General features: G+C 33.7%; 2 protein-coding genes and 1 non-coding gene across 4 annotated transcripts; 2 read left to right on the top strand and 1 right to left on the bottom strand.

The window, feature by feature from the left end:
• The first annotated feature begins 6573 nt into the window (after positions 1 to 6573).
• Positions 6574 to 16485, top strand: LOC129303517 (COP9 signalosome complex subunit 6a-like). Its single transcript, XM_054942892.1, has 10 exons — positions 6574 to 6913; positions 7016 to 7325; positions 7501 to 7589; positions 9679 to 9772; positions 11119 to 11180; positions 11296 to 11374; positions 11505 to 11597; positions 14228 to 14328; positions 15498 to 15553; positions 16196 to 16485. Exons 2-10 carry the CDS (start codon positions 7019 to 7021, stop codon positions 16275 to 16277), a joined length of 963 nt encoding a protein of 320 aa, XP_054798867.1. The 5' UTR covers positions 6574 to 6913; positions 7016 to 7018; the 3' UTR covers positions 16278 to 16485.
• Positions 16486 to 49524: 33039 nt separating this feature from the next.
• On the bottom strand, positions 49525 to 55210 carry LOC129299564 (uncharacterized). 2 transcript variants are annotated; one of them, XM_054938042.1, is made up of 2 exons: positions 54716 to 55210; positions 49525 to 50159 (listed from the first exon to the last, which is right to left on the bottom strand). In XM_054938042.1, exons 1-2 carry the CDS (start codon positions 55112 to 55114, stop codon positions 50109 to 50111), a joined length of 450 nt encoding a protein of 149 aa, XP_054794017.1. In that variant the 5' UTR covers positions 55115 to 55210; the 3' UTR covers positions 49525 to 50108. The 2 variants fall into 2 exon arrangements, with proteins under 2 accessions (XP_054794017.1, XP_054794023.1); XM_054938048.1 differs by lacking the exon at positions 49525 to 50159 and adding an exon at positions 52803 to 52941.
• Positions 55211 to 57237: 2027 nt separating this feature from the next.
• LOC129304300 (small nucleolar RNA R71) lies at positions 57238 to 57344 on the top strand. Its single transcript, XR_008591666.1, has one exon. It is a non-coding gene; the product is annotated as a small nucleolar RNA R71 (small nucleolar RNA).
• The last annotated feature ends 14745 nt before the right edge of the window (positions 57345 to 72089 follow it).

Here is a 72089-nt window from a genome sequence, read left to right as displayed (position 1 = left end):
ATGTTTCTAATTTAGTCCTCTTTACTCCCCTAATGTTTTAACTTTGATTAAATTTGTATTTTTAGTTTAATCAATGTTTTTAAAAGGATTTTTGGTGAGATCTTGATTTTCAAGAATTTCCAGCACCTACATTTTAATAATCCTTTACTTGTTGTGTAAAGTCATAAGGTTTAAGTTTCCTATAAATTCTTGTAATGGTTTGTGTGGTATGTTCTAGTAATGTGTTAAGGTGGACATGATAGGTGCCATTAAAGTTGACCTTGAAAAGCCTTTGATGGTCTTAATTGGACTTTCATTGAGAGCACTCTCCCTCATGCTGGTCTTCACCAATGGCTTACCACCCTTATCATGGCTTGCACTACTAATGTCTTCAAGCTAGAATATTGATGTATAGGGATTATAATGTTAATTTGAATTTCATGTACAAGGAGGCTAATTATTATGCTCATTTACTTGCTACTCAAGCCCTTAATGGATTTGAGTATTTTGCTACCTTTCAATAACCACTTTGTTGCATGAAAATGATGGATGATGATAGGAGAGTATAACCTCCTGAATTCCTAATTCTTGAACTAATTACTGATTAGGGATAAATTAGTAATTCAGTGTGTGATTAGGATTTTGAATGGTAAATTAGTGTTTTGACTTATTAGAATGTTGAATGAATATGATTGCGAAGAAGAACGGCATTGCAAAGTGAAGCATGTGAGCGCAGTGAGAGTTTCCCTTACTGTGCCACATGTTGTGGCATACACAACATGCGCCGCAACGCATGGCATAGGAAAGTGATAAGTATGTATGTGAACAGCTCATGAAATCAAATGAAAAGGGAATGAGGAGAGCACGAGGAGAAGGGGAGAATAATTCTCTCTGGTAGGGCAAAAAATTTTGAGAGCTTAGGAGATATTTCTAACCAGTTGCTTTTGGAGTAAGTTTCATGCCGCCTTTAACTCTGATTCTACCCTAATTTCTTAGTTTAAATTATAAAAAAAAATTAAATCAGGAAGTTTTCAAGGATTTATTTCTTACCTTTTAGTAATCAAAAGTATATTAAGAATCGAACTAAAGTTTTCCAACTAGTTTGGAAGTTAATGGTTAGCTTTAAGGCTATAGGTTGGATTAACCCTCAATTTGTAAGAAAAAAGGGGGGTGAGAACTGGTGTAATGTTTTTTAAGGACTTTGTAAAAAAGGGTTAGATGGTGTAATTAAGACTTGTGTTGGTCAAGTGGAAAGGAAGAAATGACTAATTATAATCAATAATAGTAATTAGTATGTATCGTCAATGTGATAAATTGACAAATAGTGTTAAATTGTGTATATTGATACTATGTGTGTGCTTTAGTAACTTGGAAGTAAGTGTGGTGATAATAAGCAAAAAAAAAAAAATCCATAGGTAACCTTTCTTGTGACAAAAGGGTTGAGGTAATCAAATAATTCGCTGTATTTGGTTAATTAGCTTAACTGTTTGTGAGTATTGATATTATTGCATGTGTTTGAGTTAAAGTTGTGAATGGTTGTGAAAAGAGTGTTTTATGCATCAAAATGATTTTGAAAGAAACAAATTTATAACTGTATGTATATATATGTATATGAATTAGGATACAAACATGTCGTTTGTATGTAAGCATGATCATGATAGGGGGTGGAAGTTTACTCGTAAGAAGAAGTAGTGGAAGGACGTATGACATTTATTTTCCTTAGTGCCTGATGGGTTATGGTGTTAGAGAACTCCTTCTCCTTAGTTCTTGTATTGGTGCAGTGTTGGAGAATTCTCTCCTTAATGCCTAGGTGGGGTACGATGTTAGAGATTTATGCTTCTTAGCATCGGTGCAATGCGGTGTTGGAGTAATAACACCCCAATCATGTATGATAAAAGAAAACCATAATCCTGAAGTGGGATAGAACATATTTGGCTGGGTGATTCTACCACTAAGGGTGTACTCAGATCAGTGAGTGTATGATTAACATATTAGAGCATATGGTTTTAGTTAGGATGATATGGAGGTTCGGATGGTAGATGATCATGATAGTAAAAGATAGTATGAAAATGGTTTGCTATGAAAAAGAATATATTTTTATATGGAAATACCTATGTTTATATAATCTTTACTTATTTACAGTTATACATATTAATTGATGGTAGTGAGTTAATATGTTACTAAAATTATTATCTCACCATTTGGTTGTACTTTTATAAGCCTTGATTGTGAGCAAGGCAAAGGGAAAGACTTGAGACTAGTATAGTAGTTCTACTTCCATATTATTAAAGGGTTTGCATAATGAACTTGCCATGATGTAAATTTGTAAATGATTTAAGTTGCCATGGGATACATAAGCATGTTTTTATGTGATATGTGGTGATTTTATGAATCTTAGCCTAGCGCGTGTGATAATGTATGATAAGTGGTGAAATGTGATTTGTAGGCTAAAAATTGGGTTAGATGTGAACATATGTGTATAAAAGTGGTGAATATGTGGAGTTTTGCCAAGAATTATATATATTTGTGAAATTCAAAAATATAGGCCCTATTGTGTGAAAAGGGCGGTTTGATGGCCAAATGTGAATGTATGTGTAATTGTGATAATATTACTATTCAATCGGGTGTAATTGGTCCTTTTGGACTTAGTTCAAGGCCTAAAGTAATCTAATGAGCTAATATGTGAAGTTTGAATACATTGGGTGCTTACATTTTTTGAAAAAACAACTTTTTATATCTAGGTGTCTAAATTGAGATTGAACCATTGGATTATGTTTAAACTTATCTCATTATATAGCTTATCAAACAAGCTTCATGTAGGCAATTGAATCACTTTGATTGGGCTTTTGATGTGGAAATGGTGCACATCGGAAACTTGCTTCTGGGATCTATTATGATAGCAAAAATTGTCATGTACATAGCGGCACATGGTAACATGCTGTGGTACATGACATAGAGAGGGAGCCCGTGGCTTTGTACCATATGCCACGGTGCATGTGGCGTATGCCACAGCACACAGTGCTGCTTCTGAACTAGTTTGTTTTGTGTCACTTCTTGTACTGAAAGGCAATTATGCACCATATAAGCTTCCGTTGGACATTAAAATGATATTTTTGAATAGTTTCTAAAGGATTTTGAAAGGTATTAGGATCCCTAATTTTTAAAGGTATTTATTTTCATTATTTTAAGTATGTATATCAACCTTGATTATATTAGAGTATTGATGGACCTTTAATTATGATTGTTTGTAATTAGTGTGATAAATTGGTAATGTCATATGGACATTACATAAAGTTTCTAGGAGACTTCATTAATTTGTAATATTTATGATGGGAAAATGAATCCACCCATCCTTACAATTTCACATAGTTTTTAATCAAGTCCTTATAATTTTTTTTCTTTTAATTGACACCTTAGAATTATCTTTGTTAGAAACATCAGTCCTTCTTCTTCAAAAAAATTAACTCCTTGTTAAAAGCAATGAAGTGGCCAACATGTGTTTCTTAATCATCAAAGTCAGATTCCCTCTCCCTCTCTCTCTCTCTCTCTCTCTCTCACAAGTCATCTCTTGCACTAACCAGTGTTGTCAACATCTTATGCTCCACAAGTCATTAACAACCCTTTGTCGCAAGCAACAACCTCTATAAATGTTAAATATAACGATGTTAAGCAACCTAACCTTAACATGTGGGATTAAAATTTCAAGAAAGATCTCATTTTCATTTATAAATCCATTTTTGTTCCATCAATATTGCCTGCCAACATAAGCAAGGACAAGAATGCTAGTGAGGCTAAACATCATTGTTCTCAATGTTTGCTTCGACACTTAACAATGTTTTGACCCTTAATCACCTTCGCCTTCACCTTCACTTGTATCTCCTAAGTTCCTCCTTCCTATTTCTACTATATGATCATATAACTTGTCCTCATTCTTTACTAATCTTCAATTCTGAATTTTTAACAATGTAATGTTGAAGAAATAGAGGAGCCAAACTTTGGTACCTCATGTCACTAAAAATCCATATGAACCAAACTTAGATCTAACTTAAGTAGTAGTGCCACAAGATAATGGAGAGACATTTGGAGAACCCTTGCACCAAGTAGCAATGATGGAGGGAGGAAGGTGAAGAAGAGTGGCTGTTGTGACTATGGGTGACCCAATCACAAAGTTGGCAAAGCATGAGGTTGTTGATTGAGATGATATAACAAAGCTTGAAGTGAACATGCTTGAGTAAGAGCATTGGTAGATGGAACATGTAAGTCACATAACAATTAGAGCATTGTAGAATCAAATCTACAAATAAAATTTGCATGGAAATTATATGTCTCCTCTCACTTTACAATTTATTTAAATTGAAAGAAAAAGCATGGGAAACACGAGAAAAAACTTGTAAACTTGAAGATAGATAAAACACAAATGGATTTGACAAGCAGGGGGTGATAATAAGGAGGGAAAGCGGTGGTCTCTTTTGCAATGTAGAATTGGATGGAAAGTGTGAAGATGGCCTCTTTTCCTGTAGAGATGATGAGGGATAGGAGGAGAGCGGGATAGACTTCGACTGTACATGTACACTTGCTAGACACCTCAATGTACTTAACGATGGTTTAATGTTTTGGGAGGAGGAGGAGCAACATGTTTAATAGAAATAACTTCAATGATTTAATTAAAAGGGAAAAAGTTTCTAAGGACTTGATTAAAATTATGTAAAACTATAAGGATCAATGGATTTATTTTCCCCTTTATGATTTAGTACTATTTTCACTCAAAAAAATTACATGTTTAAACATATTTCTTTTTTTTAGAAAGATAACTTTTTAAAAAATCAAATAAGTTTTAAATTTCAAAATTTAAAATTTTTTATTAAAGGTATTTGAGTTTTTTCCTCTTAATAAATGACATCAAGAGACTTACATTATAGGGTTAAGGTTCAATTTTATCTTTATACTTTTTTTAAGAGCGCTAGGTACCTTATACTTTTAATTGAAGCAATTTTATCCCTAAATTATTTTTCAAAGGAGCAAAAACCCCATTCCATTAATCAACCATTAATTTTTTTATTTTTTACTAATATGGTATTTGTGTGGAGCTCACGTACAGTGACATGTAAGACATAGTACATCTTTTAGTATTAATTTGCCTCTGAACTTTCTTTTTTTTTAAATGCTAAGCACCCTAAAGTTTTTTTATTGGAGTGCTTAGCACCCTAAAGTCTTGTTAAAATAAAATTAAATAATTATTATTAAAATATTAAGTATTTTAATATTTAATAATTTAAACATTATTATTTAAAAACATTATATCACCCCAATTTAATATTTTTTATATTTAAATATTATTTTTGTTAGCATTTTATAAATTTATAGATAGTTTTTTATTTTTTATATATCGATCTTTAATTTTCGATCTTTTTTCTAATATAGTACTCAAGTCATTATGCTTTTTGTGCTTGTCGGAATTTACTTATATTTTTAATATTGATTAAGTTCTTTAATTTTTTTTTTGTTAACTAATGATCTTCTTTCAAAATATTGCATTACCCAAATTTAATATTCTCTATACGTTACAATGTTAATTGTAAAATCATAAATATGTTAAATCAAGACTGACAATATGACAATAAAAATATTTATTTAAAATATATCACTTATTTCATTAATATGTTATAAAAAAAATTACTCAACAAGAGAAAAATGGAGAGATGGGAAAAAAAAAATCTCTTCAATGACTTGAAGGTTCATTAGCTTCAATCTTCAATCTTTTCTCTGATATAGTACCCAAGTTGTTACGCTTTTTGTGCTCGTCGAAACTTAGTTATATTTTTAATATTGATTAAGTTCCTTAATTTTTTTGTCAACTAATGATTTTCTTTCAAAATATTGTATTACCCAAATTTAATACTCTTTGTATGTTACAATGTTAATAATAAAATTATAAATATAAAAAATCAAGACTAACAATATGACAATAATTTTTTTTTAAAATATATCACTTATTTTATTAAAATGCTACAAAAAAAGTTACTCAACAAGAGAAAAATGGAGAGATGGGAAAACAAAAATCTCTTCAATGACTTGAAAGTTCATTAGCTTCATTTTTAATACAAAATATTAAAATATCAAAAATATTAAAACATTAAATTGAGTGGTGTAATGTTTTAAATAGTAATATTTAAATTATTAAATATTAAAATGCTTAATATTTTAACAATATTTATTAAATTTTATTTTAATAAGACTTCAAGGTGTCCACTGCTCCAAGAAAAAGACATTAGGGTATTTAGTGCTCGTAAAAAAAAATTTATGAGATAAATTAGCATCAAAGGACATGCCATGTCTTACATGTCACACTGTGTGAGTCTCACATACATGACACGTCAGCAGAAAATAAAAAAATTAATGGTTGATTAACAGAAGTGGGCTTTTGCTCTTTTAAAAAATAATTTAAGAGTAAAACTATTTCACTTATAAATATCAAATATTTAATACTTTTAAAAAATAAATAGGGACAAATTTAAACCTCAGCCCTACGTTACATCTTAAAGTTTGTTAGGATTTTAGTTGAATAACATCATCGTCGTGGACCTAATACGACATTTTCCGTTTTACTCTTACTGCTCCCATCTCTGAGAGCCAAGTTGGTCCCGTTTTGAAGAGCAAGCACCTAATAAGAGTCCAGGCACCTTTCTAGTTTCTATTATGTTGGACCTCCTCCTTGTATTGCCCTTCGATGGCTCCCAGTTCCGTTTTATGTAAACAACGATGATTTCTAACTGAACCAAGCCTTTCTGCTCGATTACTTTCCCCAGGTTTGGTTCCTGCCCAGAGACAGTGATCCGACGGTGTTACAGGGGGAAAAAAAACCGGTCAGGAGAAGTATATATTCATACGACTAGTTCGCCTGGGCAGAGGAAAGAAAATTCAGAAGCCGAAAACCGTACTACTCATGACCTGTTCACTAAAACCCTAATTTGTTATATATATATATATATATTGATTTTTCTTCGTTTATCTTCAACAATTTTGAGGTGTTCTTCAGATTATGGCGTCATCGTCGAGCAGTGGATTGACGTTCAAGCTGCATCCCTTGGTGATAGTCAACATATCGGATCATTATACTCGGGTTAAGTCGCAGATGAAGCCGCCCATTGCATCCCATCAGAGAAGCACTACCTCCGCTAACACCAATGCTACTGACGGAATGGTTTCGCTGCCACCTAGGGTATACGGATGCGTGATAGGAGTACAGAGAGGACGCACTGTGGAGATCTTCAATAGCTTCGAACTTCTTTACGACCCTTCTACCCATTCCCTCGACCGTTCTTTTCTTGAAAAGAAGCAAGAGCTCTGTTAAGTATTAATCTTTCCCCTAATGATCACCAATTCGAATTCTCTCCGTTAAAGTTTGGTTAAAGGATTTAATTTGGGTGGCTCCTACGAATTCTCTACTCTGCTGGGTGGTTTTTGTTTTCCCTTTTACTCTTGTAGTCTGCTTATTGAACTTCTTTTTCTTCGGTTAAACAGACAAGAAGGTTTTCCCTCACTTCTACATACTAGGATGGTATTCAACTGGGAGCGATGCCCAGGAATCAGATATGCATATTCACAAAGCTGTAAGTTCACATTATTGCTTTGCTCTTATGAATTGATAAGTGTATTTGTTTTTCATTCATGCTCTTACATTCGTGTCTTTCTTAGAGTCTTAAGTTCACAGGTCTTACCGCTGTTCACATTTATGTATATTTAGTTGCCTCAGGAAATAATTATCTAATTTTGTTTTCAGTTATATATTATAGGATTCATATTTTGTAAATGGATATAATTTTGTAATTTGGTTTTTGACATATTCTAATTTAGCCCATTATTTAAAATTTGTTAAGCTCCTAACTCTCTTGATAGCAGCCCCTATAATGTGAATATTGTGCCAAAGTACCAAAGAAAATTCACTGATGGATTTGCTTTGTGTAACAAATATTCAAATTGAATACGTTGCATTAAAAGAGAGTTCCGGTTGCATAGAATACTAGAACATTCGCAAGAAAGGATAACATTCCCTGTAGTACAGATGTCAATTAGAATTTAGCGAGTAGAAGAATTGAAAAAAAAAAAAAAAAAGCCTTTATCATCTGTAGATCCGTGAATGATGCTTTAAGTATTAATTGGCAAAGAATCCCTTTAGGTGCAAAGATTAATTAAAAGATTTATTGTGCCACTGCCTTGTACTTAGTTTGTTATGACAACTCACCAGAAGAAAGCAGAAGTAAGATTCAAAGACAAATTAAATTATGCATTTCTACTTTTCAATTGGATTCCTTGCTTTTAAACTTTCGAGCATATCCTTGTTTTATTGAGTATACAAGTAATTAATTTGAAGTTGTTGGATGCCCTATGCATTTTAGGGTTTGAAGTGGGTACTTGTATATACTTGCATGTGGTGGAACCAATATACGTTATCATGCAAACTGTAGAGTTAATGTTTATTGTTGTCTTTTTATTTGCATTCAAAATATGGGCACCAAAACTATAATGAGGAAGGCATGTGAGATTGACTAGTGAGGTTGAAAACATTTTTGTATCCAATTGCAAGTGCCTCAATGGTATAAGATCTGTACTATCCCAATGTTTCTCTTGGAATTACTGTTCTGTCTATATGGAGAATTGTCATTATTGTAACAATTTATTTACTGAAGAATTCAAATTATAATCTAGTGGGGAACTCAAGAGTTTAAAATTTGTTTGTTTGACTGGAGTCTTATGTAACTTGGGGTTTAAAGGCTGGAAGTGTTTTATTTCTTGCCAACTATTTGAGGCCATGTTGGTAATCTGGGACATTGGGTGTTTGCCAAAGGATGATTCTGCTTCTGTTAGTGTAACCTTTTATCTTACCCTTCTCAATATTAGTGGTGATTGATAATTAAATATCAATTGTGAGTATGCTCCAATTCTGTAGAACTTCAATCAAAAGAGGCTCCATATTTGATTCAAAGATCAATTCACAATATTCAAGCACCATAAAAGTTAAAAATTGTATTCACGTGATTTGGTTCTTTAGTTATATGTAACATTCGATTCTTTATCTATGAGATCTACAATTTTCATTTCATTTAGCTGCACGTTATATGAAGGAAAGGGAGTAGTCTTACATTGCATTTAGTACATACAATGTTAATGATGGAAATTGAAGGAGAAACAGAAGAGCAAAAGGGTAAGGGAGCTGAAAAAAATTCTAAAATAATTAAATGGTTAATCTCCCAGCCCTGAGTATGCTGTCTGTGTGAGACATTGTTAAGTTTCCTATCCAATTGTCTGCTCATTTATCTTCTGGTTGCCACAGCCCTTAGGTACTTAACTCCTAGTATTCTTCAGTTATTGAGGTCTTTGTCTAAAGACGATAGCAGGCAGCTATTCTTTATTAAGTGGTGCTTTGGGTTGCTTCTTTATAGTTCCATTGCTGTGTTCTATGGATGGATTTATGTAACACCTATGGCTTTTGTGATTTTTGGCTAGTAATATATTACCATGAAATGTATTATATACACTGTTGAATCTTTCTTCCACAGCATTTTCTTTGTCATTATCTATTGTTGATGGAGTTTTTCTACTTCAGACTTAAATTCACATGGTTTCTTTAGTTTATTTTAAATTTTATGTATTCAATTTCCTGTAGTGTCTTATGGTATAGTGTATATATTGTTGTAACAGTTGATGGATATCAATGAAAGTCCAGTCTATGTGCTTCTGAATCCTTCAATCAATCATGCTCAGAAGGATCTTCCTGTCAGTATTTTTGAAAGTGGTATGTTATCTGCACCATTGTCCCGTTTATTGTGTGATTATCTTTTCAATTGCTAGTACGTGTTTTTGGTTGCATCCTAATGGGAATCTGGATTTCCTCTTGTAAGTCACTGTAGAGCCAATCACTTTAGCGGGCAAAAAGACAAGAGAAAATATAATTATTTGCCCTTTGAGGGGCCAGGCTCACAAGAATTCCTCAAATCCTGCCTACGTTATTGTCTATTATCACTCAATTCTCGTTCACCTCCTCCTAATAAGGTTTTTGATTTTGATTTTCCCAGTAGCAGTTTCCACTTATTCCCCACCCTCTCTGGTTCTTCCTTCTCTAAACCCTTTTCTGCTAACTTGTGCTTTCCCCTAATACCTGTACTCCTATTCATTGCACCGTTCTTTTTAATTGTGGAGATCTTTCACATTATCTTTTGACAATAAGTCACATTTCTAAAATCTAGACAGTTAATGGATATAAAATTTTTGCATTACTACTGGTGACTTTTTCCCTTATGATCGGTCTAGGGATGTTAAGTATTCCTTCTGACTAGATTAATTTCTGAATTTTTGCTGCCCCCCCCCCCCAAAAAAAAAGATTGATTTCTGAATTTCCATTTAGCCAATGACTTTTTGTAGATGAAAATAATAGAATATGCCTATTTAGTCAAATGATTAACCCACTGTGCCGGAGCCAGCTAACAAATTTTACAAAAGGAGAGAAAAAGGGAAATGTAAAGGTCCTATAAAATAGAATTTAGTTGATATGAGTAAGAAGTAGTAGGGAAGTAAAAGAAAGAAATGATGATCATAAAGTAGGAGGGAGCAGTTAGATAGTGGTTGACTGAAATTTAAAACTGAAAAGCTGTGAAAGTAGCAGGCAAGCCTATTGTGGATCTGGTTTTGGAAGAGAACCAGCTTCTCAAAAGTTTGCAAATTTGTTCTACTCTTGGGTTTTCTGTGTATGTTTAAGTAAGGGAAGGTGCTTGAGTGAATCTTTCTGTGTAATGTTATTTGCACTCTCTTAATTTTTTACTATTGAATGGAGAAGGGCACCTTGTATTTACAATGATCTGGTCTATAGGATATTGTTTTTGGCCCTAGAGATAGACAGTAAAATAAACAAATCTGGTCCTAATATTCAGTGATAATAGGAAAGTAACTCGAGAATATTCTAACTACATTCTATGTCAAGAAATAAATGATACATGAAATCATAGAAGCTTTATTTGTGTAAAGCTCGTATTCTCATGCTTTATGTATCTTAGTTGGTCACATTTTACCTGTCTTCTAACATGCTTATTATGATGAGCCTGAATCCTCTTCTGTTGTCGTGGGTGCTTTCTATTTCAACTGAAGAACTGCATGTAATAGATGGAATTCCGCAGCTGATCTTTGTTCGCTCAAGCTACACTATTGAGGTTGGATTTTCCTGACTTTGCTGTTTTCTTTCACCTTTCTAGTTACTTTTCACCCTATAAATAAACAAACTTGGCTTATCTCCCATCCCCCATAAAAACCCAAACTCTTTTGAAGACTGTTGAAGCAGAACGAATTTCAGTTGATCATGTTGCACATCTTAAGCCATCAGATGGCGGTTCAGCTGCTACTCAATGTGAGTGTTTTTAATTGACTCGTTCTGTTTTGCTTAGACTTGATGCCTATCATTAAGCTCATTTTCATTGAATGGAAACAATCCTTGATTTCTGATTTTCATTATGCTATATAATATGGCATCTTTGCAGTGGCTGCTCACCTTACTGGTGTACACAGTGCTATTAAAATGCTGCATAGCAGAATTAAGGTGCTGCATCATTATCTTCTTGCAATGCAGAAAGGTAAAACCGTCTCATCACTGTAACTATAGCATATCACCATGAGATATGTTTTCCTTATTGGAGGTTTTTTTCCTTAAAATATTAAATGAAAGCTGTTGAATGTGTGTTAAAGCCGTTGAATCACGTTGCATATAGTAGAGGCACACAGTGAATGCCCAATTCCTTTGCATATTTGGTCTAAACAATGTGGGTTAGGTCTAGCATAAGAGGTTAGTCTCTCATAATGAGGTGAATTGAGGTTTAAATCCTTGTTGGAAGAGGTTCTCATATTTAGTGCTCAATTTTGTTTCGAATAGGATTGCTTCTTATAGGTGGATAGTTGTGTGCAACCAAAGAAAAAGAATTAATAAAACTATAGTTTTGGGTTCATAATTGATTTTAGCATGTGATAAAGGTGTTTGGATATATTTTCAGAAAATCATGGATTCTTATTTTTAGGTATACTCAATCAATTTTATAAATCAATTATACTACAAAACATAATCAATTATATTTAAAACCAATCATATAAATCAATTTTATCCACAATCAATTTTATCTAATCTTAATCCGAACACACTGGTGATGGTTTTTGAAGTAAAAATTAAACTTGTTTAGAATTCCGTACTTGTTGAATTAGCTAGTTGCTTGTATCCACCAGTTCACTAGCACAAATTTAGCATATAATATTAATGTTAGTTAAGTGGGATGGGAAATCTATCCCAAAAGCTACTAGCTATTGAGGTGAGGAAACCAACCTACTTAAATACCCAATTAGGCATTACATCCTATTTAACATGGGACTTGATATCCCATGCTACCAAAGTCTTCATCAATTGGCTCCCCATAGAGATCTAATGTCTCGGCTACTGTACTTCATGGCACCTAACTTGGCCTTTAGTTGGTCAAAACCCTTCTTGGGTGGCTTTCTTTGGAGCCACCAACAACTTGGTTTTGATACTTATTGATGGATACCTAAGTGGGATAGGGAGTTGTATCACAAAAACTAGCTATTAAGATGAGAGAACTGATCCACTTGAATACCCCATTAAGCATCCTATACCGTTGAACGTGGGACTTGGTATCTCATACTAACAAGTCTCCTATCAAATATTAATATGATGATACATGATATCAAATGTTATTATAGTACTAAATTTTGTTTAGTATTCACCTAAAAATTAAAATATATCAATGAAATAAATTGAAAATATATCTATGATTTCTTAAACTAGTTGGTAAGAGATATAATAGTCCATGCTACTATTACCACCTAATAATGCTTAGTGCTTACTCTCTAAGAGCCCAATGTTTTGAAAACCGGATCGGATATTGAATCAGAAAGGTCAGCGGTTCATGATTCACATGGTCCAATTAGATTGGACCAATGGTCGAACCGGTGACATATTAATTAAATAAAAATATGCAACTCCTAACACATTGGGTCTTACCGAGAGCTTCGACTGCAATTTTCTTTGCAGCAAAACAGTCACAAATCACTTACCCATTATACTGTATCATTGTCATTGCCAACATTAACAAATCCTTAAAAGAAGTGACTTCACAATTTAATGTCCAATAACGGAATGAAAAATATCTTCAGATATGATTAAGAAAATTGAACTCAAGTCTCTGTTTTCCCTCTTTTATATATTTTATTTTCCTTCTTTGTTTATTTTTATTCTTGTGGGTTGAATTGAAGCTAACATTAGGATTAAGGTGTGTTGTACCCTTCTTCAATACATTTTCATAAAATAGGAAAAGCAAAAGTTATGGAGAAATTGAAGGGACTAAGAGATATCTGTATTTACAAATGACTCAACTAGACTATGCTGACTCTCACTCTCATCCTCTACATATTCTAAATTTTATAATCTCTTAATGACACTTGTACTTCTTACCTTGGGTTCTATAAGTGACTCATTTCTTAACCGACAAGACTATTAAATTATATCTACATCTTAGCATTTTGCTCAAAAAAAGAAATATCTACATCTTGACAAATGGAAACAAATTTTCATTGTGTCTAGATGTTAATATGTATTTGACGTATTTTTAGTGTTTCATATCATTGGTGATTAAAAGAAAAATATAATTGTACTAGTAACACTATGCGTAAAAGTAGAATAACATCATGGATAAATTGGAAACTTTTTTTTGTTGGTGATTTTTTTTAGTTATGGGTAGATAAATTCTCAGTTAAAATAAAAATCAAGCAATGTTACTCTTTGATTACTTAAAAACATATTGAACGTAAAATAAAAATGTTCAAAACATGCTAATAAGAAAAGCACATAACAAATTAAAACTATAGATTTCAATTCAAACTAAATATCAATATCCATTTCCATTTTGTAACTATGATTGTCTATAAGCTGTTGTGCTGTATTAGAGCGTTTAAAAATACACCTGTGTTTTTAAAATGTTTTAAATCATATCAGATAGAAAACGACCAATGATACAAATGTTGCAGTACATTGCATACCGTGAAGCATAATTTTCTATTGTGCACTATAGTTTTTTATGCATCTGTTTTGCTATCAGTCTACATGAAGCAACAGCCCGATGTTTTCATTCCCGTTGTGTTTGTAATCTTTAGATTGGAACATTCTGAAACAATTATAATGGATACGTTATTTTTTACAAAGCAGGTGATGTACCTTGTGACAATTCTCTGTTAAGACAAGTATCAAGTCTCCTGAGAAGATTGCCAGCTATTGAATCTGGGAAATTCCAAGATGATTTCTTGATGGTGAGTGTATTCCTCTCCTGGGAACTGGATGACATGCCTGTTCTCTTTTCTTTTCCTTTTTTTCCCTTATAATTTTTGTGTATGTAATATGGAAATGGAAGGGAAAAAGGAGAAAATATTGGCTGCCTTTGCAAGAAATGGAGAATTACTGCTAGTTTGGATACATAAAATAATCAATTTTGGATGTTAAAACCTTGGTTTCGCAAAATATATCTAAACACTTATATTATATGCTAAAATTAATTATGAACCGAAAACCGTAAAAATATTCAAACACTCTTGTAACATGTCAAAATCAATTATGAATTCAAAACTATGGTTTCTGGATAAATTTTTAGGAGAGTATAATTAAAACGCTAAATTGAAAAGCAGGTAATGGTAGTTTGAGATAATTTTTGAGTTCATAATTGATCTTGGCATGTATTGGGGTGTCATGTTTTTAGGTTCATAATTGATTAAGCAACAATTGTGTCTGGATATTTTAAAGAAAAACATAGTTTTGAATTCCTAATTGATTTTGACATGTAATAGGGTGTTTGGATATATTTTTACAAAATCATGATTTTACCTAATTTTCAATTATACTTAAAATTAATCTTATTATAAATCAATTATATCACATAACGTAATCAGTTATATTCAAAATCAATCTTATTAATCAACTTTTTGTATGATCAATTTTATCCAATGGATATCCAAATGGACTTAGTTGATTTATTACTTGAGGGTCCATTTGGAAGTAGATCGATGGATTCCTCTCTGGTTAGAGCTAGAGAGCAGTGAAGCTTGGTGGTTTGAAAATTGGTTTCTTCACTGACACTGGAAGAAATTGAAGTAGGGAACTTTATGGAATCTAGAATTTGCGCAGAAAATTTTTGCAAACCGAATTGACATACTGGAAACACAATTTATTTAGGGGGAACGCCTAATTGAATAGAGCTTCATTAAATTTTAGATGAGTATTACTATTAGTTGTTTCTATCAAGGTTTCATGCCCTCATAGCATATGATGAATGCAGTGCAGCTATATTTATCACTTTTAGAAGCTGGGTTGTAGGCTTTATTAAATTTTGTTTTGTTTTTTTTGGGATCAGAGGCTTACAATTTTTTAGTGCTTGTGTTGCAGTTTCTTACATTACAATATCTGATTTGTTTTCTGCCTTTTGTAGGAATACAATGATACTTTACTGATTACTTACCTTGCCATGATGACCAACTGCTCAAGGTATGACAATGACATGTTAGCAATTGTTGCTTTGGCTTATTAGTATTTTTTTTTATAGGTCTTTTAATATAATTGTAAACCATCCTCAAAAATTAGTGCAGTTGAACCAGATTAATAAGTTGATAACCGTGTGGAAGTGAATTGGTTGCTTGATTCCTTCAAATTGCTGGAAATTTTTCTCCTCTTCTCCCTGATTCCTTAGCTTGTGGCTTTTGTTAGTTGATAACCAGATTAATTCTTGTTAAATTTGCATTAGGTCTTCTTATAAAATTAATGGTGCATCATTGTTAACTTAAAGATACCGAAAGCTGTAGAGAAAAAGTTTCTACACATTTTTGCAACTTAATTCTTTTTAAAATGTCCTTGTCTCTTTCACTCCCTTTGCACAATGAGCTATACCAATCAAAGGGCAATTTTGGGTAATTGTAAAAATTTGACATTTAACTAATTCTAACTTAATTTTTTTAATCTTATAAAAGTAGTTCATAGGGTCTCATAAAAAGGATAGGACAGAATACCACGCAAGGGATGCACCATTATATGATGTTTATTTATCCTGCAGCGTGGCCTTGTATCCCCAGGCCGATGTTATTAATGAATCATTCACTTTGTTATTTGTTTTGTCCCTTTCTCTTGCTGTAGTGCAATGAACGAACTGGTCGACAAATTCAATATTGCATACGACAGGCATAGCAGAAGGGGTGGGCGAAGTGCTTTTATGTGAAAGCTGCGTGACTACTCATTTGTTTGTCTTAATGACATCCTTGAAGCTTGAAGAGCTTTTTTCTTTTTTTAAAAAAATTAATTTATTATTTTTTTGATACTGAATCATGTTTGATATCTGTAGATGTAGAATTACCTATTTTTCCTGTGTTCTTTTGACAGTATTCTGTTGTAGGATTGCTGGAATTTATTTAAGGAGAAAATCACCATGTTACTTCTTGCCTATCAAAATAGAAGAGTTATTTTTGCAATTTTTTTTAATTACGAGTTCTTTAGCAAAGTTTAGGGTAAAGTATTTAAATAATGTTTAATATGATTTGCTACAATGGTTCCATGAGTGACTATCCATTTTCATTTTTATTTAGGATTCCCATGGCCCGTATGTCAAATGTTGATGTTACATTTTAAGGTGTTGTTATAATCTTTATTTCTTATTTGTTTTAAATTGGTTTTTGACCCATAAAGACATTTATTATATGCAGTATATTTTTGCAATTATATATATTTTTTTCAACCATCATTTCGCATTTGAAGCAAATCCACAAATAGAGCTCTTTCGTCAGGATGTTCCTTGCTTTAATGGCCTATTATACGTTTTTCAAAATAGACTTGGGATGTTAGAGGTGAAATTGTTCCTTGTGGGAGCGAAAAAATAACATGCCTTTTTGAGCTAGCAGTGACCAAAAAAAATGTTAGATTCGTATTTCTTTTTTCTTTTTTTCTTTTCCTTTTTTAGAGTGAGTAAATGCACAGCCACGTACATATACGCATAAAATAACGAACACATGGCGAATAGCGACACTCCTTTTAGTAGAGTTGGAAATGCAGGTTGGCCTGCCTTTTATGGAATGGAGTTGGACAGGGCGTAATTTTTCAGGCCTACTGACTCTCACCTATAAAACAGGCTGGTTTTTTCCAGCCTGGCCTGTACCGTTGGTAGGCTGGGGTGCCAGATTACTCTTATTTTCTCTTCTCCTTCCCTTTTGAACTTGATAGTTTTTACATCTGACCATGGTATGTGGTTTCGAATTTTAGTTTAGGTTTAAATTGTAAAATGCAAAACAAAAAGGGCCCGCACTTAATCTACATGCCATTCTATGCAGTTGAGCGAGGCGGGCTGACATAACTTATTTGTGAAAATTAACAAATTTACTTAGCCCAACTTGCGAAATGGGTTAAAGCATATTTTCCTAACTCTACCTTTGATGAAAGAGACTTGTACAAGTTAAATACTAGACCAAATGGTGAATTGAAAAGGTTAACGAGTCACAATTCTCATGATTTAACCAGTTTGATTGATAGTTGAATCAATAATATAATAATTAAATAAAAAAATGCACACACAAACATAGGTACATAAAAACAGGTTATAATAGTCCAATCATTTTAGATATCAAATTTCATAAATTCATTTTATGCTAAACTTATTTTCAATACCAAATCATGCATAAAAAGCAGCTAAACCATAGTTATACAATTACTTTTATACAGTTATAATAGTTAATAAACATAATAAACTATATGATTATTTCAATCCTTCTATTTACCAGAAAAAGGTTACCTGTGTTCCAACAACCCTATTCAAGCTTCTTTTTGAAATTCACACATTACACACTAGAATCTACACAATAGAGGCACCCAGAGTCAAGAACTCTATTGACAAAAAGTGCCAATTATAGTAATTTAACACCTAATCGCTATCACTTTCACAATTCACATTCGCTCATGCATATCATGCTTAATTGTCACTCACAACAATCATTATCTTCCTCACAAACACATTTTCTCTCACTACTCTCTAGATTAGGGTAAATTATGCCTATGGCTTCAAAGCTTTATCATTCTGACTCAAACCAGTCACAAAGTAACAGGTCAAAAACGTCGTCCTTGCTCTTAATTTTACTCACCCTAGTAGATGTTGGCACCTCCTCCATGTCTGACCCCTCTAACTCTATTTCTCCTTATGTTTCACGAGCTATTCCATGAAGCCACTTATCAAAATTCTGCACCATGCACCACGGCACATCCACCCTCCGCCGCAGCGCGTGGCATAGTAAGGATAATCCTCACTATGCTCCCATGCTTTGCTTTAAAACTTCTTTCTTATGCTCATATTTGTTTATATAACACTCCAAAGAGCTAATACAACACTTCACAATTTAAAACCCTAATCCCATATTAAATCACTAATTCAATCCTTAATTAGCATTAATACAAGAATAGAAATTTGGGATGTTACTGGGGATCAATTTAGAGGAGTGAGGGTGTGAGAGTTGGACCTCCACAGCCTTCAAGGCAAGCGTCGAATGTTCCATCACTGACTTTAAGTACTGGAAGGACACTCCAGTGCAACATTTGCAGCCGATCTCATCTGGGAAGATAATAGGCTTGCTTTAAATATGGCAAGTTAGGATACATAGTGAGACAGTACCTAGAGGGCAGAGTTAAGGGGACTAAGCAAAGATCTATAGTTCCTTACTGAGTGTTTGCAGTCACGCACGAAGAGGCTAGAGCGTCTCCGAATTTGATCAAAGGTATGATTTTTGTTTGTGATCAACAAGTAAAAGCATTATTTGATTCAAGTGCCACACATTCTTTTGTGTCTGAGGAGCATGTGGGTAGATTGAATTTGTCATTACAAGAATTACATGTGCTTACTAGAGTAATGATGCCTTCTGGATCGTCTAGTATTACAAGTAAAGCACGTCAAGGTGTGAAGATTCAATTTGAGGATAGAGTTTCCAAGATCAATCTGACTTGTATTCCTATAAAAGGAATAGATGTGATTATTGGCATGGATTAAATAGCAGTGAATAATACTATGCTTGATTGTGCCAAAAAAGTGGTTTTATTGCCGGTGTTATGTGTAACAGTGGATTCCTTTGAGCAGCCTAAGTTCTTATCAGTAGTAAGTGTAAAGAAGTTAATTTGATAAGGTTGTGATGCGTATATGATGTTCTTTGTAGCTAGCACGGTGTATGATGGTGGAATCAAGAAGATTGGGGTAGTAAGTGAGTTCCTAAAGGTATTTTCTAATGAAGTAACTAGATTACCTTCGGGAAGGTAAGTAGAGTTCTCTTTAGTTCCTGAAACTAAACCAATATCAAAGGCCCCATATAGAATGTCACCATCATAATTAGCTGATTAAAGAAGTAAATTGAAGAATTATTAGACAAACCATTTATTAGACTGAGTGTATTACCTTAGGCGTCACTAGTGTTATTTGTGAGAAAGAAGGATGGTAATCTATGTCTTTGCATCGATTACTGGCAGTTGAACAAAGTACCTATGAAGAATAGTATCCTTTACTAAGGAGAGATGATCTTTTAGATCAACGGGCTAGTGCCTCAGTCTTTTTCAATGTTGACTTGAGGTCAAGGTATCATCAATTGAGACTCAATGCAACGGATGTGCTAAAGACAGCTTTTAGAACTCGGTATGGCCATTACGAGTTGTTAGTTATGCCATTTGGTTTGACATTGCACCTACAGTATCCATAGACTACATGAACTGAATATTCAGGCCATATTTAGATCAGTTTGTAGTGGTCTTCATAGATGACATCCTGACCTATTTTAAAAATAAAGAGCAACATGCAAAGCGTTTGAGAATGGTGCTCCAGATTTTAAAGGATAAGAAATTATATACCAAGTTCAATAAGTATGAGTTTTGGTTGAAGGAAGTCTAATATTTAGGACATAGTGTTTGCAGATGGAATTTCAGTAGATTCACATAAGGTTGATGTAATATTAAAGTGAGAACATCATAGTTTAGTCACAGAGATACGTAGTTTTCTTAGATTAACTTGGTATTATCGATGATTTATTCAAGAATTTTCCTAAATAGCTTCTTCTTTGACTAAGTTGATAAGGAAAGATCAGCCTTATATAAGATGACTAGTGTGAAGTAGCATTTTAGTAGCTGAAAGAGAAGTTAACTATAGCACTGGTGTTGATTATCCTTAATCTGAGATTACCTTATGAGGTATACACAGATGCATCGTTGAGAGGTCTTGGATGTGTCTTAATGTAAGACAATTGAGTTGTAGCATATGCTTCACGACAATTGAGACTACATGAAAAGAACTATCCTACGTATGATTTAGAGCTCACAGCAGTAGTGTTTGCTCTAAAGATTTGGCGCCATTACTTGTATGGTGCGGTGTTTATTGTGTTTAACAATCATAAGAGTCTAAAATACCTAGTGGATCAAAAGGAGTTGAATATGAGGTAGAGGAGATAGATGAAACTCCTTAAGGATTACAACTTTAAATTGAAATACCATCTAGGAAAGAGAAGTCTACAATTTTCTGGGGCCTTTCAGATATGAATCCCATTTAAGGAATGTATTTAAGAGATGCCCCACCACCATAATTACGTAATGTTAATAATTTTGCGCCCTTGCATCTATCGAATCTTAAAACTTTTAACCATAGTTTTGTATGTAATGTTCAATTAGTGGCACATAGAATAGGAATAGGATGGGGGCCGTTTTCATCGGTCAAGCAGATGGGCTCCAAGCGTTGGGGCAAGTCTGATGATGCGAGAGCATAGATTAATAAAATCATTTATTGAGTCATAGCAGGATGCACCATTAAAGGTGTTAGTTGGTGCTTATGCCACATAAGTCAATAATGATTTTTGGAGACAATTGAGAATGGCACAACTAGAAGATGAGAGTCTTCTGAGGATTAGAGAAGAAATTAAAGCAAATCAAGTTATAGATTTTAGTTTCAATGATGATGGTTTTGTTATTTACTAAGATAGGGTTTGTATGCCTAACGATGTTGATTTGAGGAAAGTCATCTTAAGTGAAGCTCATTGTAGTAAGTACACAATCCATCTGGGAGCTACAAAAATATACCAGGACATGAGGCGATACTAGTGGTGACCTAGTATGAAGAAAGATGTGATTGAATCTATGACTCGATGTTTGACTTGTCAGAAGGTTAAGATAGATCACTAGAGACTAGCAGGAATGTTGCAACATTAGATATTCCTAAGTAGAAATGGGATAGTATTTCCATGAATTTCATAACTATGTTTTCAGGACACGATGCCATTTGGGTTGTTATTGATAGACTCACTAAATCAGCTCAATTCCTAGCAATTTGGATTAGTAATTCTTTGAAAAATTTGGTAGAGGTCTATATCCGAGAAGAATAAGGCTATATAATGTGCCGAAGAGTATAATTTTTAATAGAGATCTGAGATTTACTTTTAAGTTTTGGGGAGCTTTACAATGTTTCAAGGGTATTGAGTTGAGATTTAGTACAACATATCACCCACAGATAGATAGGCAAACGAAGCAAACCATACAGACCTTAGAGGATATGTTGAAAGCATGTGTATTAGAGTTGAAAGGTAGCTGGGATAGCCATCTTCCTTTAACTAAGTTTACTTATAACAACAGTTACTGCTCTAGTATTCAAATGGCACCATATGAGGCATTATATGGAAGAAAGTGCATGATTGAGTGAGAGGAGTATATTGAGACCAAACATTATGGATCAAATGACTCAAAAGATTAAGTTAATTATTCAAAAGCTATTGACAGCTCAAAGTAGGCACAAAAGTTACACAGATAGGCATAAAAGGCTGTTAGAATTCTTAGTGAGAGACCATGTGTTTTTAAGGGTTACACCAGTAACAGGAATTGAAAGATCGATAAGAGCTAAGAAGTTGACTCCTTGATTCATTGGTCCTTTCAAGATTTTGAAAGAAATGGATTAGTGGCTTATAGAATCACTTTGCCACCACAGTTGTTTGGTTTGCATGACGTGTTTCATGTTTCATAGCTCAAGAAATATCAATCTAATCCCTCACATATGATAGAGCCAAAGGAGATTGAACTCCAAGAGAATTTGACCTTTAAGGTTGAACTAGAGCGAATCATAGATGTGAAAGAAAAGTAATTGAGAAACAACACCATGCAATTGATTAAGGATTTATGGCAAGGCATGGCTCCTCTATTAGAAATTGTCCCTAGGGCCAATCATTGTACTATGTACATTGTTATTTAATGAATTTCTCTTTTGTTATCATATTAATTGCACGTTTACTATGATAACTGTATCCTTGGAAAAACTATAGTGATTGTCCTAAATGTCTCCGGTCAGTCATCTATAAGGAATCATAGATGAAACAAGACTAGTGTGACTTTAATTCATTATAGAGATACAAATCAAAGTCATAAGCACTTGAAAGAGCATAAGGTGCTGTACCGACCCGTTATGAGAAAGTTGCATGGTACAAGTCATAAGCTTATCTCATATGTAACCATATCACTAAGCCCTTTGATCTAAGATCATCATGGATTCCTACATGATGACCATTAAACTTTGACCTAGTTAAAAGTTACCTTTGATCGGGTGATCATAAAGGCTGTGATTGAGTTTAGTGATATTCATGTAGAGAAATATGAGTAGTCAAGATAAAATTTATCCATCACATTAAGGGAGAGATATTACCAGGCCCCTCGATGAGTAAGATTGAGAAAATGTATGGCCATACTACAATGAAAAAGTTTTTTCCATTGCTACAGTTAATCTACTCAAAAATCGAGAAAGTAATAGTCAGGTCAAAGAGGATGACAATTCCATGTCTCACACTTGACCAAAATATCATGTAACAAAAGGGATGTGATACGGTTGCATGATAAGTTATATTGGATCATCAATCCTCATATGAATTGGGTAGTTGCAATGTCTTGTTAGAGGCCACTTGTGACTTGTGGACTTATATCATAATTGGCCTACTGCCAACTTCATATGGGCCTTCAGGGTTGCACACAAGAATAGCCCAACTCAAGATATAATGTCTAAGTTCATTGAACCTGAAATATGTCTAGATTTAATCAATGTAATATAGGGTGAATCAATTTTATATATATATATATATATATATTTATATGAAATATAAAATTTAAAATATATATGTATATATATATTCATATATATATATATAATATAATATGTATATGTGATATATATTATATTATATTATATTATATTAGTTTTAATTTTAATTTTATATGATAGATTAAATTTAATAACTAACATAATATGAAAGAATATCATATCAGCTTTATAGTTTGAATTTATAAGATAAATTCTAATTAGATATGATATTATATATTTTATTTATGAGATAAATTTAATTTAAATTTTAGTTGGCTCTTCAAGAGGAAGGCAAAAATTCTAATCTATATATAATAGATATAAGGAGACGTGCAAAGGGAGAGAGTTAGAAAAGTTCTGACGGCCAAACACTTTGAGAGATACAAAACACTTTAGAGAAAGAAAAACCAACGTCCAAAGAAGAACAGACACTAGGAGTGCTAGCATGCTATTCGAGTTAGAGAGTTGTTCGTGTGGATACTGGTAAAGGGAGTAGATCTACATTATTAGCTCCTAAGATTTAAACTTTTGAAGAGAACACGTGTTAAGTTCAAAGAATTAAAATATAACTTTTCTATCCACCTTAACTTAAATGAGTTCGTTCAGTCCATATTAGGATAGGGATTTTAAAATTTTAATTTTTCACTATGCCTCCCTATCCAACATCCTGGTGATGCTACCTAGGAGATAGAGGATAGAATGAGGCATCAGTATCCCCATCTATTTCCTCAGGTATGTGTTTGTGTGTTTTATGAATTTTGGGAGTAAAATTCTTAAAAGGAGGGGAGAACTGTAACATCCTGAATTTTTTAATCTCGTGATTATCTGTTAATCAGGGGTAAAGTGGTACTTAGTGTGGGATTAGAGATTTGAATGATTAGTTGATGATTTGTGTCTTTGGGATGTTAAATGAATAGATACAGGAGGAAGGATCATGTTTCAGGTCAAAGCAAATATACGTGATGAGAATTTTTCTCACTATACCAGGCACCGCGGCACATGGACCATAAGTCATGAATTTAAGGTGAATTTAAGAGAGGAAAATCTAAAAACACATAAAAAGAGAGGAGAGGAAACTAAGATCTGCTAGGGCAATAGATTTCAGAGTAGTGGAAGGTGCTTATGATCAATAACTTAGTGGGTAAGCTATGTGTAACTCTTACCTTCCATTCTACCTAAATTTCTCTAAATATGAGTTATAGGGAAATTGAATTGATGAAGTTTTAGAGGTTTGATTCTTGTTCAATAGTAATAAAAAGGTTCTCAGGAGTTAAATTAGAGCTTTGCGACTGGTTTACAGTTGAACGATAGAGCTTTGAACTTGTAGGCTCAATTTGGCCTTAATTCCATGAGATTTTAGATTGAAAATCATGTTTGAGTGAAATGAGACTAGTTGACATGATGTAAAGTAATAATATAGTAGTAATGGATCTAGAATGAATAAATAAAAAGAATACATGGCTAAATATAGCCATAAGTTATAATTATGTACTTTTGGTCAAATTAGACCAAATGACTAAATTGAGTCAAATGTGTTTAGATTGCCATATCATGCATTTGAGTTGAGAAAGGAAGCTTGTGATAAACTATAGTGGTAGTTGAAATCCACGAGTAACCTTTTTAGTGACAGAAAGGTTAAGGTAACTGAATAACTTCCTTTATTTGACTATTTGTTGTAATTGTATGTGAATTTGCTATGTAATGCATGAAACAGTTTTGAACTAAGCATATTTTATAGCATTGAATTTTTATTGCATAAAAAGAGATTTTGGTTAAATAAGTAATGAAATTTGGGTAATTGGGCGTGAAAATGTGTCCATGTATATATATGAGTAAAGTAGTGATTAGGAACCTATGAATAGTTTAGAAAGCATGATCATAAGGATGGGAGTTCACTCGAGTAGAGAGGTGGTAATAAGACCATATGGCATATTCTTCTTAGTGCCCAAACGGGGTGTGGTATTGGAGAATTATACCTCCTTAGTACCTTTTGAGGTGCGATATTGGAGAAGATATCCTTAGTGCCTAGTGAGTGACGGTCTTAGAAATTTAGAGTCCTTAGTGTCAGTGTGATATGGTGTTGGAGTCAACGACACCCTATTGTATGTATTGGGAGAAACCATAGTTTAAAAGTGAGATAGAACACCTTTAATCGGGTGATTATACCACTAAAGGTGAGCTCAAGGCCAATGAGAGTATACATTGGTCTAAGGCAAGCCTATGGTTTAGTTTTGGAGTAATTTAGAAGTTCGGTTAATAGTGATCATGCTATATGTTGCTACATACTATATTAGTGGAGAAGTGGAGAAAAGTGATGAAACAAGTGTAAAAGTGATGAAATGATTGATATTAATGATATTTGAAATGAAACATTTGATTATGTTGTGATTAAGGGTATATTAATAGGAGTAAGTTATTCTATTACTGAGATTTTTATCTTACCCTGTGGTTACATTTTATAGGACAAAGCAGTGATCAGGGCAAGGGAAAAGAATCAGGACTATCTTAGATTTTTTGAAGCCGTGTTAGCTCAAAATATTGTGTAATGAATTGAGAACTCATGTATATATGTGTAAATAAATTGCCATAGGGTTACATGCATGTTTTGAAGGTTTAGAATTGAAAGATGTTATGGATTTTTAGTGGATCTTAGCCTACATGTGAAACTATGATGAAATGAGTAATTTGGGGCTAAGATTGAGTTATGATTATGTTATGGATATATGTGATTTTGGTGTTCAAATAGGCCAAGTGGGCAGAGTTATGTTAATTTGTGTCAAATTGTGAAAAGTTGAGAAATGTGGAAATTGACTGTTGAGGGATCAAATTTTGATATATGTGTATATATGTGTTTTGTTGTAGTCAATTAGGTGTATTAAGTTCTTTTGAACTTAGTTTAAGGACTTGTGTGGCTTAATGAGAGAAAGGGATCGATTTAAGCATTTAGGTGGACAAAATTTTCAAAAAATGTGACTTTTTGCACCTGGTTGTCTAAATTACGATCAAACTATTAGATCATGTCCAAACCTGTCTCATTAACTAGCTCATGACATAAGCTTCATATGGGCGCTTGAATCACTCCGATCAAATGTTGTAAGGGGCATCCTAAATTGGGACTTAGATCATCACACAAACTATGGTTAATCAAGGACTAACATAAAAAGATTGTCCAATAAGAGATTAACCTAAATAAATTCTTAACATGTATTTTCACAAATGATTCAAAACAAAGGATCCCAAGTATTTAAAATATTTCAAGAACTCATATCATTCAATTAGACATATGCAGAAGCATGATAAAGGAAACGTATCAACATGGGAGAAAAGCTTCCCCCTTTATTTTCTCTCTATGCCTTACTCCACAATATATATATATATATATACATATTTACAACATGACACTTGGCCACTCAAACCTTTCCATAGCTGGCAGCGAAGGGCCAAGATCTCAATCACATTTGTCATAATAACTATTACCTAATCATCATACTCTATATATCATCTATTCATCAATAACCTATCATATGCATAAATTTTCCTTTTCATTCACATATAATTAATATCAATTACTTACCCTTAGACATCAAAAACACAAGGGGAGACCATAACAATATTCAAGCTCTCAAATTAAGCAGATAATAACTATTTTTACTTGTATAAATATTTTGGCCCATTAATATAAACACAAGCACTAAACCACATTCCCAAGGGCCTAAAATACATTTCCACCCAACATAAAACCCATAATGCAAGTGGATCAAGAATATATTATCCTAGTTGGCAATATCATAAACTAAATACACATATTAAAATAAAAAGAGAAAGGCTTGCAGAAGTGATTATTATCACTTGGCCTAATGCTCCTTTCCTCTGTTCTTTCGAAATGAGCTAGCTCCTGTAATATGTTAAAAGAGAGGGGTAAGTATAACCACTCAGTAACCAAAGTTCATCTAAGTTATAAAAATGCATGATAATTAATTATGAATGCAAGTAGCTAATAAATTTATCAAGGTGACCATGTAAACAATCAATTAATAACATGTTAATCACATTAATATCTAACTCATGTGAATAATCTCAAGAATAAAGTCAAGGACAAAGTTTGCACAAATGGCCACATATACATTATTCACATAATTACTACATGTTCTCATTTCCACAATTATAATCATATTCTCAACATAACCATCAATCACTCAAATGGCATGATAATAATAATAATATGCATGATCAATCTCTTCCTTATATCCCCCCTTATTTCCTCTGACATGAAATTTGGGAGCCAACAACCGAAAGGGATCATTCATGTGGTGAGACTACTTAAGGCCTTAATCATATCGTGAGGGGCTACCAGGCTAAGGTTACCTTGCTCACTTATGAACATGGTTTCTCCCAAATCATACACTATGGAGTGTTATACCCAAAACTAGTTCTACCCAAAACTCTAGGTAGGCCAGTAGGGTTAAGTCCCTTAATAGGAATAATGCTATAGTACCTTGCAAGGTAAGTAATAGTTATAACCCCTAGGATTATCGGTTAATAACCAAGTACCATATGGATTTTGCATAATTGCTAACTCCTTTACTAAGGCAAACTCCAGCTATATGATCATACTCATGAGAAAATACATTTCAAAAACTCACACACACACACACACACACACACACACACACATATATATATATAATTCACAATTATCCCACAATATGCTCATCAACTTTCTTGCTTAACAAGTATCAAGAATCATCATTTTTCAATCATGCCTCTTGCATCAACTTTTATGTTACCACATAAACTACATTAGCATCATAAAAAACTCAACATGCTCATATACAATTTATCATTATGCATAATACACAATTTATAATCAAGAGTGTGCACATCATCATCAACCATCAACCTCATTACTCACACTAAGTTACAATTAACTTGGTCAGAAATCATAAGGTCTCAACAAAGCCACATATGTGTTACAAACAACATTGTAAAATTTAGAGATATATATACATATATATATTCTTTTGTTTCACTAACATAAATAACTAACACACAAATACATAAAATAGATTTTTCCCAGTTACCTTAACCTTTGAGAGGTCAAAGGTTACCTCTTAAGTCATAACACTTATAAAGCTTTTCAAAGCTTAAATGATATCAAAAGGAAATTAATCTATAATTGATCATATCTCAATATATCAATAATATTATTAGCATAATATTCACTCATACTCTAACACCTAAGTATTTATTTTATTTTATTTCATTTTTTATGACTTTAGTCTTAGCCTCTTTAGTTTAAAATTTAATTTCATATATTTGAACCTGTCTACTTGGTTCAATAGCCTCCTTCATAATAATTTCATTGAATTTTGGCTAAAAACATCATTCAAATAATTTTCTAATATCAAAATTTTCCTTTTTATTCCAAAAATTCACACATAAAAATACCTAAAAATTGCAAACTTGATCTTAAGCCTAGAATCATTATTCTATAGTCATAATAATTTATTTCCCATCTCAAATAGTCATCTAAATATCAACAAATTAATTTATATTTTTAGATTTAATCAAAAATCTACCCATAGTGGTCTAGGGATAAACTTAAAGGCCTTAAATTCCAATTCTATTAATAAAATAATACTTTAGAATATTTATTACACTACCAACAACTTTAATAACTAGATTTAATCATCAAAAATTCATTCCTCTTTCAAACCCTAAGTTTCTCATAATTTGCAAATCAGAAACTTAAGGGAAAATCTAACTAAGAAAAATATTTAAGATACTTACATAGTCTTAGAATACTTGAAATCTCAACTGAAATATCCTATTATAGAGCTTAACCTTCTAAATCAGCTCCAATCACGACGTTGCTCGCTCTCTCGCTCGCTCTTTATGCGTGGATATAGAAACGAAAAGGAAGAAGAGAAATGAAAAGCCAAAAGGCTTTGTTGACTTTTTTAAAAATAGTGTGGGTCCCACTATCCCGCTACCTCTTTCTTCCTCTTTTTTTTATATATATAATATCAAACTCACACACATTGCCGTTCCTATCTCCTTTTCTTTTCCTTATTCTTTTTTTTTGTTTTATATATGTACACATTAAACACACATGCGCACCAATGAAATCATCCACCCCATTTCTTCATTTTTGTTTTATTTAATGTTCCTTCCTTCTTCTTCTTCTTCTTTTTATAATAATGTTATTATCATCTCTATTTTCTAAAAATTATAACTTAGGATTTATATCTAAATTAAATCCAATAATAATCTTCTAACTAAAATTATTTATATCTAAATTTTCCTTCAAAATTACTTATTTTCTCTAAATTAACTTAATTAACCTTAGATTAATTTTTAGGATGTTACAGATGTCATATGTGGAAATGGTGTATGCCAGAAGTTCATCATTTTGCTATCAAAATGATAGCAAAAATTTTAGATTGGCATACCGTGATGCATGGCGTCTCACACCACAGCACATATCATAAAAAGTTTAGGCGTTTAGCTTTGTGCCATATGCTGTGACACACGTGCTACATGTTGCGACGCATGGCCCGTATTCCAATTTGATTTTATAATTTCTAATGCATGAAATTGGTGCTATGAATGCATGAGATTTGCTTTCACTGTGTATTGCTCAAATGCATTATGATTTTGATGATTTCACAAATGAGTCTTGGGCCCAAGCTTTTCAAACAAATTCTTTGATTATTGGTTGTTATGATTAGTGTGGTGATAGGGTTAACTCTCTCCTGTATCAAGTGGATATAGGAGGAGGTTACACCCTACAATTCACTCTAAGGGCCTCATGGTAAGAGATAGAAGCTAAAGTTAAAGCATCTAAGCTAATTGATCAAATCCTAGCTCCTTCTTACTAGTTCATCCTTTTGAACTTGTTGAACCCTAGTTTTGATGATTATAAAATAACGAGAAGGTTTGAGTGTTTTAAGTTTCTTAACTCAAACTAAGTTAATTGGCTTAACATTAATCAAATCTAACTAAGTAAGAGGTTATATGTAACAGAAGTATACTATCTTGATTAGTTAAGTATTTGACATAACTATAATCTTTGTGCTTAAAGCTGTCTTATTTTAATGTGTTTCTAAGTGTTGCTAGCACCAGTACTATAAGCCTTAACACCAGTGCTATCTTTATTATCTTCACTGTTCTATTGTTTTGTGTTTCATATAGCACTAGTCCTACTCATTCTAACACAAGTATTATCCCTTTAAACCTATGCAATTGATTCTCTGTTATTCAAACCTTTTTCATTGCACTAGTATTATCTATTTAACATTGGTCTTATTCTTTACTTATCTTTGGTTGAATTAAGACAATACCTATGTTACTTGATTAGCACCTGTACTAAGTTTTGTTCAAGGTTGTGTAACACCTATGCTAACACTTCAACACCAGTATTGTCTTTCTTCTGTCCTATAAAGAGATTTGATTGATTATGTTACTTTAGTGTTATTTGCTTCTAACACAAGTGTTGAGTAATCTTTTCAAATATATTCTTTTTCACTCAAAATTATCAAAAATCTTCGTCTTTTATGTATTGGGTTATACCGGTACTATCAGAACAACACATGTGTTATTACCTTCTTTCAGAGTGTATTCTTCACTTTAACACCAGTACTAGGACTCAGTAACACCGATACTACTATAAATCTTTTTGCTTTATTTTTCATATCTCTTTCAAAGATCATCTGAACTCTTCTTTTAATCCTTCTTTTCATCTAAAAATCAAATGTTTTCACTCTATATCTTTACCAGATGATATTTAAACACAATTATTTCCTTGAAGTTATTCGGTTTGCTTATCTTTGATTATGTCACCAAGCTTGCTTTTTGTAATACCAAAACGTATAAGCTTCAACCACTTTTGTTAGAAGCATTTAATATTTTTAGCATTTACTGTACAAAAGAGGAAGTCTCTACTGTAAAGCACTGTTCCATTGCCTCATTCACCAGAGAACCTCAAAGAAGCTTTGATATCCAAGGAAACATGAAGCTAGAAGGAAACAGATCACAAGCAACCTCCAATGGAAAAGTTTATGAGTCTAATAAATCATTTATGATCCTCAACTATAAATAGATTCATTTATGAAACCTAAAGAAGGAGTGAACAATGAGAACCAACAAGAACATTCTGTATTTATTTGAGCATTAAAGTTTTCCTACCTTTTGTGTAACATTTATTAAAAGAGAGCTTCATTGATTATATATTTACTCTCAAAGAGAGTTTAAAAAAAGTAGTAGTTCATTCTTAAACTTACTCTATTTATCCCTATTTTACATCTTCAAAACAGAGAAACTTAAGCTTAGGAAGCTTAAAGGGATTTATTATTACCTTTGTAAGGGTGAGAGTTTTAGACTTATTGAGAACTCTGTTGATGTATTGAGCCAACCAAGAGCCCAAAAAGATGCAGAGTAAAAGAAACCTGAGCCTAGGTCTATTATGCCTAACCTAGAGAAATTAGTTGAGATAGTTGAAGATTTGGGGTAAGAAGGAGGTTGTTGGTGAGCTAGTAATCAAGAAAGGGTAAACTACAAAAGGAAAAGCAAAAGAAAAAAAGGTGGCCACCAAGAAGCTCAAGGTTGAGGAGTCTAAGTCAACTCCAAACACCTTTATCCTTGCCTTTTCTACACCTTAGCCACTTACACCTACCTCTCAATCCTCTCTTGTATTCCCCACAGCCAAGACTTTCAATAAATTAATGGGTCTTCCTAGATCCCTCAAATGATCCTTAACCTTGCCTTTTATCTTTATATGAGTGAACAGGGGCTCAGCTTTTGTTTTTGCTATTTCTTTGTCATATATCTACTCTAACATTATTCTTATATCATATTTATTCAAAAGCATCTTTCATATATCTCTATTTATCTTGTTCTTTAGCTTTGATTATTATCTACTTAAGGGGTAGACAATCTCTCTCAAGACTAACGAGTTGTATCTAGTTTTGTCATCATAAAAAAGAAGGATAAATGTTGAACCCTAGTTTAGATGATAAAAAATTAAAGAAAATTTTAGTTATTAGGCAAAATGAATGTCATTTTAGGTAATTAAAAAATAAATGGTCTCATATCCATCAAACTCTGACTCTTATTCCTTTTAAGTATTACTACCAACATTATATTATTTACACTGGTATTAATATGAACTTCCTTTATTTTTAAACTCTAATTTTGTGTTTCCTTCTAAGTTAAGTATTTGATTTTTCTTAGAATCATTCTTTGAGTTTTTTCAATTCATACCCTAGTTCTTTGAGAAGTAATTCATTTGGTTCTAATCTTGTGTTCAAACTTATTGAGGTACTAAATCTTCTTACTACTACAAAAAAGGGAATATAAAATGGTTATTTTTGCTAATATTTAGCAAAAACATTGAGTAATATGGTAGTAAATATTTTAAGACCCTTTATAATATTCCCTGAATAGTTTACACTGTAGATTTGGTCATAATATTCAACAGTTTTTTCTCATAACCTTTGAATATTATGACCAATTTTTTTAAAATAAGGGGCATGGCATTTCCAGCAAACTCCCTATATTGTAAATTACAAAAATATATTCTAGCACCTAGAAACAAATTCCAACAAATAATAATCATATATATATATATATATACATGAATATGCAATGAATTCCTACATAAGCTATATACAACTTGAAATTGCTTAAGTTAAACTAATTAGTGTTACAATATAGAGTTCAAAATCCTAAAAATTTGCTAAGTATATTGTAATACCCTTACTGATATTACCATACGCTCCACTACAAAATCACTAATTACTTTGAATGTTTGAGTTGAAAACATTGGGATCCTAATAAAAGATTTTTATAAAATATTTTATAATCACTTGGGTTATTCCACCCCATACACAATTACATACACAACGGAAGCATCTAAACTTGGTGCATCAAAGGTCAAGAAAACATGTGTATTACTTTAAAAACAAAGTGAAAATTTACACTGTGCACCGCGGTTCGTGCCACATGTGCCATGACATGTGGCACAGAGGCTACAATCACACGCTCTGTGCTATGTGCCATGGCATGCAAGTACATGCATCGCGACGCACACACTTGAATTTGCTGTCAAATGACAGTTTCTGATATAAAATTCAGATATGTGTCATTTCCACATATGAAGTCCAATTGGGATGGTTCAAGCGCCCACACAAAGCTTGTTTCAAAATCTAACTAATGATATTGATTTCATCTCAATCTGATATTCTTATAAAAAATTGGACACTAAAGTTCACTTTGACCTATTTTTGTCAAATTTTTGTCACTTAAATGTCTCAATTTGAAACCACTTGTCATTAGCTACTTTTTGGGCTTGACCACATCTAAATGGACAAAATACACCTAATTGACCATACCTATGCAGAATATAACACACATACACAAATTTGGCCGGTAAATCACCCATTTCTCCCTTTAGGCTAAATTCATATTTCTTTTCTTTAATCTTATATATGGCCAAAACACTGCAAATGATCTCCACCCATCTCAAATACACACATAACTACATCCATCCACTAGTCATTTCATCATTCACACATATACAAGGGCTAGGGAGTTCAAAATCACAAAAATATACCATAATTATACCTGATGCACATGTACAAATCCTATAGCAACTTATACGTATACAAAACTAATATTAACTAAATTTATTACATCATTTCTTATAAAGATTTAGGCAAAAGATGTCAGCTCAACCTATATCCTTTCCCTTTGACCCATTAGTTCTAGAACTTGAAAAATATAAATAACCACGGGTGAGATAAAAATCTCAGTAACCATATATAGCTCATTAAATGTCTATTACCATAAATAACCTTGTCAAAGTAACTGAAAACATCATATAGCACATATATATAACATATCAATACTAAATTATCTTTTTCGCATATAAATCACATTTCAAACACTTTTACATTACAGCATGATCAACTATCCACCAATCCTCCAAAGCTTCTCGACACGATACCATAGGCTATTCTAGATCAATCACTTTTTGACCTGAGCTCACTTTCAGTGATAAAAACACCTAACCAAAGGTAATCTAACCCACCTGCAGACAATGATTTCCCTCTTCACATACTTGTGATAGAAGTGTCGGTGACTCCTAACCGCACCCTTATGGGTACTAGGGAGTTGCCAGATTGCCTAAATGTCTCATGGTAACAGTCCCATAATATGCTGTACCGAATTATCTATAGTAACAGCTCATAAAATGCTACATCGGATGTCCCATAGTGCCAGCCCGACTATATGAATTTTTCACTCGCATGTCTCCACACACACAACCTTACTTATCCTAGGTGAACTCCCACCCCCTATGATCATGCTCTTTCACAACTTTCACTACTTATACACACACACACACACACACACACACACACACATATATATATACTTTCACATTATATATATAGATATATCCATTAAAATCGATAACTTTTCAAATTCATTTCATAATGCATAGTTCATGCTAAAACTCATAAATTCACAGTTTAATATTTGACATTCACTTCTACACAGTTATAATAGTTAATAAACATAATAAACTATATAGTTACCTCAACACTTCTGTTCGTTAGAAAGGGTTACCCATGTAACTTCAATCTTATTCAAGCTCCTCTCTCATAATTCGTGCATCACACACTAGAATCTATACATAATTAGCATTTAGAGTCAATTCCTCTATTGACCAAAAGTGCCAATTATCGCAACTAAACACTTAATTGCTATCAAATCTACATTTCATACTCGATTATGCACATTACTACTGATCACCCCTCATTTCAGGCTTCAACATTTTCTAGTAATTTTCTCTAACTACTCTCTCTAGATTAGGGCAATTCTTGCCTAAAGCTTTAAAACTTTATCATTTCAACTTAAACCAATTATAAAGCACTAGTTTACCTCAAAAGAACCTTTTTATTACTATTGGGTAAGAAATTAACTCCTTAAAACTCCTGAATTCACTTTCTCATTAGTTAAAACTAAGAGAAAATAGGATATATATGGAGGTTAAGGCAATATATGACTTACCTGATAAATAACGAGTTTAAAACACCGTCCTTGCTCCTGATTTTGGTTGCACTAACACACCCTTGGTTCTTCTCCACGCCTGATCTCCTCTCTCTGGTTCTCCCTTTTGTTTTCCATGAGCTAGACACATCTTATTAATCTAATTTCTGCTCTATACACCACGACGCATTTATCACCCACCACAGCACATAGCACAGTAAGGAAAATCCTTACTATGCTCACATGCTCTGCTTTGAGACCCTGCTCTTCTGCTCATATCTGTTCATATAACATCCCAATGAGTCAATATATCACTTCACTACTGAAAACTCTAATCCCTACTATTAAATCACTAACTCATCCCTAAGAGTCATTAACATAAGGTTAGAAATTTGGGATGTTACATATATACCTATATATATCATTTATGTGAACTTTAAATATATACTATTATTTCTTCACTGTTACTATTGTTGGTTATTAAAACTAAACCATGCTTGAAAAATACTATGTGCTAACTCTATGAACTTCTTCCATTTGAGCATCATCATATACGTCACAATATGCCTCCTCATAGTAGTGTATGCAACAACAAATTAAACTCATGTTTATTAATAAAAACTAATATAATGATTATTAGTAAGACAACATATATTACACCGTTTAGAAGAGTCCTAGTCAGAGCATGTTGGATTATGTCGTTCATAAATTTCATGATAAGTACCCATAATCCCTGACTTTGTTTGCTTGCTCTAGGCATTACAATCACACAATGGATAAAAAAATAAATAGTTAATGACATGATATGACTTATAGTGATGTTGCTAATATAATTAATGATAAATACATATATATTGACAACTGTCTATGATGCCACTATATCAAAGTGATTGCTACCCTCAACTAGTTCTCGGAATTGTTGATCAATATTAATATTATACATAACAATGGTCCTAACATGAAATAGAAAATTTGATATGAGAAATATTCATACAAAAAGAACACATTACATGCATATATGCATAAAATTTAGTCAACTTGTTGATTAATAATTTCCATTATATGCGGTTTGTTAAAGGGATGGCCACTATAAAAAGGTACCATACCCTCCCTAAAGTTAGATTGATCACAAGTAACATCCAATATCCCCTATGAAAAAGATTACAATTATTAAGTGTCATATAAATAATTAAATTTGGAATAAATTAAAGTCAAGTATCGTAAAGTGACTTACCCTTCATAATAAGGTGCTAGAAATATTGTATTCTTATCGACACCATATTACTGGAAGCACTTTGAAAGCTTTTAAGATATTTCTAGTCCCTGCTTAAGACTTATTATATTGTGGCCATAAGAGACTATGTGGGGACTGACAAGTATAATCCTCTGTGCTATATCTCTTCTAATAAGCATGGTAGTATAAAAGTTTCTTAAATGTTAAAATAATAAGTGGACTAATAAAATATTAAAGTACATATATATAGTTAAACATTTAATGAAAAGTATTAGAAATATACCTCATATATAAGTTACATAAGATAGTGGTTGCCTCTGTATGGTTGAATAAATCATTCAACACCTTATTACTGACTTGATCGACAAACTTTGGATCTATATACATCTCCATACAAAAAGGGAGCATCACTCCTTCTTGCATCTTGGCATAAGTCCTAAGTAGTTGCCAGTTTTTGTAGGGTATGACTAAACACTAAGAGGCTTGATGATGAGGGGCTTTAGATGGATAGGCATGAGGGAGAGGCAGTGTCTTCTTGGGAAATGCGATGGACTCCTTGTAACCCTCCTCTATATCCACTCAATACAGGAGAAGATCATCAGAGCTACCACATCAACACATCAATTACAATAATCAAATCTCATTTGAAAAGCTCTAGCCAAAGACTTGTTTTGTAAAACCATTCAAATCACAAAGCAATCAGAGCAATACACAATGGAAAAGACTCATATACACTCATCTCAATCATTGCATGCATCTAAACTCACAATATCAAGTCAGAAAATGGTTCGTGTGCCATGGCGTGTAATACATGTGCCGTGGCGTGTTATATGTGGCACAAAGCCATATGCTGAACTTTTCTGTGTCATGCGCCATGACATGTGTCACCATGTGCCACGATACACCTGTCTAAATTTCTACTGCCATTTTGACAGCAAAAATGATGAACTTCCAACGTGCGCCATTTTCATATATGACATTTGATTGGAGTGATTCAAGTGCCCACACGAAGCTTAACTCATAAGCTAGCTAATGAGATAGGTTTGGACATGATCTAACAATCCGATTTAAATTTAGACACCTAGGTGTAAAAAATACTTTTCCTAAAAAATTTACGCACTCAAGCGCTCAAATTGATCCCTTTCTCTTACTAGACTACACAAGGCCTTGATTCAAGTCTAAAAGGACTAATTACACTTGATTGACCACAATATATCATAATCATGCTCATATTTCAAAACTTAACCCTTTCACGGCTAATTTCCTTACTCTCTAACTTTACACAAATTGCCATTTACTTGGCACCACATAGGCTACTTGGCCTTTTCTTAACATAATCAAATACATTCACATATATATTACAATCTTAGTCTTAGATTACTTATTTCATCATAATCTCTCACTTAGGCTTAAGATTCACTATCAATCACAACAATTTCAACATAAACACTCAAATCATAGTCCCTTGATTCATTTTATCACATAAACATACAATTGGGCTAAGATTCCACAAAATAACTAGTTAAGGCATACATGCAACCCTATGGCAACTCATTTACACATATATACACAAGTTTTATTGGTTCATTACACAAACTTTAGAGTCAACAAACTCTGGAGTCATACGACTTCAACAACTTAAGTCAATCAGACTCTCTTCCCTTGCCCTGATCACTGCCTAGTCCTGTAAATATGTAACCATGAGGGTGAGATAAAAAATCTCAATAATAGAATAACTTACTCTTATTAACTATCACATGCAATAATATGAAAGTAAAGCATAATATACCATCTAAATTTCATTAAAATAGCATTTGTATCACATATCTCATTTCCATTCATATTCATGTATCACATATCCATTCCTCACTTTTCACTACTTTCACATATCATTCCATAGCATCTTATAGCATGATCATTATCAACTGAACCTCTAAATTACCCTGACATGAGGCTCGCCTTAGACCAATGTACACTCTTATATGCCAATCTAAACACATTTGGTACATTTTAGTCATTTAGTCTATTTTCACTAAAAACTCATAATTACTACTTAGGGTTATATTCATCTGTGAACTCTTTTTCATTTATCCATTCTAGGTCCATTACTACTCGATTACTATCTTACATCACCTCAATGGATCTTGTCTTACTCAAACATGATTTCTACCCTAACTTTTCTCTCTCTACGGGCTAAATTTGAGCCTATAGGTTTAAAGATCTATTGTTCAGATTTAAACCAATCACAAAGCTCTAATTTAACTCCCGAGAAGCTTTTTATTACTATTAGGCAAGAATCAAACTCTTTAAATTCCACTAATTTAATTTTTCTATAACTCATTTTTTGAGAAATTTGTGTAGAATGGAAGGTAAGAGTTATACATATCTTACCTGATAAGTTATCGATTAGAAGCACCTTCCAATGACTTGGAATAACTTGCTCTAGCTTCTCAACCCTTCTTCTCTCATCCTCTCATGTGTTTCCAAAATTCACCCCTCTAAAATTTTTAAAATTTCATAACTTAAGAAGTAATTTTCTAGTCCATGTGCCACAGTGCATGTAGCATAAGTCGCAGCGCGTGGTACAGTGAGATTTGTTCTTACCACGTGCACTTACTTCAACCCGAAATACACTCTTTCCACCTGTACCTAGTCATACAACTTACCAATTAGTCAAACCATTAAGTAATCATCCAAATCTCTAATCTCATACTAATTACTACTTTACCCTTAGTTAATAACTAATTACAGGATTAAGAAATTTAGGATGTTACACTCCTTGGATTTGTTGGAGTTCTTCTTATCAATTCCCCTCTTCCACTTACTTGCCACAAGTATTTTCATAGCCTCTAGTGCTTTCTTTCCCCTTAGTTTATCAACAAGCTAGTTTTTTCAACATGTAGGTAGTTAGATATCAACTATAAATACATGTAGAAGGTGTTAAATTTCAATTTTAAGTTTAACTACTATACCTTTAGAGATGGCACGGAAATGTGAAAGAGATGAACTGGCCATGCAATAAAGCTAGGCAATGCATCTACTTCTATCCTTGCATTCATAGTGGGGTAGGGCATATCATAATTAGTGAAATGAAAGCAAGAGCTGGGTGGAAACAAAAGCATGAGTTCTGTATTGTTAGGATAGGCTAGCACCCAAGAGGGGGTGAATTAGGTGACAATTAAAACTTTTTGAAACTTGAAAAGAGTAAAGAGCTAAAGAGTGAAGGAAGAAGATGATACACTCAAGATTTATACTGGTTTAGCCACAAACTTGGCCTATGCCCAATCCTCAAGATTACACTTGAGATTTTAACTAAAAACACAAGCTTCAATGGGTACTTACCACCACAGTACAACTCTCAAGACTAACCTTGTCTTGATTCACTTAGACTATAATTCAGCAAGTTGTTATAACACTTAAAAAAATCCTTTTCAAGATTTCTGAGATGATAATAAAAGCCTTACAGAAAACTCTCTTAAAGAGTAGATGAAAGTACAAATGAAAGCTTATAAACTTTTGAGAGCTTTTCACAATTCCTTTCAAGAATAATGAATGAATACAATATGTAAAATCACAATTTGAAAGCTTTTTCAATGCACAAATGATAATATATTTGCTCAAAGATCATTGGTTCTTGTTCTAATTTAAAATAAATCACTTATATAGTTTTTGAAAGTTGATAGACCATTGAAACAGTAATTCTATTTATTAGTGTGTTTTCTTGTAAGTGACTATTATAATCACGTGTGATTTTGCATTAAGGAAGTTTCACAAAGATGAATGTGACAAATCATGCATGAACATCTTGTCCTCTCACACATGGTTTTGTACTTTTGAAAGATATTCAGTTTTGTGTGCTTAATCACATGTGGTACCTCATTGCTCTCTCACATGGTTTAGCACTCATGAATAATTATTCAGTTTTGTGTGCTTAATCACACATGGCACCTTATTGCTCTCTCATGTGGTTTTGCAATTATGAATATACTAACATAACAAAGTGCTAAAACTTGCAAGTGCACCACTTACTCTTACGTATGGTTTTGCACATCAAGAACTATCATCAGTTCTGTGTGACAAATCACATATGGAACCTTTACTTTCTCTTGCATGAAATGGCTAGTAGAATGCCAAGGCCATTCAAGATCAAAACTTGTATGGAACTAGAAACATATCACCTATAAAATTGCAAGTATTGATGTATAAACTTGTCTAATGCATATTCATGCATGGAACTCAGCACAGCTTAAGCAAGATTTTGCATAATCAAGATATATGAATTTATAAATCAATGATTATACATATGAATAATTTTAGCTTGGCTTGAGAGGTTTTAAGACTCAAAACAAAATAATGTGTGATTGTTTAGCAAGTGACAAATCACACATGGTACCATCAATTTCACGCATGGTTTTACACTTAGTTACATTTCAATAAACTCAAGTGCTTAAACTTGCATGAGTACTAAAGCCTTTCATGCATGGTTTTAAATATAGAGACAAAGCATAAAGCAACATACCACATAAGTACTTAATCACATGTGAAGCACTTCTTCACACTCACGTGATCTAGCAGTTAGTGTACTTAATATGCAAAAACTCATGAATGACCTGTAAAATCATGCATGATTCGGCCTCTCATTATGCAAACTTTTTCTATGAAAAACTATATGCAAGAGGGCTAAAGTTTGCAAGCTTTAACATACTTAGATGAGTCTTAATGCATCTAAAAGAAACATATGATGCATCTATTTAATGTTTAATAAAAGTGATTAAGCTATCTAAGTTTTCACATTGAATCTAAGAGAATTTAAAATTACTTATCCTAAACTTCTTCATCTTCTCTTGATTCTTCATGCTCTTGAGGTTTTGTCATCATCCATGATTCTTTATATTTGCACACATAACAAATACCTCTTTTCTTGATTTTGTAATTATCAAAACAAATGATCCAACATGCATCACATTCGTGTCATCTGTTGAAGCTTAGAAACATCCTAAGTTAAAAACATTTAAAATCCAATTGTAACGTGTGTAACCTTTGCTTTAATTATTCTACTTTCATTTACCTATAACAGTATAAAAAGGCCTTATTTTCAATGTAATGGAGTAATTTGATCAAAGAATAAATGAGAGTTCCTTTTTTCCATTCAGTTTCTAAACCAATTAGGATCCTCAACTATCTTCAAACAGACCTTCACTATCCTTTCAAGGATATGTTCATTGTGAAGCATAATTTTCCTAGCCACGTTGTACATGCATCCTGTTGTAACCACACGGCCATCATCTAACAAATAATCAACAAATTAAAAAGAGAGAAGTATTATGTAATATGAAAATAAAAGAGTATTGTGTGTAATTCTAATAAAATGAATAATAATACCTCAAGCAAGAGTTGATGTTAAAAATTATGCCCTAGGGCCAATCATTGTACTATAAACATTGTTATTTAATGAAATTTATTTTGTTATTATATTAATTGCATGTTCACTATGATAACTGTATCCTTTGATAAACTATAATGATTGTCCTTAATATCCTTGGTCGGTCATTTATGAAGGATCATAGATGAAACATGACTAGTATGATTTTGATTAATTATAGAGATATAAATTAAAGTCTAGACACTTGAAAGGGTGTAAGGTGATCTGTTATGAGAAAGCTGCATGGTACAAGTCATAAGCTTATCTCATATGTAACGACATTACTATAACCTAGTCAAAATTCAGGGATTCTTATATGATAACCATTGAACTTTAACCTAGTCAAAATTCACCTTTGATCGAGTGATCATAAAGGCTATGATTGAGTTTAATGATATTTATGTAGAGAAATATGAGTGGTCAAGATGGAATTTATCCCTTATATCAATTGAGAGACATTATTTGGCCCCTTAATGAGTAAGACTGAGAAAATATATAGCCACATTATAATAGAAAGGGTTTCTTTATTATTATGTCAGTCCACTCAGAGATCAAGAAAGTAATAGTCAGGTAAAGGAGAATGACAATTCTATATCTCATGCTTGACTAAAATATCGCGTGACTAAATAGATGTCATGTGATTATATGATAAGTTGCATCTGATAATCAATCCCCATATGAATTAGGTAGTTACAATGTATTGCTAGAGGTCACTTATTACTTGTGAGCTAAAAGCATAATTAGCCTATTTCCAACTTCATATGAGCCTACAGGGTCATACACAAAAATAACCTAACTCGAGCTATAATGTTTAAGTTTCTTGAATCTAGAATGTGTCTAGATTCAATGAATGTAATGATTTATCTAGGCTGAATGAATTTTATATGTGTGTTGTCACACTCAAAAAATGTGACGCGGACGGCATGCGAACGGAGGTTTCGGCCTTTGGGGAGGGAATTGTCTAGAATGGGGAGTCGCCACTAAGATTTTGAGGTAGATCTTGGGAAACCATTTAATGGAGAATAAGGATGGTCTGTAAAAATAGAAAATAGGTTCAGGAGTCGGTTGACTGTGGGAAAGGTGTTAGGCACCCTATAATACCTATTCGTCAGAACAATTACCTGAAGTTTGTTATGCTATATTAAAATGGTTTTAAAATTATTTTAATTATCCCTTTTATATTCATGTGTTTGATATAAAAATGATGATAATTGAGTGAGAAATATTTATTTATTTATGAGGGAGGACTTGACTCAGAATTAAACTGTGAGGCCTATGTACCCTATGATGAACATCAAAGTCCACGTAGTTTAGGCTTGAAAGTTATTGGTGAAAATTTTTACGGTAACATAATTATCCTAAATATCTGTGGAGATTTCAAAATCTCACACGATAAACGAATTAAATTTATTTAAATACATTTTTAATTTAACTAATTTAATATATAATTTATATATTTCTTTGAAAACTTGATCGTTATATCTGCAGAGTTTTATTGACTCATATGATAATACGATGATCTTAGAAGTCTATGAAAATTCAAAAATCCCACATGACTAAAAGATATAATTGGTAAATGTAATTACAATTTAAATACATTAATTTGGTTAATTAATTTTCTTAAATTGTGTATTATATGATTATTTACAAAAATCACTTATTTACTATAGAGATTGACAATCACTATATCTGCAAGGACTTATTATCCCACACGATAATGTGATTAATTTAAGTTTCTACGAAAATTCTTGAAATCTCACATGAGACTTAAATAAATTATTAATTTGAATTATAAAAAGAGAGTTAATTTTAATGGTGGGCCTTTGGAACCCATATAAATACGTACAAGATTGATCCTCATGCCTGTGAAATCTTATTAATTTATACAGTATGAAATCATTTTAATTAATTATGGAGACACACAATTTTCAGACCAACAATTTTATTTGAGACAATTAGAGCTATGTCTACTAAACACACAGTCACATTCATGTATACTTAAATTTTAATTGTTAAATGGCCTAGCAATCTTTGTAATTATAGCTTCAAGAAACAAACAAGTATAATTTAAAAAAATGCATTCTCCTTAAGTTACCAACAACATAAGCAACTGTAGCTAACATTGTTCAAATAGCATAAAGTGAAACTTCTAGGATTAATCACAAAGATTAATTCCTAAATGGTTGTAAAACAAGTACATACTTGATTTTTAAAGAGAATAAACTCAAATCACATTTTGCTATCTAAAGCCATGTATATGGTAATTAATGTGAAAGGTTCCATCATTTTTTCCACATAAGACTGTTGTTTCAAAAGGTATTTTCACAACATTCCATTTGTTAAATATACAAAGTCATGTGATCACAATTTTTTTAAAAACTCTTCAAGATAACCAAATCATAGAATAAGCACTTTAGCAATCTCAAATAACTAAGTCTTCCCTAGAGGAACCTCGTATCCAAGAATTCAATATGGTGCTTGATTTCCCATACCCTTTTTTTTGATATCTTAAGCACACCCACAATCCCGCACAACTCAAAATTAAAGCAACAATCAATCCAAAACTTTGATGAACATCAAACAAATGTTTTCAACCATTTAATCCATCCAAATTCATAACCGAAGAGAAAAGAAATGATTTTAAAAGCCAAGCCATACAAGAATAATATGTAACCTTTGTAGTGTTCATATGTAGCAACAAAACCTAGAGGTTTATAAAATGTAAGCTAAAATGAAATCAATTGTAAAATATTCCAGATCTGAAAGTAAATAGATTAGGAAACCTGTGTAGTACCTCTTCCATGTTTACTCTCTGAAAAATATGGGTCCTTTCTCCCTTGCTCTCAGCCTCTTTTTTTTTAAAACTCTTTCCCTCTAATCGCAGTCTCTTCTTCTCGGTTTTCTGCTTCTACTCTTGGTCTCTCCTTCTCAATTTTCTGCTCAACAGTTTTTTGCTCTCCTTCATCCTTGGTTTTTCTTCTATCTCTAGATCATTTTCTCTATTTTCAGAAAACAAAACTTGTCTTTCTCAGTCTCTTCGCAGTCTCTTTTCTTATTTATTCAGAAAACACTCTCTCTCGAACTATCGATCACCTCTTCCCTCCTCGACTTTCTGCTCTCCAACCTTATATAGAGAATAGAAGGGATGAATGATTACTCACCTACTCTGCTTTTTTCTTTTTCTTTCTCTTTCGCTGCATTTTCTGCATGTGTCGAAAGCTCCCTCGTCTCTAGCTTTGCCATATGACTGGTACTTTTCCTTTTTCTCTGCTTTGCATTCTATTTTTGATCTTTCTACCTCTGTGACTCTAGTTTCTATTTGCATGTTCTCCGTGCATGTGAGTCTAGTCTTTCTGGCATTCTCTCCTCTTCCTTTTTCTTATGTTTTGTGTTTACTTCTCTCTAGTCTGTGTTTCATGCGTGCTGTTATGGCTTTCTTTCTTTATGTCTTTTTCGTCTACTCCTTCTACTTTCTTTCTGTGCATTTTCTTCTTCTGCGTACATTGTCTTTGCTTCTCAATGTTTTCTGCATGTGTGCTCCTTCTGCTTTCTTTCTTTGCTACGTCTAACTTTCCTCTCTGGTGTTTGACCGCTGAAAGGAAATGCTTTTGGCTGTGGTATAGCCTTTTAAACTTGTTTTGTTTGAAATTTTATTTTGTTTGAAATCAGATTAAGAATATACATATATTTACATATTTATTATTATTATTTTTAAAAAAATTCAAGGAGAGAAAAATAGTTGGGTCTTAAAAGTCAATTCCCAATGTCTTTGGATGATTGAGATAATTTGAGGAGATTTTTAAAGATTTAAGCAAGATTATTATTATTTTTGTTAGATTATTGTTATTTTTATTTTATTTTTTGAAAATATAATCCTAAAAAAGGATTAAATTTTATTTTTTTATTTTTATATTTTTTGGTTATTTTTAATGAAGAAATAAGATCCTAACCCACAAAAGATTATCTAGATTAAAATAACACTAAACCTATTAATTAAAGATTTTTTTATTTTGAAAATATAATCCTAAAAGGATTAAATTTCATTTTTGTATTTTTATATTTTTTTATTAAAAAAATGTTCGAACAAAATACAGTATTCACAGTTGCCCCTCTTTACTTGTTTTCTATGTAAGTATATGAAAAAGTGTGTTTTTGAATTCTTACATAAGTGACAAGTAAAGATAGAACATGTATTTTGATTGGTCATGAAATACCTATGAAAAGACCTAATTGTCCCTGACACTACAAGATATGGTTAAATGAGAGACTATTAGATAACAAACATAGTAGAATGATTTCTTTTATTTTGATTTGATTTTTTTTAGCAATGTGATGCAAATAAAAGTGACCGAATAAAATAAACGGATGCAAGACTATTGGATAACAAACATAGTAAAATAATTTTTTTTTGTTTTATCAATGTAATGCAAATGAAAATAACCAAATAAAATAAAAGGATGCAAGACTATGAAATGGTTTTTTTTAGTAATGTGATGCAAATGAAAATGACTAAACAAAATAAGATAAAAAGAAAGATGTTGTAAGCAAATGATAATGATCCAAACAAAATATATGTTGAGTAGATGCCCCTCTTCATTTGATTTCTAAGTGAGAATTTCATGAGATGATATTCTTATCTTAGAAATGAATGAAGAAAGAAACATGTATTTTGTTTCGAGCGGCAAGACTCTTAGGTACCTACAACTAGACAAAAAACAAAACAAAACAAAACAAAAACAAAACAAAGGGTTTAAAATGAAATGTGATTTAGGAAATAAATAAAATAAAACCTCAATGGAGATGAATTGCTTATATTCCAAAGGGCCTAGTGGATTCTTGCCGTTACAAGGATTTAAAGAATTATGCTAGCCGGTACTGGCCTTTGAGGGTGCTTGTCATTACAGGGCCTTAAAGAATTATGCCAGATGGTACTAGGCTTTGAGGTGCCTGTCGTTATAGGGCTTTTAAAGAATTGTGCTAGCTGGCACTGGGCTTTAAGGTGCCTGCTGTTACAGAGCTTTTAAAGAATCGTGCCAACCAGTACTAGGTTTTGGGGTGCCTGCCATTACAAGGCTTTTAAAGAATCGTGCTAGCCAGTATTGGGCTTTGAGGGTGCCTACCATTACAGGGCTTTAAAAAGTTGTGCCAGCCGATACTGGGCTTTAGGGTGCCTGCTGTTACAGGGCTTTTAAAGAACTGTGCCAGTCAGTACTAGGCTTTGGGGTGCCTGCCGTTACAAGGCTTTTAAAGAATCGTGCCAGCTAGTACTGGGCTTTAGGGTGCCTGCCATTATAGGGCTTTTAAAGAATTGTGCCAGCCAATACTGGGCATTAGGGTGCTCGCAGTTACAGGGCTTTTAAAGAATTGTTTCAACCAGTACTGGGCTTTGGGATGCCTGGTGTTACAGGGCTTTTAAAGAATTGTGCCAGCTGATACTGTGCTTTGAGGGTTCCTGCTGTTATAAGGCTTTTAAGAAATTGTGCCAGTTGGTACTATGCTTTTGGGTGCCTGCCGTTACAGGGCTTTTAAAGAATTGTGCTAGCTAGTACTGGGCTTTGAGGGTGCCTATCGTTACAGGACTTTAAAGAATTGTGCCAGCTAGTACTGGGCTTTAAAGAATTGTGCTAGCCAGTACTGGGTTTTAGGGGTGCTTGCTGTTATAGGGCTTTAAAGAATCATGCCAGCTAGTACTAGGCTTTAAGGGTGTGAGAATAGGTTTTATCTCACATGAAAAATATGAGAAACTTACAAGTGAGGTTTGTTATTTCTTCTCTTACTTCCTCAGTTTTTTTTATATTATTTTTGCTTTGCCCCAATCCAAATGAGGCATATTTCTATGACAAGGAATGCAATGCAGTAATGCGCCATGCATGATTTTTTCATTTTTCTATCTGCCCTTAATTAAAATGGGGTCTAAGAATATGTACAATATACCATGGATGATTTGCAATGTAAAAAGTTTGAATCTTTGTTCATCTCAATTTATAAGACTTCTTTTTTTGTGATAAATGCAAAGGGTAAGACGTGCTTATTTTCCCCAATGCAAATGTATTGCAAAAACTTTTATTGGAAAATTTGATATTGAAAATTGTTTTAATATATATTCCTTTTTTTGAAAATTTTTGTGCATATCAAATAAATCGTTTCGAGCACTAGGTAATACCTCCAAGTCTATTATTTAACCTTTATTCATTAATAGGTATAGTATCACAATATGCCGTTGCCCCTCTTTAGAAAATTCAAATGACAAAATTCTCATCACTTGATCTTGCTTTCAAGTTAATGAGATCAACTTTTATGACTGAATACTAAAAGCACACATGCTCTCATTGTCACTTTACACCTACATGATGATCTTGATACCTCAAGGGCGAAAAGTAAGAATAAAGATACCAACACTCTACATCAAGTTTATGTATCAATAAATATTGTTCCTTGAATGTGCTCCTGCTATAATATATGAGATATGAATTCGAATATGATAACATAAAGAGAGAAGAAAGATCATCTCAAAGGAACAAGGGTGGAAAAATTCATTCTTTAATGAAAAAGTTCATAAAGAAATGGGAATACCTTGGTTCATGAGTACAAATGGCCTAAGCGCAAATGGGATATGTGAATCTACTTAATCACATCTCTCTCCTTTAACTTTTCAAAACCTCAACATGTGCTTCACTAAGCTATCATTGATATGCATGGTGTGAGAGATGATGGAGTCGACTTTCCCAAACATAGATACTTAACTTCGCATGCCTTCCTTTCTTCTCCTAAGACATCCTTTTGTCTTAGTGAACTCTTTTTCTTCTTATCATTACTTTGCTTGTTCTTTGCTCTAACTTTTGCTTAAGTTGCCTTTATAGGTGATAGGAAATTAGTCGCTTATCCTCAAAATTACACTAAAGCTAACCCTAATGCAATATAGGGCCAACCCTAGGTCATCTCCCAAGGAATGGTTTTAAGTCTAATTGAAAGTTATCTAGTGAAATAAATCAACCAAAGTTTGTAGGAATTTAGTTATCTAGCTAATTATCTAAACTAATTACCTAATATGCAAGTAATTAAAATGCTAGTGAAAGTGAGTGAAATGAACTTCCCTTTTTACAATAATGGAACCCTAGAGATTAGTTGATTTTGGACTCATTATCTTCTCATGATTAGGCTAAGTTTAGCTTCCCTTTCCTCTTGACTAAAGCTGTCATGACTTAAGAAAATTATCCTAAGCCAATTAACCTAATTAGCTAACCTCCCTAGGTCTTAGATTAAAGTCCCTAGTTCAATTAACCAATTGGTGAAGACATTAGCCAAGTGATTCATTCAAAATCCTCTCTCAACAGCCATGGTCAAACACATAAATTGAGCAACCACAAGATTATGTCAAGCTACTCAACAACACAAGCATTAACACCACAAGATTATGTAATATTAACACAAGAAATTCACTAATTGAAAAACACAAGATTATGTGCCAAACAAAGAGTGGCAAAATTCAGTCATGGCTGTCCAAGGAAGAAATTAAATGAAACAATCCTCTCTCTTTACATCAACATCAAATTCAAATTAGAATTTATAAGCTAAGATGATTAAACCCTAGATTAAGGAATCTAACCATCTAGTAAAAAGAGAAGAGGATAGGAAACAAAAGAACTTAGCCAATTTGAAGCTCAAGACTCATCCTCCATCTTCATCTCTCTAGGATTCCATAAAGAAACTTAGCCAATCTTCATCTTCAAGAACCCTAGTGATTGCTTGTGAAGGCCAAACTCCATAGCTCTTGAATGATGAAAATGAGCTTCAATCCTTGTGAAAATGGAAGGGATGGAACGAAAATGAAGAGAGGAGAAGAATGGTATGAGTTTTGTGGAGGTTTGGTGGCTGAAAAATGGAGGTTAGGGTGCTGGAAAATGAAGAACAAAAGACAGAAAATGAAGAACACTATGAACAAGAGAGAGAGAATGTGGAAGATGAATGAGATATGTGTTGGATCCCATTTGGGACTTAAAATGGCGTGCTCCTTGGTGTCTCCCATCAGCTGAAGCTTAATTAAAATAAGGAAAAAGAAATTAAAATGTAAATGGGAGCCTTGTCACACTTGCAAGGTGGCAACTTCCTATTGGTTTGTAGATGATTCCAATGTGTGCCTAATTTCCTATGTGTCATCCACATCATTTTAGCTGATCTAATCCCTCAAAATAATCATAATTCACGTGCAAACCATCAGCCATTGTCCTCAAGGAGTGTTGACCTCAATTGCCCAATTGATGCACAAGTCACATGCCACCTATGTCACATAAATCACATAATTCAATTAAATAGCATATGATATAATAAAATCTAATTCATGTCCAGAATTAAATTCATAATTAGAAGGGAGAATTTATTAAATTAACCAAGTTTCAGGCTGCACAAAATTATATAAAAATTTTCACACAAAGGCAAACCAAAAACTAGGACAAACTAAGACACTTAAGAAAGTGTTGACTTTTTTATTTAATTACTCCCAAACTAAAATGAATTTTAAAAATATAATTTCACCATTCATCAACTGGACATAAAATTCACTTTGTCAATTTTTCTTGTACATTTTCTCAAAATTTCATTTTTTGGACCAAAATACCCCTAGTGCACTGATCTTAGAAACTTAGGCAAAGTTCCAAATCTAATGCAATGTGTGCACTTGAAGGTGATAAATCATTAATAAAATGGTCCTAATTGACAAATAAAAGTGGGTAACAAATGTGTTCTATCAATTCCCCCACACTTAGCTTTTGCACTCCGGGCAAAATCAAGTGAAAAAGGTCCCAAAAGAAACTATAAGACAAAGAAATAAGAGAAAAACATTATTTCAAGTCACTAAAATACTAGCTCATGAACTTCTACAAATTATCAATCAATGTGGCAATAATTACGAAAGAATTATGCACATCACAAACAAACCCTTACCAAGAATCAATGTCAAAGAGTAAGCCTCTCTAGGTTAAGTGTTTACTCTCATCACTCAAAGTGTATAAGGTATTAAATTTCACTCAAAATTTCTTAGGACAAACCCTACTATGAATTTGTAACCCTTCTACATCTCCATCACTAAATAGCACTTACAATCAAGAATCAAATGGATTTTATTAAGTTGTGATATAGGTAATGAAAGGATGTCTAAGAAATGCATGTATATAAAAAAAATAGGGTTAGCATCAAAATAATGCTAAATAAGATATATCCCCTTAATATGCAAAGCATAACCTAACTCAATTGAGTGAACACCTTAACACAATGATGATGGAAAGAAATGATAAGAAATAATAAAACAAATGGAATGGATGAGCTAGGCAACTTTTTATTTTTATTTTTATTTTTTTTCTTTCTTTTCTTTTTTTTTCTTCTTTTTTTTTTCTTTTTCTAGCAACTTTATTTCTTTTCTTTTTGACTATATTTTTTTTTTCAAATCTATCTTTGTTGTTTTTTTTTGGTTGCCCCTAACTCTTTGAAAACAATGGAAGTAATGGATAGAGAAATGATAATAGGCATCCACTCATTTGATCTAGGACATGCAATGAATATTAAAAAGACATATAAAAGTGTAACATGCATTCCTTGGGGAAAAATAGGGTGAATATATTTTTTTTTTAAGAATCAAACCAAAGGCTCAAAGTGGCTAACAAAGGATAATAAATAATAATAGGTTGGCTATTTGGCTCTTGGCTATTTTTTATGAATGCCATCTCTCATCTCCTATCAAACAAGTGCAAGATATATGGTCTTAATTAAGAAGTGAAACAAATTCTAGAGGGTAACATCACTAAGGAATTAATCACACATGAGTGTTTAGCCTCTTCCATGAATGGGTAATATGCCACTCTAATCCATTAATTCAAGGTAAAAGAATGTTCACTTCACACCTATTCAATCCTAAAAATTACCACATCTCAAGAATCAAAATATCCATTCAAGAGCTAGGTAATTAAGTAACCTCAAACAAAACAAAACAAAGAAATTTTTTTTTGAATTTTTTTTTTACAAAACCAAAGAAAACCAAACAAACAAAACAAAATGTTTATTTCTCTCCCCCACACTTAAATCATGCATTGTCCTCAATGTATGTATAGACTAGTGATAAAATAAGGTGAGATCAATAATGAATGCATAACAAAAGTGTGGTGCAGATATTTTTTTTTTCAAACTAAAACACAAAACAAAGAAGTCAAATAAAGCAAATAAACTCTAATTTTCCTATTAGGTTCATCTCCCCCACACTTGAACTATACCTATCATTAAATATATCAATTAAAGGAAGGTAAAAGCTCAAGGTTAGAGAGATACAACCTTATCATGGTGGTTCAAAAACATGTTGAGAGAAGTCCTCCTCCTTTTGAAGTGATTTGGCATCTTTGTAGAGCTTGCATAGGTGACCATTGATTTGCATAGTGGAACCCGTGGCTTTATTCAAGAGTTGCAAAACCCCATAGGGAAACACCTTGGTCACTAGATATGGTCCCTCCCACTTAGACTTCAACTTGGCATGCTTATGAATAAACCTTGTTTGGAACAAGAGGACTTGATCTCCTTCTTGGAACTTTTTCCTCAAGATTAGCTTGTCATGAAGGATCCTTGTTTTCTCCTTATAGATTCTAGAAGACTCATAGGCATCCAACCTAAGCTCCTCAAGTTCTTGCATTTGAAGAAATCTCTCCTTAGCCGAAAGATGGAAATCCAAGTTTAGTTTCTTGATGGCCCAATAGGCCCTATGCTCTATCTCCACAGGGAGGTGGCAAGCCTTTCCATACACCAATCGAAAAGGAGACATGCCAATGGGAGTCTTATAAGCGGTCCGATAAGCCCACAAAGCATCCTCCAAGTGTAAAGACCAATCCTTCCTATTTGTGTTCACCACCTTGGTTAGGATTTTCTTGACTTCTCTATTTGATACTTCGGCTTGGCCATTAGTTTGGGGATGATATGGTGTAGAGATTTTGTGATGCACCCCATATTTAGCCAAGAGAGCCTTCATCATCTTATTGCAAAAGTGGGATCCTTGGTCACTTACCAAGGCCTTAGGAACTCCATACCTACAAAAAATATTAGATTTGAGAAACTTCAAAACAATCTTAGCATCACAAGTTCTAGTAGGAATGGCTTCAATCCACTTTGAAACATAATCAACACCAAGTAATATGTACTCAAAACTAAAGGATGGTGGAAAGGGACCCATGAAGTCAATGCCCCAAACATAAAAAATCTCACAAAATAAAATGGGTTGTTGAGGCATTTCATGTCTCTTACCCCAACTACTAACCTTTTGACATTTCAAGCATGCTTTACAAAATTCATAAGAGTCTTTAAATAGTAGGGTTAGAGTTTACCATAGTAGCTTTTAAATGAGGTAGTCTAGACAAATGATCCGCTACTTGATTGGTAGAACCACTCCTATCCCTTATCTCCACATCAAATTCTTGCATTAAGATCACCCATCGAATCAAGCGAGGCTTAGAATCTATCTTCTTAAACAAGTACCTCACAGCAGCATGGTCAGTGTACACAACAACTTTAGAGTTAAGAAGATATGATCTAAATTTATCAAGTGCAAAAACAATAGCAAACAACTCTTTCTCAGTTGTGGTGTAATTAACCTGAGCTGAATCTAGGGTCTTAGATGCATAAGCAATCACATATGATAACTTGCCCTCTCTTTGACCAAGCATAGCTCCCACAGCAAAATTAGAAGCATCACATGACAACTCAAAAGGTAAAGACCAATTTGGGGCTTTAAGAATGGGAGGGGAAATGAGCATGCTTTTCAAAGTGTCAAAACTCCTTTTGCAAGCATCATCAAAAACAAAATCAACATCTTTTTGTAAGAGTTTAGACATAGGCAAAGCAATTTCACTAAACCCCTTTATAAATCTCCTATAAAAGCCTGCATGTCCCAAAAATGATCTCAAATCTTTCAAACAAACAGGATATGGCAAAGAAGCAATCACATCTACTTTGGCCTTATCCACCTCTATGCCATTGGAAGAAATCAAATGGCCTAAAACAATTCCTTTATCTACCATGAAATGGCATTTTTCAAAGTTAAGCACAAGCTTTTTTCAATGCACCTACCAAGCACTTTATCTAAAGAATGCAAGCATGAATCAAAGGACTCACCATACACAGTAAAATCATCCATAAAGACTTCCATGCAATGTTCAATAAAATCACAAAATATGGACATCATGCATCTTTGAAAAGTACCAGTGCATTGCAAAGACCAAAAGGCATCCTCCTATAGGCAAATGTACCAAAAGGGCATGTAAAGGTAGTCTTATCTTGGTCACTAGGAGCTATAGGAATCTGAAAATACCCACTAAACCCATCTAGGAAGCAATAATGGGACTTGGAAGCCAATCTCTCAAGCATTTGATCAATAAAAGGCAAAGGAAAATGGTCCTTCCTAGTCACATTATTGAGCTTCCTATAGTCTATGCACACTCTCCAAGCATTTTGAACTCTAGTTGGAACAAGCTCTCCTTTCTCATTTTTTACCACAGTAATCCCCCCTTTCTTAGGTACAACTTGGGTTGGAGACACCCACTCACTGTCAGCTATAGGATAGATGATCCCAGCACTAAGTAGCTTAACAACCTCTTTCTTTACCACATCTAAAATCAATGGGTTAAGTCTCCTTTGTGGTTGCCTAATGGGCTTAGCATTTTCCTCAAGAAAAATTTTATGTGTGCACACAATAGGGTCAATACCAGGAATGTCAGCCAAAGTCCAACCAATAGCATGTATGTTCTTTCTCAACACATCAAGTAATGCATTTTCTTCCTCAAGAGATAAAGAGTTAGAAATTATTACCGGAAGCTTCTCATTCTCAATGAGATATGCATACTTGAGATTGGATGGTAAAGGCTTCAACTCTAAGGTAGGTGGCTCTACACAAGAGGGAATGAGCTTCTTCAAGTCTAATTTGGTGGAATATTCCATGGTACTATCTTGTCTTTTAGGCTTCTCACTTGTTTTTGATTTCTCCTCTTCTTTCTTTACAGCCTCCCCCTTTTCTTGCAACTTGTCCTCAAGTGCTTGGACTTGAGCCACGGCCTTGACATGTGAAAGTGTAGAATTTTCCTCCAATAGCTTGGGAATCCTAAGAACATCAAGCTCGAGTGGAGAAAAACTCATAGATTCGGCCTTAATGGCTTTAGTACCTACAACACAAGAAGATATACCCTTCTCAAGCATTTCAAGATCAAGCATAGGAGATATTTTAAACAAATCATGAGAAGAAGTAGTTGCATCATTCAAGCATGCATCAATCTCTAAACAAATAGGACAACTACATCCATCAATACATGTAGTAGTAACAAGAGACAAATCATCATCAACATGTGAGAAAGAATCAAGCATGTGAGACTCACAAGCATCATGAAGCAATAACTCAATGGAACTTACACCTAACAAAGAATAATCCTCAAAAGGATGTTTCATTGCTTCATATATATTAAAAATAACATGATCCTCTCCACATTTCAAAATCAAACTACCTTTTTCCATGTCAATCAATGTACGGGCAGTCCTCATAAATGGCCTTCCTAAAATCAAAATATCATCCCCACTCCCTTCTTTTGACATATCAAGCACATAGAAATCCACAGGAAATAATAGACCTTTAACACAAACCAACAAGTCTTCTACTACTCCATGTGGTCTTCTAACACTTCTATCCGCTAATTGGCATATCATAGGTGTCTTATGCATGCAATCAAGACTCAAGGCATGATAAATTGAAAGAGGCATAACATTAATGGCTGCACCTAAGTCTATCAATGCATGAGAAAAATGTGTGTTGCCAATCTTGCATGGAATTGTGAAGGAACCGGGGTCCTCACATTTTATAGGGAGTTGAGGCTTCATGATAGCACTCACAGATGAGGGTAATTGTACCCTTACATTAGGCCTAAATTTTCTTTTATTTGTACAACAATCTTTCAAAAATTTGGCATACTTAGGAAAGTTCTTAACTATATCCATCAAGGGTACATTAACATGAATCTTGTGGAAGAAATCATATACCTCTTGATCAAATTGTCCCTTTACTTGCTTAGGGACTACTTGTGCTTGTGGAAAAGAAGCTTCTTCATAATCTCTTGACTTTGCTTTCCTTCTTCCTTCCTTGAACTCTCCTTTCTTGTTTCACTTTGCTCGGCCTCTCCCTCTTTTTCCTTACTAAACAACTCGGCCATAGTCCCCTTTTCCACCTTAGATGGTGGTTGCTCACATATGATCTCCTCAATGTTTTCATCCTCATCATCTCTATAAAAAGATGCATCATTAGGAGCAAAAGAAGAACTAGAAACATTAACATCAATTGAAGAATTTAAAGAGGGCTTCTCGGCCTTCCTTGTCTTTTTTCTTCTTGTACTCTTTCTCCCAACTCCTTGCCACTCCTCAATGTGATAGCATTAAGATTAGCTTTAGGATTAGCAACGGTGTTGGATGGTAATGTAGAGGCTTGAGCATTGGCTGCACTTAATTGGTTAGCAAGCATATTCATTTGAGAAGTAAGGGCATCAATTTTAGAGTTCATGTTCTCACACTTGTTACCCATACTCTCTACCTTGTTCCCTAAGCCATCATACATGTTTTTATACAAAGAGTTCATTTCAATCAACTGCTTACGTAACACATTCACATCATTAGAAGAGTTCGAATTAGAAGAACTCTCAATTGGAACAAGCCTCCTATCACTATAAGAATTAGAAGAAGGTGTAAGAGAATTACCACTTGGATTGTAGCTTTGAGAAGAGCTACCTTGAGACAAATGAGGTGGAGGGTCACAGCCAAAGGTGTTTTGATAGGATCCTCTTTATTGATTGTCTTGTAAAGCCACATTTGGATTTGAATAGGAGAAATTAGGATGGTCTCTCCATGAAGGGTTGTAAGTATTAGAATAAGCTCCTTAGCCTTGCCTCCCACCATAGGATTGTTTTCCATTGTAGATAGCATTTACTTGTTCAAACTTAATAGGACAATTGCTTTCTACATGCATAGGTGAGTCACAAAAAGTACAAGAATAAGGGACAAGTGCTTGAGAAGTACTTACATTGCTCACTTGAGATATTTGTGGAGCCAACATTCTCCCAATCTTGGCAGCTAGCAAGTCCACATATGAATCATTAAGAACTAAGGAACCTACCACATTCACATTTCTCTTTTCCCTTGTAGAGTATTAAGCACCAATTGAAGCCATCTTGTCAATTAGTTCCCAAGCCTTTAAGGAAGTGAGGTCAATCAAGCATCCACCTCTAGCGGCATCAATGTTAACTTTGTCTCTTAGAATCAAGCCCTCATAGAAATATTGGACTAAATTCTTACTAGAAATTTGATGGTGTGGGCATTTAGCCAAAAGGCCTTGGAATCTAGTCCAATACTCATAGAGACTCTCATCCTCTCCTTGTTGGACCCCATAGATTTGCTTTCTCAAATTGGTGACCTTGGAATTTGGAAAGAATTTATCTAAGAAGAGTCTTCTTAGCTCGACCCATGTGCTCACTTTCACATAAGAAGGGTAGTTGAAATACCACTCCTTTGCTAAACCTTCAAGAGAAAATACAAAAGCCTTAGCTTGAACATCATCAACATTTACATGCATAGGCTTCATAGTATCACAAACCAATAGGAAAGTATGCAAAAACCTATGACAATCCTCTCCTGGTAACCCATGAAATTTAGGCAATGCATTAATCAAGGAGGATTTAATTTCAAATTGAACATTAGTAGGAGGAACATATAAGCCATAAGGATTATCATGCCAATTAGGTTGAGTTAATTGCCTAATGCTCCTCTCCTCTCTAGGGTTATGCAAGCCTTCAAATTCATTATTAACATGGCCATCATCATACAAATTCTCATTCCCATTCCCATGGCCCTCATTATGCACATGCTCATGTCCTAAGATACCTTCCATTATTGAATTACAAACCAAATGAGAATCAAGAATAGGTTGTGATCTTCTCAATCTAGAAATAGTTCTTTCAATTTCTGGATCTAATTCAACAAAAGAGGTATGTTTTCTTCGGGTCATGCACTAATCAAGCTCAAAAAAATTAAGAACAAAGAACAAACTAAACTAAAATGCAAATCAACATGAAACAATTCAAAACACACAAAAACAAGAGAAATAATTTTTTTTTATTTTTTTTATTAAACTCAATAGCAACAAAATGAAAAAGAAAAAAAAATAACACCAAACAAGTAGAAAGAGAGTTAGAAATGCTCAATCAAGAAGCTTTGGCAATTCTGGAATTCACACAGTAGGCTCTCTGGAGACAGTGAACTTGTGAATTTTCTATCAGCAAATCCCATGATAAATTCCCCTGAAACTTTTACGAGAAACACAAGAGATATACAGGCAAATTATATAGAACTTTTAGATTAAAAATCCTTCCCAATCGTTCCCAGAATTTTTCACAAGTTGGTCCTCAGGTCTGGAGAAACAAGATTTCGTCCAGAAGACCTTCAGAGCTTCTAACAAACTTTCAAATAGGAAAATGGAAAAATTGAAGAAAATCCTAAACACAAGAAACAAAGATAAGACAGCGATAAGAAAAATGAAACTGGAATCAATCAATTTGAACGCACAAAGACGAAGATATGCTAACTCAAAGTTGAAACAGGGTTTTGGGAATCCTCTGTAATGGCTCCCTGGACCTTGTTAGATTGTAAAATTTCCACAGGACACTTCCCACGTCCAAAATTGACCAACCCAATTTTAAAGTGAAGCTAGGATATAGAGCTTTCAATGAAATAAATTCCACGTTCAAATTCCCTCAGACTCATTCCCAGTTAATTTTTCAATTTCAGACAGAGACACTAGAAACAGAGTATTTTCAGCTCTACACCAAACCAACGAAAATTGCACTAAATTTTTTTTTTCTTTTTCGAAACAGAATAAAAACACTCAAAACACACAAAAAACACTAAACAAGACATAAAAAACAAATTTTTATAATTTTTCAAAAGATTTTTCAGGAACACTAAAAATTTAAATTAAGTACTAAACAACCTTAGAATTAAACTTAAACCATTCCCCGGCAACGGCGCCAAAATTTTGATAGGAAATTAGTCGCTTATCCTCAAAATTACACTAAAGCTAACCCTAATGCAATATAGGGCCAACCCTAGGTCATCTCCCAAGGAATGGTTTTAAGTCTAATTGAAAGTTATCTAGTGAAATAAATCAACCAAAGTTTGGGGAGGTGGCATTTCTTGAATTTCCCTCACCTTATTTAGATCTACTTCTATCCCTTTACGACTTACAATGAACCCTAATAACTTCTCAAAAAGAGCTCTAAAGATGCATTTATTAGGATTCAATCTTAGCCGGTATTTGCGTAATCTCACAAATAGCTTTCTAAGGACTTCAACATGACTCTCATTTTTTATGCATCAAGTCATGGAATAGTGCTAACATAGCTCGTTGGTAAGTTGCCCCAGTATTTTTCAAACTAAAAGGCATCACCTAATAACAATAAGTTCCTCATTGGGTTGTAAAGGTTATTTTCTCTTTATCTCCCTCACGCATAAGGATTTGATTGTACTCTGAATAACCATCCATAAAGGAATAATAATGGCTTCGAGCAATATTATCAACCAATACATCAATATGGGGTGGTGGAAAATCATCTTTTGGGCTTCCATTATTTAAATTACGATAATCAACACACATTCAAATTCGACCATCTTTTTTAGGAACAGGAACAATATTTGCCACCTATTATGGGTAGGTTACTACCTCTAAGAATCCTGCTTCTGACTGCTTTATTACTTCTTCTTTTATTTATAAGGATACCCCCATATTCATTCTCCTTAACTTTTATTTCTTAGGCTCAACCTTGGGAAGCAATGGTATTTTATGAGAAGCAATGCTTGGGTCTAGCCCAAGCATATCTTTATAAGACCATGCAAACACATCTATATATTCTTTGAACAACTCAATTATTTGTTCCCTATCAAGATTATCTACTATTTTGAGCATCTTTTGATCCTCCTCAATTCCCATATTAATCATCTCAATTACATCTTCATGTGGGCATATTCCCTTATCACTCAATTCAAGCATCTTAGAAAAAGTTTGGATTACATCTTCATCATCAGACTCAGAATCATACATATACTTGGTAACGAGTGAATTATCTTTATAGGGTTCATTAATCTCTAAATGAGAGATGGAATTAGAAGAAACAAAATCCCTGGATTATAGAAATGAATATGGAATGAAATAAAAATAAGGAAAAGAAAAGAAAAGGGGAAAATATGAATTGAAGTAGAGAGGGTGGAATAAAGAGATAGACATGAATGCAACTGATATTCATTTTCATAAATTAAGTGCATTAAAAGTTTGCATTAGATACCCATGATCTTTGACCTAAACTTGGGCTCAAAAAGTAGATAACAAAATAGGAACAACATAATTGAAACAATTACTCTAAGCTAATGACATCATTGGCCTCTTCAAACTCTCAATTCACCAGAACTCTATTGGAATCATCGATTGCAATTGAGGTACTTGTTCTACATGCTACATCTTTATTGGAAGAGATCATTAAGACAATTAGTTCATATATCACCTCGGATAGGCCTAGGAAGGTTTTTTTGATGTGTGGAATCTCCAATTTACTGGCCTTTTTGCCTCTTGCCAAACTTGCTTTTTCCTTCATTTGATCTTCTAAGGTAGGCTCATACCCTAACCCTTGACGATTACAGTTGTCTAAGACCTTAATTGGACATGTAATTCCTTGTAGATGAGAGCCTAAACCTATCCCTGGTATAAACCCACTCTGTATTTCAGTCATAGAACTAGGTCTTTCCCATTTCAACACCGCATCTACTTTATGTGGATCTATCACAATCCCTTCCAGCAACACAACATGTCCTAAAAATCGAACCTCTCGTAGCTAGAACTCACACTTGCTAAGCTTGGCATAGAGCTTGTTGTCCTTCAAAATTTGTAGCACAATCCTCAAATGCTTCGCGTGCTGCTCCTTATTTTTAGAATATATCAAAATGTCATCAATGAATACCACTACAAACTGATCCAGGTAAGGCCTAAATATACAGTTTATATAGTCCATGAAAATCGTAGGTGCATTTGTTAACCCAAATGGCATGAATAGGAACTCATAATGCCCATATATGGTACAAAAAGCCGTCTTAGGCATGTCCTCCAAGCGCACTCTTAATTGATGATATCCTGACCTTAGGTCAATTTTTGAGAAAATCAAAGCTCCCACCGATTGATCTGACAAATCATCAATCCTTGGTAAAGGATATTTGTTCTTCACCGTCACCTTATTCAACTGTCTATAATCAATACAGAGCCATAAGCTACCGTCCTTCTTCTTAACAAATAGCACAGGTGATCCCTAACGTGACACACTGGGTCTAATAAATTCCTTTTTAAGTAACTCCTCTATCTGCTTCTTCAACTCAGCTAACTCCATTGGTGACATCTAGTATGGTGCCTTTAAGATTGGTTCAGTTCCTGGCACTAAGTCTATGGTGAATTCCACTTCCCTTTCTGGAAGCAAACCGGACATATCATTCGCAAATACCTCAAGGAATTCATTCACTACCCCAAACTTATCAATACTTCTATCATAGACCCCATGCATTGAGAAGAAAATCATATAAGCCATATACCCTTATTGCATCAATCTCTCTACTTGTACCACTGATAAGAACTTAGACTCACTAGGAATATTAGTCAGTGTAGTATGTACTAGTAATAAAACTATCTTCCTAGCACAGTCCAAGGTGGCATTATTTTCCATCAACCAATCCATACCGATAATCATGTCCAAACCCTTCATAGAAATCTGGATAAAATTTAGAGTGGTCAAGGATTTTCAAACCTCACTTTTACATTCAAACATGCTTTACTAGTCATATCAAATGACCCAGATAGCGTAGACACTTTAATCACATAAGGCAATTCATGCAAAGGAAGTCCCAACCTCTCTACACATTCATATGAAATAAATGAATGTGTAGCACTGAAATCAAACAATGCTTCAATTTTCTGCTCGCAGATAGAAATAATACCTTTTATCAAATTCAGCGACGTTCTTACCTCCTCCTAAGATAGTGCGTAGACTCATCCTGGAATGGTAGATCTCTGCTCTGCCATCTCCACTCTTCCCTCGGGGCATTGTCTTGCTTGATGTCTAGGTTTCCCACATTTAAAACATGCCCAGCACCTCCCAGGATGTGACCGCCCACAGTTAGCACACGGTGGTGGTCGAGCTGTACTTAAGGTCAGGGAAGGCATATTAAAAGCCTATTGGGATAGTTGTGGAACACCAGAACTCCTAAATCCACCCCTCTAAAATGTTCCCTAAGTTTGTGATCCTCTAACAAAGCTCTTCTTGCCCGATGTTGCAGAACTACTCGGGCCATAACCTGTCTTCTTAGAGACTCTACCCAAAGGGTCTTGGGAAGACGAGAACCTCCCATGACTATCTCGTCTCTTTTCTACTTCTACTTCTTGACCCCTTCTTGCTGCAATTTAGAGCCAATTACACATGTCAACGTATGTGGTTACTCCTAGCAGAGCAATCTGCTGTCTATATTCAGGCCTCATCTTTTCTAAAAGTCTTTTGGCCTTCCACTCGCTATCATTGGTTTCATTCAGATAAGTAGAAAATTTTGATAGCTGATTGAACTTCTGAATGAACGCTTCCTCGTCAAGATCTCAGTGCCAAAATGCATGGAACTTAGCCTCTTTCTCATCTTTAAATGCTGGAGGAAAATGATGATCAAAGAACATTTCCTTGAATTGTTACCATGTAAGCTGACGTCCATCCACTGGTCTTGCAGAATTCCACTAGTGTTTAACATCTTTAACAAGATATACTATGGCTATAATCACCTTCTCTTCCGTAGAGCACAATACTACTTGAAAGATGGTTTCAACTCTCTCTATCCATTTCTCTGCTTCTCCTTCCTTCATAGTTCTATAAAAGGTTCGAGGGTTAGACTGAGAGAAAGCCCTCCATGCTCGATCAATAGCCATCCCTTGAACATCTCCATCTACTCTTATCCTAGACGATCCAAGTCTACTATCGAAACCATAAGATGGTTCCAATATGCTCTCATGAGCTTTCTCTTATCTCCTTTGTTCCTCCTCATGACCTTTATTCCGGAGCAGAATATCGTGGTCTTGAATAGTTCTCTAGATGTTCATCATCATATCCCGCAATTCTTCAAGAATTGCATCATTACACTGGGGCCTTTGTTGTTGTTCTACTTGTATCTCTAGTTATACCTATAGTATAAGCCCATCATTCTTCGATAAATTACCGGCATTTCGGATGCTTCTTCTAACCATTTTTCTCCCCTCCTAAGGAAGAAACCAAGTAGAAAAGGAAAATTAGTGGGAAGTAAAGGAAGTGAGATAAAGGGAAAGAGTTGTGTACATAAAGTTGCCAACTAATGAGAATGAATGCAATAGACACATCACTACAACCAGATCTTATAACCCGAGAAACTGATACCAAACTGTAATGTCCACCTTGACATTACCAAAATTTACCACACAATCACAACCAACAATCATAATTAAGAGCAAGGATTTGCTCCTAATCTCACATTTTATATATAAGGGTTAAAACTAATAATCTTTTAAAAATAATTGAGGAATATATGGGATCCCATAAAAACCCTTTAAATTGATATTTTAAGCTCAAACTTAATGTTTTAAATAGGCATTAGAAGTATGGAAAAGTTTTAGGAAGTAAACCACTTCAAAATAGGGCCAAAAATGTCATTTTTGAGTGTTTTGGTCTATGCGTCGTGGCTCGTGATTCGTGTGCTGTGGCATGTGGCACAAAATGCCAAATTTTCTCACTGTATGGTACGCTACGGCTTGCACGAAATGCACTACGGTGCACCTATCCATGACAACAATGCTGTCATGACAGCTTTTCTAGATGAACTTCGAACGTGCACCATTTTCACATTCGATGTTCAATTGGAGTGATTCAAGTGCCCATGTGAAGCTTATTCAATAAGCTAACTAATGGTATAAGTTTCATTTTGATCCAAAACCGTATGAAAATTTTAGAAACTCAGATGCAAAAGTTAATTTTTTAAAGAAATTTTCAACCATCCAAGTAGCCAAAACTCATAACTAATACTATTAATCCATTATGAGGCTTGAACCAAGTCCAATGGACCAAAATATACTTGAGTGACCAATCAAACACACAAAAACATACCAAACACAAAATTTAGTCACTCAATAGCCATTTTGACCAATATTGCCAAAATACCAAATCAACATCATATATGCTATTTGGCCTCTATTGCCACATAATACACTATAAATATATTGTCACCAGATAGATGAAACATTCCTTATACTTGTATTAGCTTTTTAGCCCATCACTACAAAAATTACCACATATTCACCTCATATACAATATTAAGTTAAAATACACAACAATATAGTATGAAACAAGTGCAACCAATTAAAAAAATATGCATTCCTAGTTGGCAACATATAATATCGTATAACAAGGTTATGTACACGACTCAAACCGAAATTAGGCTTTATAATTAGAATGTAGCAAGTATGCTAGCCCTTACCCGATTCCCTCCCTGGCTCAGTCTCACTTGTAGAACCTGTAAAATGGTAACCACAGGGTGAGATAAAAATCTCAGTAACTAAGATAATCTACATGATTGATTAACAAGCCAAGTTATAAACAAGCATTAAAATAAGTGACATAATCACATCATATAAGATCACCACAAATTGCATACATGATCCCTAACCATCCAGTCCTCCAATACTCCCGACCGAACTAGAAGGCTATTTCACATAACCAAACCACATGTATGATCTCTAAGCTCACCATTCATGGTAGGACTACCCAGCCAAGGTGTCCTAGACCACTTCCAGACTACTGATTCCCACTCTTACAAGTAATTGGGGTGTCGTTACTTTAACTGCACATCCTACGAATGTTAAGGGGCATAGTCTCTAACTTCGTACCCTTTTGGGTAGTAAGGAGAGTAAGTCTCCAACACCGCACCTATTTTCGGGCACTAAGGAGAGTAAATGCTACACTTGGCGTCCTAAGATGCCAGCAATACGATATAGACTTAATCTTCACTATCTCTACTTGGGTGACCTCCCACCCTCTAATATACCACATTTCACTACATATCTCCACTTGACCATGCATAAACAACTTTTCAAATAAGTATAACAAAATCTTTCCATTTACTTCAAAAATATAGAATTTTACAAGTCAATACTCCACTTTTTCTAAAATAGTTAACCTTTAAAGAATTTATGCATATATACTTAACAAATCATAGAAAAGCAACTTGAGAATAACTTATACAAGGTAATAAACAATGCAAATTATCTAGTTACCTCAACCCTTTTGTTACAAAAGGGTTACGCGTGCTGCTAAATTTCTTATTGTGTCAAGGTAAGTCTTTCCACACCATAATCTACATCAATAAGTACTATATGTTAATCTTCAATTAACACAAGCACTATTAGCTAATAATAACCTCCTAATTCTCCCACTTCTTACTTAAATTCTCAACAAATAGACTTGTCAAGATTAAAATTTGTTCACTTCATCCCTTTAAGTCTCTTTCTATCTCTATCACAACATAAAACTCAATATCTCAACTTATTACACTTCAACACCCTATGATCAAGTTGGGGCTTGATCCAAAATTCACCAAACAAGAAAGTAGCTTCCTATTACCTCATATCCAAGATCAATAAACCTAAATTAAACCTTGAGAGTCAATAGAAACTTTCAAAATATTGACTCATGGCTTAATCCAATCAGACTAAATTCTCACTCTTCCAAATCCCATGAAAAATGAGATGAAAAGATAGAGGAGAAGGGTAGGAGACTTACCCAAGAGTTTGGAGACTTAAATGATCTTCAAAATCCTTCCAAATTGATACCCTAGCTGTACCTAAAGTTGCCCCCTTCGTGCTTTAGGTTTTCCACCCCAAAATCTATCAATTTTTGATGATTCCCAAAAATTTAAGTTGCCTTCTGTGCCATGCACCATAGCACATGCCACGCAAGCCGTGGCTCACAATGCAGCGAGCAACAACTTGATTTTGCTCCCCCCGATGCCTCCTGACTTGATTCGACTTTCATCCTATCTCAATTTAGAGCCGAATATGACCCAAAAATCTAATTAGCCACCTAAAAACATAATTAAATAAATTAATCATATTTTTAACTAATGTATCCCTTAATTAATCCATTTTTTCAGATTTGAAGTTTTAGGATATTACATTTTACAAAATAAGTCTTTAGCCAAAACTTTTCAAGTAAATCCTTTGATTGGTGCTTGATGTGTTTATGTGATGCTCTTGGTAATCTTCTCCTTTATTGAGTAGATAAAAGGGAGGGTTGTAGTATTTCAATTCAAAGTTATAATCCTTATAAAGCTTCATCTATCTCCTCTCCCTCATATTCAGCTCTTTCTGATCCACTAAGTATTTCAAATTCTTATAGTCACTAAATATATTAAATACTCACCATACAAGTAATGGCACTAAATCTTTGAAGCAAAAACCACTACTGCGAGCTCTAAGTCATGCACAGGATAGTTCTTTTCAAGCGGTCTCAAATGTCGTGAAGCATATGCTATACCAGACTATCTTGCATCAAGACGCAAGCAAGACCTCTTAAAAATGCATCTGTATGTATCTTGTAAGGTAACCTTGGATTAAGGATAATTAATACTAGCGCTATGGTTAACTTCTCTTTTAGCTACTAAAATGCCACTTCACATCGGTCATCCTATATATAAGGCTAATCTTTCTACATTAGCTCAAAAAAGAAGCAATCTAGGAAAATTTCTAGATAAATCATTGATAATACCCAGTTAATCTCAAAAAACTACATATCTTTGTGATTGAACTAGGGCATCCCTACTTTAACACTGCATTAACCTTATGTAAATCCATAAAAATTCCATCTGTAGACACCACGTATCCTAAAAATCACACTTCTCTTAACCAAAACTCACACTTACTAAGCTTGGCATACAACTTCTAATCTCTCAAAATCTAGAGCACCGTCTGATAGGAAATTAGTCGCTTATCCTCAAAATTACACTAAAGCTAACCCTAATGCAATATAGGGCCAACCCTAGGTCATCTCCCAAGGAATGGTTTTAAGTCTAATTGAAAGTTATCTAGTGAAATAAATCAACCAAAGTTTGTAGGAATTTAGTTACCTAGCTAATTATCTAAACTAATTACCTAATGTGCAAGTAATTAAAATGCTAGTGAAAGTGAGAGAAATGAACTTCCTTTTTCACAATAATGGAACCCTAGAGATTAGTTGATTTGGACTCATTATCTTCTCATGATTAGGCTAAGTTTAGCTTCCCTTTCCTCTTGACTAAAGCTGTCATGACTTAAGAAAATTATCCTAAGCCAATTAACCTAATTAGCTAACCTCCCTAGGTCTTAGATTAAAGTCCCTAGTTCAATTAACCAATTAGTGAAGACATTAGCCAAGCGATTCATTCAAAATCCTCTCTCAACAGCCATGGTCAAACACATAAATTGAGCAACCACAAGATTATGTCAAGCTACTCAACAACACAAGCATTAACACCACAAGATTATGCAATATTAACACAAGAAATTCACTAATTGAAAAACACAAGATTATGTGCCAAACAAAGAGTGGCAAAATTCAGTCATGGCTGTCCAAGGAAGAAATTAAATGAAACAATCCTCTCTCTTTACATCAACATCAAATTCAAATTAGAATTTATAAGCTAAGATGATTAAACCCTAGATTAAGGAATCTAACCATCTAGTAAAAAGAGAAGAGGATAGGAAACAAAAGAACTTAGCCAATTTGAAGCTCAAGACTCATCCTCCATCTTCATCTCTCTAGGATTCCACAAAGAAACTTAGCCAATCTTCATCTTCAAGAACCCTAGTGATTGCTTGTGAAGGCCAAACTCCATAGCTCTTGAATGATGAAAATGAGCTTCAATCCTTGTGAAAATGGAAGGGATGGAACGAAAATGAAGAGAGGAGAAGAATGGTATGAGTTTTGTGGAGGTTTGGTGGCTGAAAAATGGAGGTTAGGGTGCTGGAAAATGAAGAACAAAAGACAGAAAATGAAGAACACTATGAACAAGAGAGAGAGAATGTGGAAGATGAATGAGATATGTGTTGGATCCCATTTGGGACTTAAAATGGCGTGCTCCTTGGTGTCTCCCATCAGCTGAAGCTTAATTAAAATAAGGAAAAAGAAATTAAAATGTAAATGGGAGCCTTGTCACACTTGCAAGGTGGCAACTTCCTATTGGTTTGTAGATGATTCCAATGTGTGCCTAATTTCCTATGTGTCATCCACATCATTTTAGCTGATCTAATCCCTCAAAATAATCATAATTCACGTGCAAACCATCAGCCATTGTCCTCAAGGAGTGTTGACCTCAATTGCCCAATTGATGCACAAGTCACATGCCACCTATGTCGCATAAATCACATAATTCAATTAAATAGCATATGATATAATAAAATCTAATTCATGTCCAGAATTAAATTCATAATTCGAAGGGGGAATTTATTAAATTAACCAAGTTTCAGGCTGCACAAAATTATAAAAAAATTTTCACACAAAGGCAAACCAAAAACTAGGACAAACTAAGACACTTAAGAAAGTGTTGACTTTTTTATTTAATTACTCCCAAACTAAAATGAATTTTAAAAATATAATTTCACCATTCATCAACTGGACATAAAATGCACTTTTTCAATTTTTCTTGTACATTTTCTCAAAAGTTCATTTTTTGAACCAAAATGCCCCTAGTGCACTGATCTTAGAAACTTAGGCAAAGTTCCAAATCTAATGCAATGTGTGCACTTGAAGGTGATAAATCATTAATAAAATGGTCCTAATTGACAAATAAAAGTGGGTAACAAATGTGTTCTATCAATAGGTTTTCAACCCAATGAGCTATTCTTTTCTTTTCATTTTCTGTTGGCTCTAACTTTTGTCTAAGTTGCCTTTACAGGTTTTCAACCTAGCAAGCACTTCTTTCTTTTTCATTTTCTATTTATGCAAATAGCATCCACATTAATGGGCTTTGCTAACTCTTGATCGTCCATGTCAATTAGGATTAGTGCTCCTCCAAAAAAGGCATGTTTGATAACATAAGGTCCCTCACAGATCAGAGCCTATTTGCCTCTATTATCTTCTTGGTTAGGCAATATTTTCTAAAGTATAAGATCACTAGCACTGAATTCCCGTGGGTAAAGTTTTTTATCAAAAGCTCTTGCCATTCTCTTTTGGTACAATTATCCATGACACATTACAGTAAGCCTTTTCTCTTCAATCATGTTGAGTTGCTCAAATCGGGTTCGTACCCATTCATTTTCTTCTAAATCTACCTCAACCAATACTCTCAAGGATGGAATTTCCATCTTAATGGGTATGACAGCTTCCATTCTGTAAATAAGGGAGTATGGGTTACCCCTATGGATGTACGTACAATAGTACGATAACCATGTAAAGCATAGGAAAGCATCTCATACCAATCCTTATAAGTTGCTGTCATTTTCTTGATGATCTTCTTAATATTTTTATTGGCTGCTTCAACTACTCCATTCATTTGAGGTCTATATGGGGCTAAATTATGATGCTTGATTTGGAACTTCTTATAAAAGTTTCTAACTTCTGTTCCATTGAGATTGGGACCATTATCAGTAACGATCCTTTTAGAAATCCCATATCGACACAAAATATTTGTCTTCATGATTCCTTTTGTGTGATGTTAGCAAATGAATTTGCCTCTACCCATTTTGTGAAATAGTCAATTGTGACAAGGATGAAGCGATGTCCATTTGAAGCTTTTAGGTTAATTAGACCAATAATGTCAATTCCCCACATTGAGAATGGCCAGGGTGATACCAAATTATGTAATGGGATTGGAGGAGCATTTATCCTATTAGCATAGATCTAACATTTATGGCATTTCTTGACATGCTTAAAGAAATCTTTCTTTATTGTTAACCAAAAGTAGTCATACCTTTGAATCTGTTTGGCCATAGTATGACCATTCGCATGCGTACCACATATACCTTCATGTATCTCAACCATAATTTGCTTTACTTCTTCTGAACTCACACAACGAAGGTACCATTATAAACCCTCTTATACAGAACATCTTTACTAATAAAGAATGTCATAGCCAAACAACGAAGGGTTTTCTTTTCATTCTCAGTCATTCTAGTCAGGTATGATCTCTTAGTGATATAGTACCTAATATCTTGGAACCAAGGATGTTCTTCTTAATCTTTTTCAACATTTAGATAGTATGCTAAAATGGCTAAAGCATCAGCAAAACAATTTTTATCTCGAGTCAAGTGATGAAAGCTAATAAACTCAAATTGTTTAATCAAATCTGTTAAGAGTTCTTGATAAGGAATCAATTTTAAGTCCTTTGTTCTCTATTCTCCTGTTACTTGATGGATAATGAGAGTTGAATCACCAAACACCTTTAAACATCTGATGCCAAGGGTAACAGCTACTGAAAGACCATTAACACAAGTTGCATATTCTGCTATGTTGTTAGTGTAATCAAATTCTAATTTAATGGCCACCGAAAACTGTTTCCCTTTTGGTAAAATGATCACCGCTCCTACCCTATTTCCATGCATGTTGGCGACTCTATCAAAATACATTTTCCATTCTTGCTCTTTGTCATTTTCTTCATCACAACCTTCTTCTGTAATGTATATGCCTTCATCAAGAAATTGAAAATCTAATGGTTAGTCATCCCTTAAAAGATTATCAGCCAAGTGATCCACTATCACACTACCTTTGACTGACTTTTGCATCACATGTTATATATCATATTCAGATAGCATAACTTGCCATTTCTATACTCTACCTACAATATATGGGCTCTCAAAGATGTACTTGAGTGGGTTTACTCGTGAGATTAACCAAGTAGTGTAGTAAAGCATGTATTGCCTTAGCCTTCTAGTTGCCCATACCAGTCCATAACAAGTTCACTCAATCGTTGGATAACGAGCTTCACAATCATTAAACTTCTTACTCAAGAAATAAATTGCTCTTTCCTTCTTTCTAGAATCATCATGTTAACCTAGCATTGCTCCCACTGAGCGAGGTAAAGTTGCCAAGTAGAGGATTAATGGACATTTTGGTGATAGAGGAACCAAAATTGGGGGATTTAACAAATAATCTTTGATTTTATCAAAGGCCTTTTGATAATTATTATCCCTGTCTCCTTGTAATTTTTCTTTAAAAGCTTAAACATCGGTTCACAAGTAGCTGTTAGATTGGTAATGAATCTAGCAATGTAATTCAATCATCCCAAAAAACTTCTACCTTCTTTCTGTGTTTGGGGAGGTGGCATTTCTTGAATTTCCCTCACCTTATTTAGATCTACTTCTATCCCTTTACGACTTACAATGAACCCTAATAACTTCTCAAAAAGAGCTCTAAAGATGCATTTATTAGGATTCAATCTTAGCCGGTATTTGCGTAATCTCACAAATAGCTTTCTAAGGACTTCAACATGACTCTCATTCTTTATGCATCAAGTCATGGAATAGTGCTAACATAGCTCGTTGGTAAGTTGCCCCAGTATTTTTCAAACTAAAAGGTATCACCTAATAACAATAAGTTCCTCATTGGGTTGTAAAGGTTATTTTCTCTTTATCTTCCTCACGCATAAGGATTTGATTGTACTCTGAATAACCATCCATAAAGGAATAATGGTGGCTTCGAGCAATATTATCAACCAATACATCAATATGGGGTGGTGGAAAATCATCTTTTGGGCTTTTATTATTTAAATTACGATAATCAACACACATTCAAATTCGACCATCTTTTTTAGGAACAGGAACAATATTTGCCACCTATTATGGGTAGGTTACTACCTCTAAGAATCCTGCTTCTGACTGCTTTATTACTTCTTCTTTTATTTATAAGGATACCCCCATATTCATTCTCCTTAACTTTTATTTCTTAGGCTCAACCTTGGGAAGCAATGGTATTTTATGAGAAGCAATGCTTGGGTCTAGCCCAAGCATATCTTTATAAGACCATGCAAACACATCTATATATTCTTTGAACAACTCAATTATTTGTTCCCTATCAAGATTATCTACTATTTTGAG

The sequence above is a fragment of the Prosopis cineraria genome, unplaced genomic scaffold, assembly GCF_029017545.1.
Source record: "Prosopis cineraria cultivar Desert tree isolate PC_DT_omini unplaced genomic scaffold, ASM2901754v1 PC2, whole genome shotgun sequence".
Lineage (NCBI taxonomy): Eukaryota > Viridiplantae > Streptophyta > Magnoliopsida > Fabales > Fabaceae > Prosopis > Prosopis cineraria.
The sequence above is the reverse complement of the archived record's forward strand: the minus strand, read 5'-3'. Positions and strand labels throughout refer to the sequence as shown.

Coding starts and splice junctions, on each gene's coding strand:
- LOC129303517 (XM_054942892.1), top strand. CDS start 7,019: ATGGCGTCATCGTCGAGCAGTGGATTGACGTTCAAGCTGCATCCCTTG. Junction 7,326..7,500: donor TGAAAAGAAGCAAGAGCTCT/GTTAAGTATTAA, acceptor TCGGTTAAACAG/ACAAGAAGGTTTTCCCTCAC. Junction 7,590..9,678: donor ATATGCATATTCACAAAGCT/GTAAGTTCACAT, acceptor TTGTTGTAACAG/TTGATGGATATCAATGAAAG.
- LOC129299564 (XM_054938042.1), bottom strand. CDS start 55,114: ATGCTTGATCTTGAAATGCTTGAGAAGGGTATATCTTCTTGTGTTGTA. Junction 50,160..54,715: donor TTGAGAATGAGAAGCTTCCG/GTAATAATTTCT, acceptor TATGTGACATAG/GTGGCATGTGACTTGTGCAT.